Source organism: Nothoprocta perdicaria, unplaced genomic scaffold, assembly GCF_003342845.1.
Source record: "Nothoprocta perdicaria isolate Ctin4 unplaced genomic scaffold, notPer1 scaffold_179, whole genome shotgun sequence".
NCBI classification, from domain to species: Eukaryota; Metazoa; Chordata; class Aves; order Tinamiformes; family Tinamidae; genus Nothoprocta; species Nothoprocta perdicaria.
The window spans coordinates 495,283-567,371 of record NW_020454971.1 but is presented as its reverse complement, the minus strand read 5'-3'; the positions used below and the strand labels follow the sequence as shown (position 1 = coordinate 567,371).

At 38.1% G+C, this 72,089-nt stretch overlaps 1 long non-coding RNA gene across 1 annotated transcript; it reads right to left on the bottom strand.

Moving 5' to 3' along the window:
• Nucleotides 1–31,895: 31,895 nt before the first annotated feature.
• Nucleotides 31,896–49,940, bottom strand: LOC112944921. Its single transcript, XR_003248870.1, has 3 exons — nucleotides 49,813–49,940; nucleotides 35,742–35,803; nucleotides 31,896–32,314 (listed from the first exon to the last, which is right to left on the bottom strand). It is a non-coding gene; the product is annotated as an uncharacterized LOC112944921 (long non-coding RNA).
• Nucleotides 49,941–72,089: the final 22,149 nt, after the last annotated feature.

Sequence of the window (72,089 nt, the reverse complement as noted above, 5' to 3'; positions counted from 1 at the left end):
CTGGAAGAAAATCTCTAACAAACACACCAGGAAAATAAATCATAAGGATCTGAACTTCCAGCAGCCTAAAGGTAACATCCACAAGGAAAGTCACTTTAATGCAGAGGTAAAAAAGAGAGGAGGAATCCAGTGACTTGCCTTGCCTTCCATCACGCTGTTCAAAAGCAGCTACCTCATTCTGCCTGGTCAATGATTTCTCAACTAATGAGAAGAGAGTCACCAATTTGCATCTCTCTGACAGCAAATATGCCTTTACTGATTGACATAATAAATTTTACAGGCTGAGAAGGGATCAGGATCCACTTATGCATGTTTGTTATATTCCTAGGATTCCGGAAAAGCAAGAGCACCATTCAAAGACATTTAAACTTTTCCCTCTCAATTATTTCTGCAGTCATKTATTGGGGTAAGAGAGAAGAGGAAGCCATGACTAACATGTCCATGAAGATGCAGACCGCTGCAGATCTTCGGCTGAATCAACACTAATAACAACTCAAGGACCATTAATGAAAACAGCACTGACAATACAGAGGAAAAAAATACGGATTCTGTAACTGGCAAATCAAACTCATTCTGTTTCTAGAAAAACTGGAAAAAATCTGCCAATATCATGCCAATAAATATGAATTTGGAAATACAGGAACTCAGTTTTGGCACTTATATCACGGGGAACTATCTTGTCTTCTTAGGCAGAAGAGAACACTTTTTTCTCTTGGGATACAAAGAAGTCCTTGTGAGAAAGATCCTAGAAAACCCTAAGCTTGTTCGTGGCAAACCAAACACGACAATTTGCTAATAAAAACKGCAGTGAGACTGAAAAATAAGCTTATTTTCCAGGTCGCTACACTGGTCTCCCCCTAGAAAGCAGCTCCAGGACAGGTGCCACAATCACAGACAGTGGCTGGCCACACAAGCCTAGTAAGTCCCAGCATATCTCGTACTTYCATACCAGACTAGTAGTGTGCTCTTCACCTTTACTAGATGATAAGATTAGGGTTTTATTGCTGCACTAATGAACATTTTGACCTATTTCGTAAGACTTCATGTATACTCCATGAATTTGCTCTTTTATTTTGGCAACATGGCCAGAAGAGGTGAAAAACACGATGGTCCTTTCAGCAACCTGCCCCATGACATAAGACGACCAGAAGTTTACAGCACCATCAAGAAAAGGACTCAGCTCAACTGTTTSACAGTCATATGCCCTTTTCACATGCTAAAAGGGCAAGAGAATTGAGAAATGAACTTGCTTTCTCAAGGCAGGACTCATGCAGTGTCAGAACATTTCTAATAGGTCTAATAGGTTGCAATAAATTGGTATATTGTCCCTATATGTAGCTCTTTGCAGCTCTCCCCAGTAAAGTGGTCTTGCAATTTTTTATGACTAATATATCTATATCAAACTCTTCTATATCAAACTCTTCCTGCACCACTGAAAAGAGACTGAGAGAAAGAGTGAAAGTCAGTATGAAATTATGGTTTACTATCTAACCATAGTTTGTAAGAAAGCTATGGTTTATAAAGAAAAAAGTCCCACAAAAACATACACACAAAAAAAGATACAATTTTCTTCAAGTATGTTCCTGGATGCCTCGTGCTTTATGCTTGGAATGTTCAACTCCCTTATCAATATGGGAGTTATCCAGATAATTTCCATTTATAGGGGCAAAAAGCATTTCTTCTTATCTCCCACTGGCTCCAGGAACCTGAGTAATTCTACTGACATTATYAGTGTTTCAACAGAGATCAATTTTATCTATTGCACAAAATTACATAATAATACTGTCACAAAATTTTGGCACATCTCTTATTTATGATAAGTATTTGGTCAATTATATTAACCAAATTTATATTGAGAGATGCAATGCATGAATACCAAAGGCAAATGGAACTAATATTATTTTGCCTGGAAAAACTAAGTAACTAAAAAAGCACACCAGCATTTTTCTTGTTGCTTTACGTTGAAATCRCATAAATAGGTTACAAGTTGTTGGTCAGAATCAAGTCTGAGACTTTTTCAACTGACTGGGGGTTTCAGCAACCTTCCTCCCCTGAAACAGGATTTTGGATCGCACAGTTAAAACCTTTTGTCAACTCCGAGATATTCAGGCTATTCATGCTTCATGTTGAAGTCTCCCATGTTGTTAGCAAAAACAAGATGATGGAAACGTAAACATCTTGCTTATTATATGTCTGTTTCTTCAGTAAACCAGAGCTTTAGCCTTAGTAAGCCATGGCAGTATAACACATTGTAAAAACAGTAACAATAGCAAAAATTATTAAACATTTATCTCTCCCATGAGTGAACATCTGGYATGTATCAAAATGCTGCCTTGGGGATTCAGCACCAGAACCTTTAAGGTTTTATGCGACAATGCCTATAGAGGGCAATAATAGAGCATATTCCACATAGGTTTTTTAATCACTGGCCTCTTGAAAATATCAAGAGCAGAAGCTGAACCACATATCACTTTATAAATGAAATGCTAGCTTTCTCATTTGTGACACAGGGAAAAAAAAATCCCGCACATTTTTAATTAACTAAAAAGAAATGTAAAACAAACAATAGGAAAAAAAACTTGGACAGAATATAATATTGCAGATAGCAAACAGATGTGATGGATTTTCTTTCTTTTTTTTTTTTTTTTTTTTTTTTCCAGATCAAACATGAAGGAGACACTGGTAAGGCAAAAGTCTTTTCTGATGGTACCACTTCCAGCCTCTTTTCAGCTCACTGACCGTACAAGTTTATCCTCTTTCGGCCAAGTGTTAGGAGAAGCTGCAGAAAGTATCTGGTCACTGGCACTATTCTTAACTTCATGTTAACACACGTACTACTATCTAGAAGGAAAAAGAAGAGTACAACAGAAGCATACACCTTCACTTTCTAAATTCTTGTATATTTATTCTCAGAAGTGGGTCATGTACCGTGCAAGATGGTGCCTCTTCCTTGCTTCCAGATGCTTAATCTAGAGTCCAAAAATATCTTTCTTTATTATGGCATGACATTACTTTAAGGAAAGGGTCTTTGGAGCCTCTCAGGTGTCTTTSTTACCAAAAATAAGGAGGAAAGAAATGAGAATTATCCCCAGGATTAAGACCCAGCAGCAATATTAAAGCACTCGGAGTCACTAGGAGCTGCCATCTGCAGAGGTGAAAGAAGCTCAAAGAATACGCATGGGAGTGGAGAAAAAGGGAAACCAGCAGCTGGTCACACGAAGCAGAGGAAACAGCCAAGCAGAACAGAGGAGGAGAGCATCAGGTCCAGGAAAGAGACAAAGGGAGAGAGGGAGAAACAGWAAGGAGAAAAAAAACAAAACAAAAAAAGGATAAAAAATATTTAAATTTTCTCCTTAGTAAAGAAAAAACCTTAAAGATGATAAAAATATTTTCTAAATTCTGTTTTTAAGAAACTACTCACAATAGCGTAAACACTACTGCCAGGGAGAATAGAATCAGAACTTAGTTTGTAATTAAATGCTTTAAGTTTGCCTACACTACATCATCAGGGCTACCTATGCAATAAAATACAGGGCATGAATAGGGATGGCAAAAAGGCACCTTTACTCTTTTCTTTTACAACATCTTTAGATAAAGGTGAAGATCCGAATGTTTGAAAGAACTAAAAACTAAAAAAGCAGCTCAGTGGAGCGAGGGAGGGATGGCCAGGGTGCACTCTCCTCGAGTACACAAGCCGTTTTGGCACAGACGAGACAAAGATTTATATAACACCCAGAAAGAACGCGTGTAAAGTGAATGATACTGGGGAGCAACAGGGAAAAACCAGATCGCGAAGATTAGAGTGCAGGGCCTCGTATGGATCAAGTGTTAGGTCACACAAGAATAAGAGGAGAATATGAAATAGTTCTGTTTGGACTCCGGTTAGAATAAAAAAGCTTATATAGCTCCATAGTTCCCAAGCATCACTTCGCTCCCTTTAGTACCTATATAGCTTTTTTGAAGTGCAAGAAAAATATCTTAAAAGTGTAATTAACATTATTAACAAGACTTTGTCCCATGGTCAAATATATATTGTATATACCAAATATGGTATATACAAATATACTATACCAAATATGGTATAATATAACCAAGTCCATTAGATTCTTGCACAGCAAAGAAATACCAAAACTACAACAAAATCATTTCTGATTCTTCAGTTTTACTTCTTATCAGTACCTTTAGATTTATTAATATTGTTTGTTAATTCTTACTACATATATTAGCATTACACATGGAGAAAAAAAGTTCAGCTATTTACATTATCTCAGCATTTTGATCATGTATTTGGGTTCTACGTAAGCTCATAATTGATTTTTCTTTCTTCAGAAAGGAGCATAAGCATAAATGTTCAAACAAAAGGTTCTAAAATTGTGCATTTTGAAGCACTAAAAACAATRCAGAACTAACCCATGAATATTAACTAATCTAGTACTTCTAGAAAACAGTATTTCTGGGGAGCATAAAGGATTCCACTCTTGGGTTCAACCTGCAATAATCCATAATGGGAGCTTTGCTGTAGGAGAGTGAAGGATGCGCAAGAGCAAAGGATGCTTTCATAGAGCAAGAGAGCAAAGAAACCCATGAGGTGACAGAGTCTGATGATAAAAACAGCTCCCAAAGAGGAAATTACATTCAATGCACTATTTGTTCATTGTCTTTAAAAAAAACACCCTGTAGAGGCTAGAAACATCTTTTTTGATGATGAGGACCCAGCATATGTCGCTATCAAAAAAGAAGTCTGCTAAAAGGACGGGTAGCAGTCGGTAGACTATTGGAAAAAGTAGAAACCCACGCTCTGACGTGAGATCTGTCTCTATTTTTCCCAGTCCATGTGAAAGCAGTATTACCATCGGCTCTGTAAATATACTCAGCTGTGTAACCTGAGTTAAAACCCAAAGTTTAAAACCGCATTTGTAGCATGAAATGAAATTATGAAGCCAAAGTAAAATAAATGTCGACCATCTCAGTCAATCATCTGCATCATTCTTTATAGTTCTCATTTATATTTGATATTGAATTGCTCCCTTTTTAAAATTCAAATAACTCCCTCATCGATCTGATCTTGAATGATTTTACCGAACATATCTTTTTAGTATCTAACACACTGTGATTTTGTTCCACATATGTTGTGCACTAGCTGCTTCCATCCCAGCCTCACAAAACATATTAAGCTTAATAAATATATTTATGAGAATTACTTTGTGTAGTCCTTATGCAATCAGCCATGCTGTGTATGATAGCCCAAGACGACGAAAACCCATTGACTTTTTGTAGCAAATTAGTCTACCACCTAATCGGTGAACCCTGCTAAGCTTTTGAATTATGACGAGAACCAGCAGCTCAGTTAGAACACTCAAATGAATTATATCAATTCATAAACTTGTTCATGTCCAGATTTCATTAGCCACACATTAACAGCATTTTATGTTTATTACTGCTCTGACATAATCTATAAATAACTGAAATGCTAATCATAGTGTTCTGCCGGGCATCATCATTTAATCATAAAGAGATACATTATTATAAACTATAATAGATAATAACAAGTCCAGGTCAATGGCCGCATATTAAAAGATCACAATTATATCCTATAAGGGTATGTACCTCATACATTTGGTGACACAAAGGTCCATATCTAATCACTTGCAAATGTTTCCCCTCTGACATACTTACAGTACAAGGTGACACAATTAAGAAAATATGCTTGTAAAACAGGGCAATCTTTGAGCATCAAAGTAAACAGAGAACAATTAATAGCAAGGGAAAACATTATAGCATTTGCCAATGGCAGTTCGATTTAACTCTTCATTTCTGGGTCTGTTTTTCCTCCACTAAAAGAAACCATAATCAGGGCAATGGAAAGTACATGTATTGGAGAACAACAAGGTATTATTGCAGCAGCTATTACATAGGGGCTAAAATATTAATCATTGAGCTAAAAAAAAAAACAGAACAGAAGATCAAGTTGCTCTGGAATCTTGTCTGCTTGAATACACTCTCTTAACAACCTTATGCCATTAAAAAAAAAGGTAAGATATTGAAATATAGCCTGTGCCTTTTCTTTTAGGGAACATTGACTGAAGCTGCTCTCAAAGCTCATCTTACAACCCCCATTTCCATGTCATTGGACCTTCTTTTGCTTTATTTTTTTAAGACAAGAGAGAAATAATCCAGATTACACATTTAATTTAAGACACTGGAATCAATATCTTACTGACCACTGTTAGTATCAGGTTTTTCCTGAGATACACCAGTTGCTGAACAAATAATTCCTGCAAAAGCTTTGTCACCCAAACTGTTTCTAAGAGGAAAATGAATCTGACCCAAGGACCAAAAATTAATTGCAGATTATTAGAATAAAGTATTTTTTTTAAGATAGAATTAAAGTAATTTAGAGCTTTAGTTGAGTAGGAAGCAGAGATGCAGTCTGTCATTGCAAGCACTTGCACCTCATACCTCAGGGTGAACTGAGGGAGATAAAGAAAGGAATGTAAAACACTATGGAAACCAACCTCTGGAGACTTAATATTCTGATCAGCTCACCTCCGAACATCTGGCTCTTAAATGTTCAAGCACAAAAACAAGAGAGCTAATGAAAGCRGTRCATATTATCTCTCCCATCAATGTACCTCACAAACACCTGCTAAAATTAAAACAAATTGAATCTTGATTGCTGATTAAGTACCCCTTCTTTAGCTAGATATTCTGTCATTATTTGCCCTGGCGCACAATGCCTAAACTGATGAAAAGCCTGTGGTGGGCTGCAGCAGCAAAGGTTGATAAAAGACGATGGAGACATAGATGCACGTAAACTGCAGCAGATTAACTTTGTGTACTCCAGCCTTCCAAAAGTTAGTTTTACATTTTCCCCTCATTTCGAGGGCAAAAACCAGTTTAATTTAAAATAGGGAAGGCATAAACTGAGCACTGCTTTTCTCCACAGCATCCACCTCATAGGGAAGAGCTGATATATAGCCCTTATGTTATTTACTAACACCATTGCCCAGCTACTGAGCTGAAAAATAACTCTGAACACTTCCACTGTACCTAGTATGTATTTTAGACATTATCAACTATGTGTGAAGACTTTCAAGCATTTATACATCTATGCCTGGAAAAAAAAAACCACAAAACCTGTTCAAGAACATACAGCCTCTATCTTAAATAGAKGCTTAGGCAACAGTAAGGAAAAGGTTATATAGTTCACTACCAATAAACAAGGGGAATGTTCTGCACGTACCCTTCAGTCGGGATAAAAACAACCATTACAATTTTCATCACAGAAATATAAATACCCTCCTGCATGAGCACCGATGACAGATGTGTGGCTAATCTACCATGTTAACTTCATTTGAAAAGTTGTGGTTTTGTTCAAACTTTATTAGTTAAACGTGAATTGATCCCAGTGCATTTTAAGTYGGTATTTAATCAAGTTTAAGTATGTTTCCAGATATCGTAAACTCTGAAGACATCGTTGTGTTTACTATACACATATATGTTTTCATGTAAATTGCACTGTTAAAATAATCATCTTTTATTTCACTCACAGTTCCTTGATAATCAAAAAAGAAAAAACAGCAACATGACAGTGTGTAAATCCTTCTTAACAATACCATCTACAGAACCTGTTTCTTGACTGACAATAAGGTCATAACAGCACATATGTTTGGCATATGTATTTCATCAATGGTGATTATAACGTGAACCAAGAATTAGCTTCAAAATGATGGGTTACTTAAAGAATTGGAAATGGACGTTTAAACAAAAGAAAAAATGTCCTGAATCACTTGCTATAGCTTGACTTTTTTCCCCTCCCTTATTGCATTCTAAATTATTTAAATATACTATTAGACATCATATTGGAAAAAAACAGATGTTTTCTAATTATGAACTGATTTTACAGTGTGATGGTGTCACATATTTAAATTACAAATACACATTTTTAGCATTCCAGCTGTGCTTTACAAGAGTTTAATTTGCTTCTTGTGATATGTCACATTGCACCTGCCTTTTAAAACTCCTATAAATGTAAAACATTAGTCAAACACAAGTATTAAGACATGCTGATGAATTCCAAAGATTTTTGAACATCTTCTAGAAGATGAATTTTATATAAAGATTTAATAACGAACCAGCTAACTGTTTATTTAAAGTAACATTTACAAATATTTTACGGAAGTATCAAATGGAAATGATGATTTGTGTGTATGCACATAGGCAGTACATAGCATTAAAAGCATTACTCAGTTCCTTCCACATCCAAGGCGTTCTGATGTACATTGTAAACCCATGATATCAATTACTGGCAATAAGGTAACCTTGTGGGAAATCAGCTGCACTCTCAGCCACACAGAGACACGGACACTAGCTTTAATGTCTTATCTAAAAGGCATTAGGATTGTCATTTGTATTAGCAATGGCTAGTCTTAAAAAAACAAATTTCTGATTTACCTCTATTGTCCTCATAATTTACCTGCACTGCTCACACCAATGTGTGGGTACCTATGACTCCCCTGACAGACAGAGAGCCCCTTGTACACATAAGGTGCTATCAAAACCCAAATAAACCCAGGTAGCTCTTCACATCCTTACTCCTAGTGACAAGGTCATTGAAATACTTGGTATTACAGTTCTGGAAATAAAAGAGCAATAGTTTCTAGGTGGGTAGATCTTCAACTTTTAAGTAATTAGTTTGTGACTCACTGAAACATATGGCTTGGTACAGTTGGAGTACACAGCCACTTACCAGCATGAGCGCTCCCTCAAAATAATTATTGCTTTAGATTTGTATGCAGGTATAAAAAGAAACAGAGTAAATAACTCTTGCAGAAAAACCTCACACTGTTGGTATAGAATTTAGTCTTGGTCTTCTACCAAAGAAACAAGATTTTGAAGCACTGTTCTCCTTATAATTACAAAGGCATATTAAGGAAAACTGTAGACAAACATTGATGCTCATTTAAAGCTGGTCACTAGCTGTATACCTTCTAAACCTAAGACCATGCTCATTACAATTGAATTCTACATCAAGGGAACGACAGGAAACTTGGTGTCTATAGCAAAGGGAGCTAGAAGAGGCTCCGCAAACACACTGCGATAGGGGATTGCCATAATGTGTTTGGATCCTCATTACTGGATGGGACCAGTACTACATGGACCAGCCCTACCCTGCAAACSCTCTGCAGGCCCCTGTCCTTTAACACAACACCAATGACTTTTTTTCTAAAATCAGTCAGAAACTCCGAGTCTAAACTCTGTCAGCAACTGAGTTTGCTACTTGGGCCATCCCCTACAAACCTCCTCGGCCCGCTCACGGGCTGGGAATCCCAGCAAGGACCTTCCAAGAGCATCCCAGSGCAAGGGCACAAGGACAAGGGACAGGAGGCAGGGAAGGAGAGCAGGTCCAGTGGGAGATGTGTCTGCGAGACCACCGTGGCGATCAAACTGTGCTGTAGTATATTTGAAGATGTAAGATTTTAGCAGCTGCACAGAGTCATTCCCACAATCCAAAAGCTTTCATGCACTTAAGTGTATTTTAGAATAAATGTGAGGGCACTTGGACTACATAAAGTGTAATAAGTCCTCTGGACACACTTTACAGAGACATTTTCRGGGCAAGGCTATGTTACGAAACCGAATTATTCTTCCTCAGGAGACCTTTCAAAGGCTCCAGCTTGAGTTTTGACATGTGCTTTTTGTTCCAGAGCTGCATGATGCCGTGGTCTGTCACACGCTGCAGTGTCACAAATAGGCAGCCAGAGATCCTGCCTGCTCCGCTAGAAATAAAGAGTGGATGCTCTGCCGATCTCGAGATTTCCTACAGTCATTAGGGAAATTACTTTTGCTTCTCCAGCATGAAGTTCTCCGTACATGCCGCAGAAAAACCGCACTCGGTGCAGGTTAAGTTTTTTTGCAGGAAGTTACCACGGGCAGGATAACCACTCTATATTTATCTATTTTGCTTTAAATTTCACATTACAAAAACTAATAGAAGCTTTATCTGGCATTTTGCATACCTGATTCTTCTCAAACTTTGGGTTTTTCAGAATTTCATACAGTCCTAAAGCAATAGCAGTTAAACAACGGAAAACTCTTAAAACTGCCCTAATTCCTCCAGCCTCGTGATTTTTTTAATTGCCAGCAATATTTTAATTTCTGGCAAGTTTGCAAAGACAAACTTAACCTAACTGAAATGGCTTAAGTGGGCTATCAATGTACAGCAGAAACACATCATATGCTTGCAGTAAAATGATTAATGACAGAAGACAGAGCTAGGATAAATCGAACCCACCAGGAAAGTGAATTTTCAGGAAAGCTTTTTGTTTAGTTGATTTTTTTTAAGAGCTATCACTTTAGCCTGATGAAAAACTGCATTGCAATTACTTCATGGAAATAAAGAGTGGATGAGGATTCATGCATAAGGACAGATAAGATGTACAGATGCCAATTCTATGCCAGTTGTCACTACGGAAGACACTGTCTACCCTTGTTTTGAAACTTGTATATGCTTCACTTATTCCAAAGCATAAAGCAGAGAAAATACAATGACCTGCTTTGCAAACTACTGTGTGGGTGCTGATAAATATATGATTATATATCATAAATATATGCTATATAAACATATGATAATATATATAATATATAAAATATTTCAGATACATGCCAGATTTAGATACTGCTAAACCTACCCTAATTAAGTCAACAAAACTTTGTCACTGACTCCATTTGTTAGAGAATCAGGTTTATAGTCTTTTAGAGATGGAATCATCCAATTAAATTTTCTATGCATGTTTCAGTGATAATATTCTTGAAATGCAAAAATCTAAAGAACTTTTTTCCCCTCTATCACCAGAATTCAGCATGCTACAGTATCATCCTTAATTCTTTCACATCCTTTTCTACTAAAAGAATTTTAAAAAAAAATAAAGATCAGATCCTCAGTCCATGTTCCAGTCATGCTTTGTTTGGGTTTTCAAATTATCGCTTCCCGTATCATGGATGTAATATCAAATTGAAAATATTTCTGCTCAGCATATTCAGCAACTCTATATTAGGAGAATTTGTAGTTTATTGGTTTTCAATGCTTGAGCAGATTAGGGATGTATAAGCAAGAAAGATTTCATTTAGAAGGAGAAGTGAAATATCCATGATACCAACAGAGACATTAAGAGAGATTAGACCGTTTTTGTAAACTACTTTTTAGCTGCAAGATTATAAAAAAATAATGCTACTAATTAAAAGAAACATTTTTGAAATAAAGGAAATGCATTTTTAACTCAGTAATAACTCAGATATAAAACTGTATGATAACTAGTAAAACACTTCTTGCATTGAGTTACCAAAATACACATCGAACAACATAGGTGTTCAGAGCAGATGACCACTAGGCCATACACTACACATAGGAAAACTCTTGCTAGCAGAGCCTTTTTCCCAATTCACCAGATACTCAGAAWTTGGCTTACAGAATACTGGGAGTTTCCAGTGAACCACAAAGGCCTCAATAGACCCCAGAAACAGTTCTAGCAAATCTGAGAGGCTTGTATATTAACTCAGCAAATAAGRCATTTCAAGTAGTTGCTTACAATGTAAATCATGATCTTGTAGACAATTCAGTAAACACCAAAGTGTACAGAAAAAAATCAAAATTTACTCAAGATTCTTTCTCTGAAAGAATGAGATCTCATTGTTGCCATTACTGTAATTCATTATTAAAATCTGATGGAATTTCAGCTTTAAGTATGTATATTCTTTTTTTCTTCAAATCTAATTTCCTTTAAGAGAGATCCTCAAATCCTGGAGGAAAAAGCATGTTTTCACTGATATTTTAGTTATTTTGAAATTTGGCTGAATAACAACACCATGACACTTGCATCATGTTACTCCAGCGAGTGCAATTGCATCAAAACTCTGAACTCTCCAGAAAATGTTTTCTTCATGTTTTCTGAAGTCGCTTCCTCCTAATAGATCTCAGAAGCATAGCCTACCACCAGAAGTTTAGCCAAAGCATCTACAGAGATAATTTAGCTCTGCACACTTCATTTTACCCCATGAAGTAGTCATTCAACTGAAGTGGTCTCTGCAGAGGTGCTTGAGAAACGCTTTGCAGAAGAGAAGTGATCCGCAGTGTGATCTGCCTTCTGAAGACCTGGATTCAGGCTTTTCCCAACAAAAGGCAACTGCTTACAAGGAAACGAGTTTGCTGTTTACGCAGAGGGACATAAACAGGTTTGCATCTGGGAACCTATAGGCATACATCCTATTGGACGTATATATGTCTAATTCCAATTGGGGACATCAAATGTGTTGGAAATGTATTGAAAAATCATTCATGAGTTGATTAGGAAGGATAGATCGAAATAGTGTTAAAAAAGGAAAACAAAGCTTCATTTCACAGAAGAAATAAAAAAAAAAGATAGAAAGCTGAGCATTTAAAGTCACTATGAAAACAAGATTAATCACCATATTGTACGAATGTCAGAAAATGCCTGAAAAGCACAAAGTGTGAATAAATAAAAAAACAGGAACTACTGTTTTAAAGAATTTTTAAGACTGACTACAAAGGAATATCCTGGAATTCCTAAAGCATTGGTAAATATGAACCAATTACTTATTATTTCATTAAAGTGGCAATGGAAAGGACCAATTCTTAACTCTCAGTGTTTGCCTCCTGGGGTCCTAGATAGCTTTTCCTGTCAAATTAAAAAGGAAAAAAAGATAAATAAACATGAGAAATTAAGATTGTCTAGGTATATATGAAGGAGAAAGGGAAAGAAACAGGGAAATAATGTTCCACAATTATTACCGGAGCTAAGAGAAACAAAATTACTTGATCATAAATTCAGGATAATCTGGTTTTCTTTATGAGTTTCCATTTTATTAATGAAAGGAAGGTAACACCTTAGTGTACCCGGATGAATTAAAATGCCTATTTGTAGAAGCAATCCTCCATAGGGGTCTTTAATAGAATCTGCGAACAATTCCGGAGTCAGATAATTTAGCTGTAAAAAGGCAATATTAATAGCTCACCTCACTAGGTACACAGACCAGGCTGGACAAGAGTAGAACGAAGGGAATATTGGCACGAGGGACCACGCCGTTTATTTGCATTATCCTAACTCCCGCACAGCCAGGGAGCTGCACAGTCCCTCATAAAAAAAAGGGAGAAATTTGACAAGCACAGAATCAATAAATTATCTACCCGCCCTGTTTATCAAATTCAACATAACACAGGTGAAGAGCTCTGAGAGGAAGCAGGCTCAGCACAGGAGCGGTATTAAACACCTGGGAAGACGGCGGCTCTGATTTATTTGGAAAAGGGCAGCAGTTAGAGCCAACTCCTCTCAGGCAGGACCCACGCTCGGGGCTGGATCTGCAGCACAGGTGAATGGCCATGCTGGCATCGCCGTATGCCACCAAGCTACCTACACAAGCTGAGGATCCGTCCCCGAGGCTCTTCCTTCTCTTCTGCTCAAATTTACCAGCCTCTGGTCAGACTTGAGAGATCTGAGTTATCTTCAAAAATATAATTGTTCAAATGTTTCAACTTAACTCTTCAGCAGGATTAGATACACCTGAAAAAATACTCRGGTATTTTGCAACTACATCAGCTTTTGCAGTAAAGTTCCCCCAGTCTTTGTAGGGGAAAAAAAATGTATGTGCATCACAAATATAATGTATTTTAGCGATTACTACTACCCTGAAAGTGATTACATTTTTTAAACRCTGCAAAACAATGGATTTACTCCCTATTTTTAAAAGCAAAAATTCTCCACTACTTGTTTTTTGTTAAAACAAAACAAAAAAATAAAAGAAGAGAATACATGAAGTGTCCTCTCATCTATTTTTTAACTAATCCAACAAAGATAGTGCTCATGGAAATTTCAAGCACATCTTAGTAATGAGAGTTAAATGGCAGATAGTGTCTGAAATATGAAAAGCTTTGAGAGGAAACTCCTCAGTCTACCTGGCGGTACTTGCTACTGCCTGTATTATGAAAATAGAAATATTTCAGATTCTAGAAATTCAGTTCTTTGGCTACACTAGCTTTCAAGTATTACTAAAGCAACCCTGGACAGAAGATTGGACAGRGAAATTCACTATATGAATGTCTGACAGTCTTCATTTTTCAAAGCAGAAGAAAAGATAGAAATGGTGACTGGCATTAAACCATAAGAACTACCACAAAACTACATGTTTCCAGAAGAACTAGAAATAGAACACTTGGGAAGTTTCATCAGAAAACTATTTTCTCTGTAGAAAATTGGGGTTTCAACTTAGTTATTTCTGATAATGAACTGTTTTATGAGCTAGATTGGAAGAGAGGGATTATCAAAAGCATAAATATTCCAGGCTGTCCCTTTTTTTTTGTTGTTGTTACATATAACAGGATTCTACCCCCTCCCCAAATCCTCATCCTTTCTACAAACTGATTTCTCCTGTAAGAGCTAATCTTCTAAGATGTAACTGCTCATCAGAACTACTGAAAAGGGGATAAAAATGACATATRGCAGAGTCTGAGCACAGAAGCGCACACCTAAATACTCAAGATAGCCAGATAATAGATGACAAAAGAGAGCCCATGCAAGGCCATCAGTACACTACACCTCCATGCAAATTTCATAGCAATATATGAATTTAACTGAAACATTTTAATTTCCTGATGAATGATTCAGATATTCTCCTTTCAAAAAAATCATTTCAACCCGTSAAAAACCAAATATTTCTTGCAAGTCACCTTCTGTCCCCAAGTGGCAACGTTCTGCCCTACCCAAATACCCAAGCCATCATTTGGCCAGTTCACAAGTAGTACCAATGAAAACAGAAGTCTAATATTAAATCATATCACARGAAAGAAGACTTGAAATCTCACAAGGGATCTTTGATAGATATTTCTAGAATTTATTACTATTTCACAGATGTTATTCACCCTCCCCATAGAGAAAGCTACCATCCACAAAGTAGCGTGGTGGCAACGACAACCCAAATTTGGCAGATTAAGAGAAATGTAATTTCCTTCTCCAGAAGAGAAGGTAGCAAACAATACTCGACCACAAAGATGTCTTTCAGGAAAGTCTTCTGTTCTCATGGAGTTCCAATATACACATAGCAAAGCAACCGGAGGAAAAAACCTTGGGAGTCAATCTCCCTTCCGGCGTTGAACATATAGACTACAGAGAACAACCACCAAGTTGCATTGTGATCAATCCAATTTCATGAATAGAGAGGTAAGCAATAATTCTGTGTCATTTTCCCCTTTTTCTTCATTTTAATGTCTATTCAGTCTTGTTATTGGGCTATTATATTTTGCAATTGCAATTGAAACCTTCTATCAAAAATAAATCTTTGAGTTCTATCATCTCTCAGCCTTTCTTTAGGGACAAGCTTTTAGAAAAGCTGAAAGAGATGAAAATGAAAAAGACTCTTTTTGCAGAGCGCTGTTCAAGTTCTCTTGCTGCAACATTACAACTGTAATACAGTATATTTAATAAGAATTCATTACTATTCCATATTAAACAAAAATACGACACGCTAAATTAATCAACAATTTGTGTTCTGCTAACTCTTTAAAATCATTCATTTGGTAACGTGCGTTATTATACTGCCATGCTATAGCTGATTTATAACGACTTAAAAGTTTCTCAACGGTTTTCCATTTGCCAAAGGCCTCATGAAATAAAAAAAATTCAGCAGGATTTGTGTAAGTCTACTCTTAGGCAACATACAGTCACTAATCTATTGGTGAAAAACATTTGAAATGATTCAACTGGTCACTGAATTCTAGTTGTCTAAAAGTAGTATTTCAAGAAGGGAAGACAGGGAGGAAATAAATGAAATGAATTAAGATAGTTGCAAAATCTGAAAGAAACGTGAAGAATTGCAGAAACATAAGGAATCTGTTTCTCACTGAGAAAATGTCAATGATTCATTAGCCACTTGCTAAAATTCAATAATCAGTTCGTGAATTGCTGAGTTCAACCATTATGAAAACAATACCAGAATCAGTAAATAATGGCTTCTGATGAATCTGCTGTACTCTATTCCAGTTTAAAGAACAATAGAAAGATCCAAAGGGAAAAAAGAAAATGGAATAGGCACTCAAATGAACCCAATAAATCACACAGTAGCATAACTTCATACTACACATACAAAGTTTGTGTACCCAGCTCCTTTATAGGCCTTACTCTTCAAAAAAGTGAGCTCATTTTCAAAACATAAATTCCAATTCCCTTGTAATATGATAATACTCAGAAGGAAAGTTAACAGTAGATTTTGAACACAATAAAGACATTATTTCTATATTGAGCAACAAAAATGGAAGTGCTTTTCATAAACACCGTACAGTCTCAAGAAAAATATTTTGGAGCTCAAGGTCTAGGCATGTTATTTGTAACACCTACATATAAAATGAATATAAACATTACTTTTCAACCATGGTTAACTAGATCAATTTTAAAGGACTAACATCCAATAAATATATTTACACCAAAGCTGAGTTTGGTAGCTAAGGGTTTGTTAAAAGGGTGGACTAGAAGATAACGAGTTACACAGATTTCTCCAACACTTAGTAGAATGCAGGATCTTCACAGATTCTCCAAACCAATGCATGTCTTTTTCTCTAAATTGAAGCCCTTGCTGCCTCTGGTTTTAAGTTTAAACTTGGAGGTTTGCTTCTGTGAATAGGGTTCCAAAGGAAATAAAAAAAAAAAAAACCTTCAGTCCTGTCCAGCATATCTTTTGAAAAAAAATTTAGCCTCCCTAAGGTCTTAACAAAAGGCAATTCTACTTGTAGGAAGGGCTGATTAATTCGAGATGCTCCAGTGTACTGTATGTTGAATGATGAAAAGGATGCTCAACAGGTCTAAGCCTTTGGAAGGGAGGGTCTTACTCATCTTTGCTAGGTGTGGTTCACGAAGCATCTTTAGCTCTTGACATAGCAGAGGGCACCTCAGAATAATACAGGCGMTCTCTCCAGGGAACAAAATGAATTTCCAAAGCTTTTCTTTATCAGGTTAACTTTTGACAAGCTTGCTTTAACTCTCTCATTCTCCTCAAGTATCACAGATGAGGAGGACAGAAAAAGTTTGTGGCAGAGAGAAACAGAAAGGAGGAAAAAAATTTCAAAACAGCATGCCAAAAAGTACATTCTTCCTTCTTGCTGCAGACAGCAGCTAATGATGACTGGATATACTGTTGATTATTTTAGATGCTTAGCTTAAAGAAAGGGGGATTTTGCTCAGTTTTTGTATAAAATGAAATACATAAAATCTTTTAAAAACTTATTGCTTAGGTGTATGGTCTGAAACTTGAGTAATGCTTAAATCTTGGTGCTCCAGACAGTCAGCAGAAGTCTATTAGTCCAACTTCACCAATGCATTAATTTTCCAACTGTTGAATTACTATTTACGTGATACCCTAATTGTGCACAGCCTTCTAAAAGAGAATAGATTTACCGCCTGTATCCTGAAGATTTGGTGTTCCAGCTTCACCCTAATATTGATACAAATAATAGAACAGACTTTTGCTCTATAAAATGGCAGTCAAAGCAAATTCTGAGCTGGGCTCTGGCAGCCTTTTGTATTGCTTTCATTAGAGCGTCAGCCTCTTAAAAAAATAATGTGACAAAGGAAAGGTGGCTGGTGAGCTGGCAATCATACAACGTCTAAAGATCTAAGCTCTTCTGTAATGATCATATGTGATTTACAGAATCAAAGGGTCAAATTCTGCCCTCAATTACGCACCTATTGCTAGGTGGCACACCACCACGTGGCACAGTGAATTAGAGAGGTTATTATATTTCTAAAGAAACAGGAAAATGGCCTGCTGCCTTCAAAGCAACAAATCCAGTGTTGATCCTATATTAAACAACAACATATAAACCTACAAAAATATCAGTGCCATTTTCTATACAAGAAGCATACTACTTCTGTGGTCTCTTTTTCTGAAGGTATTTTTCATCYAGTATTCTGCACAGAAATATGTTCCAACAAGCCAAACTTGGGAACGAGAGAAATCTGCGTTGTTTCAATGTTTGAATACCCGAGCATTGTCCAAACCTGTCAGCATCTCCCCATCTCTTCTCTAACAAACCACTCTGCCTCTTCCATTCTACCAACACAGGAGGAGAACTTCCACAACTACTTGCCTGTTAGCCCTCTTAATAACCAAGGCCTACATTTTTGAAACTGAATTATTACAAATTTTCTACAGAAAAAGTCTTTACTGGCAAGTAATTTAATCCAGCTTAAACACACCGGTACTCTTAGGGCTCAGAAACAAAACTAATTTCAATTGCTGACCTTTGTTATATGGTTGCCATCCCAYAATCCCAGACTGAACTTGTTGCATTTCTCTACTGATGTCAGAATTTCATTCAGGTGCCTTGCCAGATGCTAGGAGGAAGAGGAGGAGGAGGGGAACTCTGACACAGGAAAGTTGCAGCCCCCATTGACAAATTTCTTATTCTTCCCAGGTAGAGACGACCAAGAAAAGAATCACTGTTAACAAAAAAAGCAGTTTTTTACCCACATTTTGTGAAATAGTCAGCATGTTCTCTTTTATTAAAATGCWTTTAAGTACTTTCTCCAGAAAAAGTATTATTACACACATGCATGTACATGTAAAACTTAAAAGGGGAAGAGTGCCACATGCAAATCCAGGGTGAAAATGTTTCCTTTGGCTGTGATCACACATTTTTGATTTTCCCCAACATTTAATTGCATTTGATTCTGCTGCTCATAAGGACCAGTTTATTGCATCAACAAGCAGAAAATACTGGCAATAGAAGAAATATTGCACCAGTAAAAGTAGACTCTAGTTGACAGGTGAACACATTTTCATCTTAATTGTGTTAAGACTTCAAAATGTGTTTCAAAACAGAGGCATAAATAACATTTGTTTTGAAGTGAATTCAGTATTAATCAGCTGAATTCTGAAACTTAAAAAGTTAATAATTGTGTAATTATTTCTAAATAATCGTAAAAAAACTTTGATTCTAAGATAGAAATAAATTCTTAATGTCCATATGCGTAGAAAATACATGTATAAAATTGGGGATAGCTGCTAAAGAAATCAACGTATTGAACAATAAAAACAATGAGAAGGAAGTTAAATAAGGAGAAATAAGAAAGCTGCACCGATTTGGGCATGTCACTGCAATGTCACTCTACCAAGGGCTCCCAGTCCCTCTCACCTGCCTGGAATAAACTACACAGGGCTTTATGTTCTGGCGCTGCGTTTCCAGGCTATTGGGATAGAGGCGAATTTTCTGCATTTTCCTTCCCTTGCTTAGTWAAGGCACATGCGCACACTCACCAAAAACATATGTTAATAACTTGAGACCACAAATTTAATTTATCACCGCTTTCCACCTGACATTTTTTGTCATGTGGCACATACCCATCCGTAAACAAAATGGGGATTCATTTCCATAGCAACAGCGAGTGGGACTTTGATCAGCTCCAATGATTATTTGGAGGCACACGCATTTACAGATATTAAAATCCCAAGTGAGGGCTGATTGCCTTTTAAAAAACACACTTAAGTTGGTTTATGTGTATAGAGAAAATATATACTAAAGACAAAAAACCCACTATGAACAGAAACTCAGCTACTGGTCATTAGCCTGGTGTCGCTTTCAGTTACCTGCACATATACATATTCTTAATATGAATAATTCAATATATGTGTCCTGTAGCCAAGAAAGTATTTTCTTTTTGTTCCCTGGCAGATGTGATATTTAAGGCTACGCTCGCAGGTGTTTTGGGAGCTGGTTTGTGTGGGATGAGAAGAGGTGGTAGCCTGTAGCTTGACAGAAAAAGGGAAAAAATGTGAACAATGTGTTGAAAAAGACTACAGTCAGAGCTGCACAGGACCAGCTGTTTTTTTCTAATTAGAATAACAAAAATAGCACATGCTAAAATGTTTTTTTTTCCTCCTCCCCTCCAAAGCAATGAATGCTTTAGGAACTATGAGTAAAGAGCTTTAAAACCTATTTAAATGAAGGAATGTTTCAGGAGCCATATGGAGAAGAAAAAGAAAAGGCACAAAGTAGAGAATTTTTATATACATATATATTTATATTTAGCTAAATCTGAAGCATTTCAATTTTTCATCCAGTGCTACAGAAATCATCTTACTTTTCAGCTTCTAAAAATATGTCAATGCTGATGCTGCCTATGGCATCACACTTTCAGCACGATATTTAAAACACTAGTTAGTGCACTGCAGTGATTTCAGGGATTATGAATTCTGTTGCATGCCTTGAACATGCACTGAGATATAACTTMCAATATATCTATACTCCAGTAATGCAGGCTAGCTGCACATCAAGAAGTCTGTGACAAACACCCAAAACACRCACTGTATCATCAGCCTTCTCCCCTCTCCTTTTCTCCCCCCTGCTCCCTACCCCAAAGCAGTGATGATTCAAAACTTTGAATACAGGAATAACATTTGTAACAGCTACAGCATCCCGGACATCTGCACTGCAAGTACTTCGGAATAAAGTCACATGGCCATAGGGAAATTTCACAGAATTCAAACCACAGCGACTTGCCAAGGTGTATAGCCAGTTTGTTTTCAGCTGTTCTTCCCATGAATAATTACCATGCAGGCATATCCTAAAGCTAGCACAAGCTGTCTTTTCAGCAGAAATGTTCAATATTTAAAACAGAATTCAGAATTTAAAATTTCATAAATGAAAATAATTACAGTACTTCTGGCTTTTGCTTCCCAGAACCAACATATTAGAGTCATATTATTTTTTTTTTCCCCACAGTGCAAAGAAACTCATAGAAAAGCAAGGGGAAAAAATCACAATTCTTTCCTCCCACCATACTAAKACTTTGGTAACATTTTAGTAACTCTTCATTCCACCAACACAGAAAGGGAGAAGGCAGCAGAGTCCCACAGCTTTGCCCTGTTTGGGTCCATTTTCCAAGGTGCTRTGGGTGTTCTTTGGCACAGCAGCACAGGCAAGGAAGAGCCTACAAATGATGAGATGGGACTTGAGCCACAAGAGTGGGACAGCAGATGCAGGAGGTCCGATGTCCTTTGTCAGGAWGCCTCCTCCTTTGATGCCTCCTGGCTCTTCCAAGGTCCTGAGTCAAACGTCCCCACCAACTCTCTCCCATGACAGGTATCCAAAAAGCAGCCCATGGCACCCAGGAGGAGCCTGGCTTCCTTCCCAAAGCACCCCAGCTTTGAGACCAATAATACTTTTTTGATACACCAGCAAATCCAGACTCACATGCCCAGTTCCTCTGCACACTGCAGCCCAGCAGGGACAGAAAAGGGCACAGATGGCCAACAGCAAGCTCACGAGCCAGGAGAAAAACCACTCCTTCCTTTTGCACAAAGCCTAATATTTGCACATTATTATAATATTATGAATATCTTTATTGGAGTTGGAATAATGCCCTGAAATAGATATTGTGCTGGTTAATAAATTACATTTTCAAATGAGAGAGATTTTATCACCAAAACATCTCATGATTAATTTCTAATGTGAAGCTTATGGCCCTAACTTAAAACATTTGATTTTGCACTGGTGTTCAAAGGTTGAGCACTTAAAAAAAACTTTACTAAGAAATTCACTGAATCTTTCTCCATATTGAAAAAAGTCACTAACCTGTTAATCCACTATAGCTTCATAACCTCAATTATAGCTCTTGAGATGAAGGTGATTAAAAATAAGTATTTTCCACCACTTTCAAAGAGCAGGTCATACTTTCCAAAGAAATTCTGTTTTAAATTTCTCAATGATACCCTAATGGCCAGAAATATTTCACAGGACAATTCCCACTTTCCAAAACAGTTCTACCATTAAGTAATGGGAGCTTTAACATCTCAATTAGGTTTAGCTGCAGTAAGCAAGGTTACCTCTGCAGGAAGCAATAGGGGATGACAAAATTGTATGTGCTATGTAAAAAAAAGTTCAAAAAAGGCACTGTATTCAAGTTAGGAAGACACACCTCCCACATCTAAAGAACCATCAGACCAAACTTCTGCTCAGCTTTATAATTCAATAGCATYAAATCTATATCAACAGTATTTCCTGAACTGAGCCCAGTGCTAAGATTTGTGTCATGCCATTTTTAATGTGCTTGATTAATTTACTCCTGTTGCTGGGTGAGCAGCCCACGATCCATCTAAATATCTCAAATGAAACAGTGAATCAACAAAAGGGTGCCAAACTATAAGTCTGTTGTAGCTCGTTTCCCCACCAGAGTATGCATGTACCAAATATTAAGATTTAACTCTCCAACTCTGTAGTCTTGAGATCAGCTCAGTACTGCAGGTATATGTATTTATACACTCATTGTTAAAATTTTCCCAAATTATTTTCAATTTTGCTTTTTAAATTACAATTCAACCATCCAGACAAATACTGTAATATGCAAAGTGTGGGGGAAGATGTCAATTTAAATTCAAACAGAAGTATGCAAGATGTGAAATATTTATTTAACCCTGCCAATTTATTTAATCCTGCCATTCAGAGTAAGTCTATTATTTCTAATCGCAAAAAAATTATTCCAGACTAATGAGAAGAGTAATTCATCACAAGTGACTAAGTTTCTTCATACTACTTTTCAAGCATAGCTTGGGTTAATCTATTTTAACATATACTGTTATAAACCTTTTGGGACAGGCAAAGTCCACATGACTTCAGCACCACTGGATATGCTCTTGGTCCAGATTCTTAGGTGCAGTTGAGAAATAGAAGTGAAAATTTGTGTGTGTTTTCAGTAGCATTACCACCTCTTGCAACGAAATCAAATTTATTGACTTTTTTAATGTTATTTAGGGTAGTTCAGTTCATTTTTATTGCAGCAAACACTGTGCTTCACTGTAACCCTAATATTTGGAACAATAYACACATACTTCCAAATCCTTGTTGTAAAGCCTGGTTTTCTAACGGTTCCCATTTTTTTCTGCAATACTTTTCCAAACTGTCATTGTGGCCAATACTCCCTACCTGGTTTCCTTCCCATAGGGAAGCTGCAGCTCCACCTTCTACCTTTCCATTTGTAACACATTTTAATATCCTCACCTTGCACAGCAAATAAGAATTTTGCTATTGCCTTTATTGGAACAAGAAGAGATCCTAGGTGAGCTAAGCTGCACAGCAGCTTTTTGTCTCATTTTAATCAGGATGTTGGTTGCACAATTCGATACTGATTGTGTAATCAGAAAGCAAAAAAGGCACACAAATGAATTACTATGGAAAAATTGTCCTCATAATGGGGTCACGAAGCATAGAGATATACATTTATAATACAATGTCAACTTACATTACAYGAGGAAATAAATTGAGCCAAAAGTATGCTTTAATTACAAGCACAATACACCTTCAAAATGGGGAAAAATTGCTCACCCCTTTCCCTATTGTTACCATCTAAGTGGAGTGTCAGTCTGCCCAAAAGCGCCAGCACAGACTAGGCAGCTCTTGCTATTAAAGGTTAGAGTTACTGAAATTTAACAAACTATAATGTTTTCCAGCTAATTCTGCAGTTTTTGTGACCATCAGTGTGCCAGAGTCCTAAACAGTGTGACAACAGCCATTTGTTATCATATACATGACAACATTTATACCACGGCCTTGCTAAGGGTTGCAGTTACATAGATTAAACCAAAGATAGAACACAGAACAAAAGAAAAAGCCTAAGTTTCTTTTTCCCTTAACTTAAGCACTTAAAATAAAGTTGTCATAGGGAAGAGAATGTTTAATAAGGGTACACACTTTACCACACAAGATTAGCACTTGAAGTTAGAATAGCTTCAAGAGCTAAACAAAAACTTTCCATAATTAATGATACATAATAAAATAGCTATTAGGCATGTTTGTCTGTTAGATCAAGAAACAAATATCAGCCTTAATTTTTTTTCACAAATAAATTTTGGCTACAAATCAAATAGTTGCCTCAAAGCACTAAACATACAGGGATAACATTTTACTTTGCTATCTCAGCCCATATATGCAGTATTAGCAAGGAAATTATAACGAAATAAAAAACGCACAAGAGGAAAAAAATCCTCAGCTCTATAGGTTAAACATTCCCCCCCACACGCACAGCAGGTTTTCTGGAATAACAGTTTGTAGTTTCAAAAATATAAAAACAACGAAATGCTTCGGAAATACTCAGCTTTTGTTTCAAAGCTCTCCTAAATATTCCACRTATAACTATATATTCTCAGTGAAGAGGAAAACAGAGGACAGGGGAAATTTAATCATGAATTTCTCTAGGTAGCTTTTAATTTTACTCATGAAATACTTGCCAAAAAGTACAATTAATTTTATTGTCAGGTTTCAGATGTGTACTCTAGTCACCCAGAGCTTTTCTGGATACACTAAAACATCCTTCTTACCACAAGGTGGCATCTTCTTATTTTTATATAAAACTATGGAATATTTACATAATTTGAATAATTTTGCACACCTGAGTGTTTCTGATATTTCTTCATGACAGCCATTTAACAGATGTGCTGATACCTAGCAATGATGTTGGATTTCACCTCAGAAATACTCATAGAAGTACCTACTTCTGCTGCTTCTCTTTCTYTCCCCAGACATCATATACATACTAAATCTGTTAATGAAATAATGGGCTGAMAGGACTTGCAGGAACATAAACATCACTTGCAAATTCTGCGACACCTGAAATGTCAATACACAACACCCATTAAAAATGCTGAACTTTCTCCCAAAACACCTATTGAGGGGATACGTTATCAGAGAAGAGAGTGATCAGCTTCTTGGAATGCAGAAATTTTAAAATACACAAATCCACTCAAGCCAAGGAACTCGCACGACTCTAGTGTAAACGCATAATTCAACCCATTCTGGAAACAAAGGAAAAACACACAACAGCATTTTCTTAACCTATACAGATCAGTGCTGATAAAACATGTAGGAAAAGTAGGAGAGGAAAGTCTCGTCCTCCACTGTCTTTCATTTCTCAGTTATCCATCCCATTCCTAAGGTGAATAGAGGCATCTAATCCAAAAAGTATAATGTCGATCAAATATACTGCAACTTAATAAAAGCAGAAATCCCAACACAACAGGCAAGAAACCTGAAAACTGAGTTCCCTTGATAGATTTTCATTTTCTCTCCATCTATATTTTCACTTCCTTAAAAGCAAAGAATAAAAATAAATTTTCCTCTTCTTTCTAAAACCCTAAATTATTCATTATATGAGCCCAGGGCTCCTTAGATCAAATAACAGAGCTGCTGTTGTCTCTAACTCTGGACTCAGACTTCTGCCCCAGAATCAAGTTTAACTAACAYGGTAAAACCACAAACTGAAGTAAGTTTTCTGACAATTCTTTTTTCTGGGAAGAAATTCAAAYTTGTCATCTCTGAAATGTTTTAGTAATTATTCTCAACTTTCCTAAACTGGTCATAAATTTTAAATTTTATTYCACATACTAATTTATTTTTAAAGCAAGCATTTAGGTTTTAAATGAAGCATCTTTTAAAAGCATGCTTTAAAAGTAAGCTCAGTTTCTAACTAAAAGGTTACCTCAAAAAAGTGTTAGCAAAATACTCATTCCTGAAATAAATGAGTCAAAGGAAAGATTTCTTACAATCAGTGATTTCATATCTATTGTTTTAGATACCATAATTCTGGATATTTTAACAGCTTTGGATATTAGAATACTGTCAAAGCTATTTCTAAAATTCTTCCACCTTGCTCTGAATAATGTATTGCAAATATATTTGATTTCCACACGATTTCTTTTCAAAAACAGCAAAACATATTGTTTATCATGATCTAAATAGATGGTTGCAGTTTCAGAAAAAGAGCAACAACAAAAATAGTGCTTTCAGGTTTTTTTCTGTGCTCCAGTTGAGAGAACAGTACTGGGAGCTAAATATTTAGAAATTCTGATCTGCTGTGCTATAAAGGATGAGCAACTCGAGAGCTGAACTACACATCAGTTTAAAAGCAGYGAGATGAGACTGTAGTTGTCTGCAAGCACAAATGAAGCAGTAAGTCTAGCTATTACATTTACTCCCAATTATTTGCAGCTGCAAAAACATACAGACAATATTTTTCACATACAGAACTCCATTTGTGGCCCCAGCCAAAAAAATCCTATCTCTGATCTGTTGTTCTAGCACAGCTTTCAGAAACCACACATTACACCAGAAATCTTTTAACTGAACTAACTTCAAGCAGACCATAAAATACAAATGCAAATAAAACGAATTTGGGAATTACCCCATGAAAACACAGGTCTTAAAATGCAGGTATGATTACTCCTTCTAAGCTTATCTGAGAATTGAAGGAAACTGAAGAAAAAAMCAACAACAAAATCCTGCACACACAAGTGCTAGGGTACTTATTTTTATATACTATGAATGACACAGCACTACCACACACACATAGAACACATCCAACAGGTAYAAAGCTTTCGGGGGATTCTACCCCTGCAACCCCCAAAGTATTCCTTCCTTAAGTTCTTCTTAAAAAAATATTGAGTCTGATTTCATGTCCAATAGTTAAGAACAAAGACAACAGGCCCCAAACCTTTATGCTGCAGGTCCTATTTTGTATGCTGGGAGTTTGTGTTCTCATTTTTTAAATGCTCAACTATTTACATCAAAGCAATACTCTGTATTTCTATGGAGAGCTTGTCTTTTTTTAAGCAGCGAGGCCCCGTAGGGACAAGGGCAGCGTTCTGTAGGATCCCACTAGAACTGTAAAACTCCATCTGCCAAACCTAACAGCAYCTCCACAACGGGGCTGCCAAGGTCTCCTCGGGCCTCTTGATGGCACAYAGAGCCCGGGTACGGGCCAGTGGCCACATAGCTGCTCCCTTCCACAAAGATACCCCTCTGAAAAATTCCCAGTTAGTCCAAAAGGAGAAAAATAAAGATAGGCAGAAGGTAACAATCATTGAGATCGTGCTCAAGAACCTCTGAGCGCTTTCAAATCTAGCTGTTAGTCACCCACATTTGCCTCTGAACAAAGGCAGACGTGATCAGTGTTCAAAGCATCCAGTCAGAATGAGAAACAGATCCTATAAAACAAAATTACTTGCTATCACATAGCTTTCCAGTATATATTTTCATGCTTATCCATATCTATATGCATTAAACAATATTTAATTTTAAATTGCTAAGCAGATTCACAGTCTGCAATAGTTTCCAGCTTTTGAAAACACATTGGGCAAAACTACTTAATTATCCTTTTTCATAAAGTGGCAAGTGACATTTATGAAGCACAGAAGGAGAGAGAATTTTTTCCCAAACTCCTATCATACCTAACATTAATGCACCAATTGTATAAAATGAGCATCAAAAGATTTAAAATATTTATGTTTTGAAGAAAGGACATATATCAAATTGACATCACCATGTAATTATGACCTCTAGAAAGTAACCTTCAGTGCAAGACCATTAAGAATTTTTGTAGACTTTTATACCCCAAACTGAGGACACCTGAGTTAATCACACCAGATAATATCCTCTACTAGTGCAAACACGCTCCCCCTGGCTAGTTCAAGGAACTGAAAATATAACTTAATAAACACCAACTCAACGCCCGAATCCACTTGTCAGAAACCATGACCTTATTGGTAACCACCTTCACCACAAAAGGTCTTTACTTGAAGGCAGCATGCATAGAATAAACACACTCACAAGGTCTTTTAAGCATGGAATGTGGCATCCTCAAAGACAACACCTAGGTCAGTAGACCCTTCAATTCCTTCTACAGTATAGCCTAGTAACACCACCACCAAAACTTGAGGTAAAAATCCWCCATATGGAGAAGGGAGATTATTGTCGACTTCATGGAAAGGCTGAATCAGGTCTACAGGATCATACCAGCTGGCCTATTAAAGAAAAACTACAATAATTCAAATAAGTTTAACCTATTCGTAGCTTCTTAACTGTTTACACACAAAAAAATAGTGTAGTGAAATAAAAATCTCCTTAAACTGTTGAAAATCTCAGACCCCAAGCATAGGCTGTAAGCATGCACAACATATTCTGGTCCTCATGCACTTACCTCCACTGCAACAACTGCAGAGCCTTAGGTCTGATGCATTTGGTTATCACCACATCTCACCTTTATCTTAATCTCCTTGCTATTTGAAGTCACTGTCCATTAATTTTCAGTCTAAACCAATACATTTTACCTACAAATCAGAGTTATTCCACATATCAGCCTATTAAAATGATCCTCTACTTTGCTATCTTATGTGTTACTTGATTATTMCAAACAGAAAGTAGAGCAGAAAACCTGTATCTCCTTAGACTTTACTACTTTATCAATGCAAAATAATTTAGCAGTCATTAATTGAATTTCTTCTGAGAAACATCATTAGATGTTATATTTCAACAATGTAGCATAAGAGCTGTAGCTTTTTAAAAAATTTAACTGAACATCTATACATTTTAGTTTGACCTAACTGAAAAAAGGAACAGGTAACATGGATTTAACAAACCAGTACCAGCTTTCTGAACTCCCTCTTCAACATACATACCAAATTGCAAACAACATTAAATAACAATAAATTCACTGTACATTTGCAAACAACATGCACTTTGATTTCATAAAATAGAAACAACATATGAAACACAGTATTTGCATTTCATAGACAGTAGAGGCTATGCACAAAACGCATGCAGTCTAGTGAGTTTTGCCCACTCCAGCTTTACCAGGTAGGTAGGAGATTAGAAGAGCTTTATATTTTTCATTATCATATTGCATATTACAGGACAGGAAACAACCACCCAACAGCAAGGTCTAAAACTCCAGGCTCCACCTCTATATTTTGAGGTTACCAGAAAATTCCATACCCTTTTTGTTTGCTAGTTGTGTTGAGTATTTCTGACCGCACAGCTTCTACAACGCAATTGAAAAAGGGCCTCCAATTGGATCCGTCTACAGCATGGTTCATCTCATCTCAAAGCAGGAGGCACAAGTCTGATTCTTTTTGCCAACAGCAAGACACAAATGTAGACCCTGGGCAAGCAGTTTTGGGACTGGACTAGCACACAAGATTTGTGCAAGCCAGACTATGTGGTCACTTTTCAAAGGACTAAGCCCTGTTGACAGAGATTCCCCATACTGAAGTGGTATTTCAGATCCTGGGTACCAAGCAGTTATGCAACAWGAATCAAATGTCACTTCTGTCCTTCAGACATTTCTGTGGCCAGCATTTTCCTTCAACCACTTCGTGACCACCCCTGCTCAGGATGTGGCTGCCAAGAACATGTGATTGCACTCTCTTCAGCAAGGCCAAATCACCACTTTGGAAGTTACCACCTCTCAGTGTTGYAATACCAGTATCTTGCTCTGAATCATCACCACTTGAGTGAAGGACCAATTGCTTGGAATTTTCCTCACTGTCATTTTGAAGTTCAAGGTGTTTACCACCTTAGACTAAGAACCTGAAAGGTCCAGGGGGACTCTTCAGATTTCTACATAGACAAGGCTCTCTTGTGGACTAAGTACTAGAGTTAAAAACAACTTAAAGATACTAACTCCCTCCCCATCCTCCCCAATTTACTAAGAAAAGCAGACAATACAAGCATGCAGTTCCTTGCAAAATAAGGACACTTATTAATGGTTAAGTATGCTAAAAAGATGCCTAAAGGCCCAACTTCAAAACTACACGTCAAGAGAAATCTTTTGCTTCTGCATCTCCATAAACTAAGAACACAGACTTACAGTTCACACCCATTTCCATTTTTTAAAAGCTAACACTTAACAGGAGTCTATTGAGACTTTTCAAAACTGCTTTTTCTCAACAGAAATCGACTGCAGCTTTTCAAAAACAAACAAAAGCAATGCAGACTGCACCATTTAAATATCAGTTTAGCTACATRCCTGTCCTAGTAAAAGTACCTTTGGAGAAAAAAAATGCTTTCCAGGCAAGCAGGCAAGTTTGTTGGCACGGAGTCAGCTAGTACATGAGCTCGGAATTCACCCACTACGCACAACTGCCCTCAGCTCAGTGAGTATAACCGAGTTGCTTGGTATGGCATAGCCTTACGTTGAGCATCACACACAGAACATACACATGGGCAACTACCACAGCGAAGCTGATATGCTATAAGATCACAAGTGTACTTAGAACACGAYTAACTGGCCCAGATGTCCATCCTGTCAGAAGGAATAGAGCTACGAGGCAAGAGAGACATGGGGCAAGGCACACTTATCCTGATAGAACTATACCTGCAGTTGGGATTATATTAGGAAAAGGTATCCTTAGAAAAAGCTAAAAATCATATTGAACCAAAGTATGTGAACTAGATGAAGATGATACTTGTAATTTTTTTTTTTTTTTTTTTTGAATTAGAAAGCTATTTGTCCAATGGATGAGACCACATAAACAGCTTTAAAAAGAAACAGGCAAGAACTGTAGATACAGGAGACATAGTAGAGCAGCAAGAGCAGCATGCTTACTGAATACACAAAAAGCTTATTTCACAGTAGCCATATTCACACTTCTTGCATAGAGGCATATCACTTTTCATACTTCATTAAAGTCCTATTTTTCCTGTAGGACATTCCAGCTACTACGACAAATTGAGGAAAGAAAAAAAAACAGAAAAAGAACAGGAGGAACAGAAAAGAAAAATATATCTTAWGATAGATTGAAGGCTGAAATACCATAACTCAGGAGCTCTCTTGTTGAATCATATAATCATAACTATTAAAGCTTATTCTGAAATACTTTTTACCGTCACAGGACTATTAATGTCACATTCAAATCACTCTAGGGCTTTTTGTGTTGTTTGTTGTTGTTGTTGTTTTCCTGTTCACGGGGATACAATGACTCTTTGGCACACTTCCAGCTCAAGATGCATTTGAATAATACATGGCATGCCCTTTAGCTAGCATCATAATGCCAGATTTAAAACAAGGTAAGAAGTTTCCTCCACACACACTCACCGTGTTCAGCTGTTCATAATCTATAGCGTTAACAATTTATCAAACCCAGAGACTTGCTGCCAACTTATCAAAGTGGCCACTGGATGCATATGATCTAGTCTGAGCATCTGGCTCTTCACTGCTCCTGACATTAGCACAGACAACAGAATCAGTGGACTATTGAATGCAATTACAGTAAGCGAGACAGACAATAAAGATTGATAGCGCCTTCTCTTTTTATCACATACAAAACTAGTGGGGGTTAAAGCTTTGCCTTGAGCTGCCTTCATTTAACAATGATTGAAAATATGCAATTGTGATGGTAAAACACTGCAGCCTGTACCACTTCATTTACTGGACACATTATCAAATTAAATGAAAAGTGAACTGCCAAAAGCAACAGTTATTATATATTAATGATGAATATTTACTTAGCATTGTTCACAAATCATACAGAGAGCAGAATCCTTCTTGTTATCTGCTTTGCAGGCTACAGATGAGTAGTTTAACATTTCCATGTTTACGTTAAGACTTCTGTCTGCAAATCTCTAAATAGACACGTACGGTTGGTTTTGTGACTATCCATGTGGTTACAAATGTGTAATTAATAAAATGCTCCAGTAGTAAATGAATCCTAATTGCTGACAGGATTCTTTACACCTTGTACCACTGTTGGCATTCTTGAAACTACTTAACTAACCAAAGAAACTTGAGAAAAAACAACATTCTGTTTCCATCAGGCTTTATATCATTGGTCATACAGCATATGATGTCTTAACAAATGAAAAAATCCAAAAGCTGCCAATACAATGGAATTATCTTCAATATCTCTATTACACAATACCCCCAACCATTTGATTACCATATAGCAGGTGAGCTAAAGCCATGAGATACATTTAAAACTACACAGACAGGAAAGATGAGTTATGCAAATATTATGCAAGTAATTGATTGTTTCATTTAAAACTAATCCATTGCTTTTACAGAACRCATGCTAATAATATCATTTCTCTGAATTACATCCAAATAGTCCTACAATATGATGATTTACTACTGAATGATGAAATTACAACATTTGTTCGTGTCTTGCTTTGTATTGATTATTTTAACAGATTTTTTWAAAAAAATACCTTAATAGGAGTATCATGGGAGCATTGTTATAGAAGAATTAAGAGTATAGACTTTCCTAAAAGCTCAAAGATAAACAAAAATAGCTTCACTGTAACCCACATTAAAATAATGATCAGTTTTAGATGAATTACATTTAAGTAATAGGCGGATAGCAAGTGCTTCTGGCTTCTGTCATGCACCAATATCCACACAGGCATCTTTGTGCCTATGTATCAAGCTCTGTCAACTTGACAACAGCTCCTGACACAGGCACTGCTCTCTGTGCAAGTGGCATCGTGAGAGATCTGAGACCAAATAAATAAATTTAGAAGGTGTAGTGAAAATAGACATTTGTTTCCCRGCTCTGTTTTCCTCTTTACAGACTTAGTCACATGCAGTCATTCACAAGGCACTTGCTAACACACGTGGAACTGCATCACCAGATTTTAAGGAAACTCATTTTATTCCAGGATTTTGATCTCACCTCTGCAAATTATCACTGTAAAAGCACTGTGCACTGAACAACATAGAAGCAAATGAAGAGAAAAAAAAGAGTTTGCCTTTCTGGCCATATGCTAGCATATAAACCATAAAAAGTGACAAACGCACAAATATGCCACAATGGAAAACTATGAGCTGGTCCCATGCAATAAATCAGAAAAGCAACACGTTGCATGGTACTGTTTAACAATAGTGTAAAAATAGCTGTAGGAAACTCTGCCTAACGTGGCCCACAAACAGCTTTGGAAGGGATGATGCAGCAACAAACTGCAAGGAGAACAAATTAATTATATTAAGTCTACTGAAAACAGGAAACTAAAGACACTTCTATTTTTGAATGACACTTATTATCACTCTCCCCCCTCCTTATGCAGAAAACAATGCTAATTTTAAGGGTATTTTTCAAGAAACACATCCTTTTTATTATGTTCACATTTGTTTGCTGGAAACACCAAGAGAAACATTAAATAGATTTCCCCTCTCGACTCTCATCTAAGCCACTTTTTCCACTTGAATTTCCAAATAAAGTTACAATAATTTGTTCCACAAAGCAGGAAACTATTGAAGCTTCATTTTCTACAGTCTTTTTTCCTCCTCCCATGTCACTTCATTCCCTTTATCACGTAAAAGGCATCAATGAATCTGCTGGGGCTTATCCAGAACTATGCACACATCGGCAGGTCAACAGAGGACAAAAAGATCCCCAGTGAGTTCTGTCCAGCTCTTCCTCAGCAAGCTACTTATCCATGTTCCTTATCCAGACACCAGTAATTATCTAACCCATAAAAAAATCACTTTTGAAACTTCTGTCTCCTTTTTGGAGTGGTTTACAAATGGTAAAGCCAGTAGAGGGAGAGGACATAGGCCACTAGGCCGAACCTTGTTGCCTTAGAAAATGAGACTAGACATGAAATGGAACCACAGGAGAAGATATCTAAATGCYGTGGGAGGAGGCTAGACCATTCCCCTTTATTTTCATGTTGGAAACCTAGGAATATTACARTTTGAGCTGTCAGTCATGGATAACCAAAAACAGTTAAAAATCTTACCCTCAATATGGCTCAAAATTGTGGCAAATACACCTCAACCCAACAGAGACTGGCATAATACCAGCCCTACACCATATATACATAGCGAGTAGAATCATTTTAAGAGAGAAGTGATCATATCACAGCTATTGGAATCGACCTGCACATGCAGATAAATATTGTGCTTGTAGATTCCAACGTTCCCAAGTTTCAGTGTGCATTTTCCTACTTTTTTAGTTGTGCATTTTCCTACTTTTTTAGTATCTTCACCAAAAAAGTGTCCAGCTGCACCATCCTTCAGAAGGATAAAAAAATAAAATCAGATCAGATCACAGTGACTTTACCACTGCGGCTGAAGTGGAGAGAGGCCTCATTGTTCAAGGATATCTCTGAAGAGCAGAGTAATCGAGTTTATTTTTATCTTTCATTTTATTTTGCCACTCATTGTGTCAAATCAACAAAAACCACAAATGAAACCAAAGCAAGAATCAAGTCTTTGTTTCTTCAAATACTGTCAAGAGAAGAACTAGCTCCCAAGCCAGTCTTCTGTATAGTATTTCCATGAACTTAGATGTTTTTCCCAGAAAAGGACAATGCATTTAAATCTATCAGCATGGGATGACCCACTGCCCCTACATGCTTTCCCATGTAGGAGCTTAGTTACATCAGCACACATGCCAACTTTTGTTCCTCTCTCAATAAGAGAAATTTGCTCACCAATTTTTAAAATACTGTGGTATGACAAATTAAATAGGTCATGCAGCCAAAACYCCAACCAGAAAATGTAGAAGGAAATATTCCAGCATAGAGTGGTCTAGGTCTTAAATCTACTGATCTAAGCATAAAAGTGTGAACTCTGAGCTCTTGAATCCCATCCTACACTCTGACATCAACCTTGCTGAGATATTGGAAAAGAAAGAAGACACCTTGTCTCTGTCCGCAAGCTTACCTAAACAATGCTCTAATTTACTTAGCCTTTAAAATACATTACAGGTAATAATCCTTTATCCACAAATATATCAGGTTTGAGGAAAAGAGCTTGTTTCAGCCAGTTTGTCAAAGGCATGAAATAGGCAATATCATGCCAGATCACAAGTCTGAAAATCATATTTAATTCCAAATGGAAAAGTGCAGTTATAACATAAAGTCCAATGTAGTGATGCTTTAATATTTTCCAAAAACTAAATCACATTAATCTGAGAAATACCTTTATCATCATGCCCTCTTGCTCAGAGAGATTCAGGTTTTTGCTATGCCACAAAAACAACCTCACTATAGAATACACAAATATAAACTTATCAAATTCTGCAACGTACTTGCTTCTTATGACCTACTTCCTTTAAAACCAGTTATTTTAGAAACAACCAGTGCTTACATACACACATTTCTATTATGTTTCAAACTCTCAAACCTGCCATCACTTCTACTGATATTAGCTGCTGCATATTCTTTTTATTTGTGAGGGAAGTGTGTAAATAGAGCTAGACATGTGTCCAAGTATTTTGCAGGGTTACAACCTAAGTCAAGCCCAAACAAAAGGGCACTGCTGAGCTGTTCATTGTCCTGCTGCTACTTCTCTGCAAAACCACCAAGGACAACTGCTTAGGGTGGTAGGAACTTCAAAACTATTGAGATGATAACCTTATGCCAACAAAATCCAAGAGAGGATATCCGTTCACTGGAATCCATAATTTCATCCGTCCTAACTGTCAGGCCCCTATTAATATATGTCAGTTTGCAAAGGGCATGAACAATCTTCAGAAGSTGAATTCCTTCATGCACAAATATATTCAGATATTATGTTAATGACATTGATATACTGAAATATATTTTTATCATATACGTTAATGAGATTCAGATATCATGTTCAGATCTTAATGATCAGATACTCTGTTTTGAGATATTCTGCACACAAGCACACGTCACCAGCCACATTTGGTTCCTATTCTGAGGCCTGAGAGCCTCCCTCCATTCCCATCTCACAGCTAAACACCACTGCACTCTACATGGGGTAAATGGGGGGTAGGARGGGGCAGGCTTCAAGTCATGGAAATACATCAAAGCGAGAAAGGTTAAAAAAAGTAAAAGATAGGACTAGTCCTTACCCAGGCCACATAAAATTCAGGTGAAAAATAATTGGTTTATTACCAAGTACACAAACAGAAGAAACCTTGATTAGGGGACAGAACAATGTGAACATTACCTTGGCAATTCTCAGCCCAGTCATTCAGCTGAAAGATCTCCTCAAGGCAGCTGCTTCAGAGCCTGCAAATTAAAATAATAGAAATATAATTAACACAAAAACATTTATTATAATACTGAAACATCTCACAATAAGAGTTAACCAAAAAGATAAACTTCCCCTTTACAGAGCCTTGTGCCTGCTCAAGGAAACACAACAGACCTGCAGCAAGGACACAGGGGCATTTGGAAGACCCCAACCACTTTAGCAAATTCATTAGTGGAAGTGCATGGTTAGTTTACCAAAATAAATAAATAAAACCCTCCCTTTTTCTTTCCCCTTCCATAAATATGATGAAAAATAAATTATTTAAAAATTAAAGGCATTTAGAATAATAGCCCTCCTAATGCAAAGTATTTATTTCTTCTTTCATCATCCATAGTTTATCACATTGATTTTTTTTTTTCCTGCAGTTTACTTAGTATTAGACTTGCACTGATCTCATCAATAAGAAATGAATGTTGGTAACTTTCAAAACCACTATATTATTTTTCCTTTTATTTGTAGTGAATTTTTCTTCTCTCAGTGGTATTACTGCAATAAGTCAGTCATTACTTCTTTATGTTTTCCCTCCTTTCTTTAGTATTTCATTTCCCTTTACAGCACATCTCATGATCACAAAGAAAACAGAGACACTTATTTCTTTTAACAGTTGAAATTGCTGCAAGTGATTTAACTGTCATTTAATCTGATTCCTCTCTTCTGTCTGTGGAGAAATATGTTTAATGTACTGGAAATTATGTTAATAAGAAAAAGCATTATCTCATTTAATGAAATAAATATACAAATATTTCAAAATAAAATAAAGAGGCAATCTTCACTGAGGACAAAATGTCTCTTATGGTTTGCATAAAATAAACAAATGAGAAAAATTAATGAATACATTGAAATATACTGACAAAAATTATGCCTACACTCAAAGGGAAAAAATAAAAGGTGACTGAATTGTCTCTCACCTAATCAAATGTTTTTTAAGAAAACACAAAAACCAGCATAAAGGATCATTCTCCTTYTCTCAAAGACATCAGTTTTCCTGTTTTTTTACTTTCTTCAATTCGTGTTGAAATAATATTTATTATTTAATGACTGCAATTACTTCATCCTTTAATTATCTTTGATCCTTTGCCACAAAACATATTTAATTTACAGCAAGGAACTTTGAACCCCTCTTTAGGTAATCGGAACACAGTCAATAACTCCATTTCTAAGCTTTTACATTATTGAAGTATGTAACTAGCATGCACTAAGGTTAAACAAATATTGTTAGTGGTGAGAGCAAAACTTGTAGTAATTATGTAATAAAAGCATGACCACTGCAACAGAAACACATAATTAGCAATTTAATTACAGACATCAAAACAAACTAAAGATGTCAATAAAAAAAATCTCGTGTGACAAACCAATTTCATTTCCCTCTTCTGCAATTCTAAATCTTAATGTACTACTTTATGTTTTCTTGTATTTCAGAAATAAACAGCGCAAAGCAAAAAGCAGATACTTGGGGTGGTCTGTTTGAGAGCAGAAGTGGAAGAAATTTGAAGAAATCTGTTTTACTTTCTCATTTTTACAAAATGATACGATAGTGGGTTGTTTGTCTGCCGTTTTTACATTTTCTTTTAAAATAATCCACAGTGATGAATATACAGGGCTGCAAATTCATTTGGGCAGTCGTGGTGCTTGCTCYACAAGCCTCTCTGAATGCCCCGGTTTCACTCTGATTTCTCCCTCCCTACAAAGAGTCACAGATCAGATCTCCCGCAAAGCTGCTTTTGAAACCAAGAACAACTAAGTCCGATGTGAGAGCTTAAGTTATTTTGCTTGAAACAAAGTTTTACTTTCCTGTGATTTTGATTTATAAAGTTGTGAATCTAAATTTGAGAAGGAAAGCAGCAATGCAACGAGCATTGCAGGTAAAAATAAAACAGTTGACCTTTATTCTTTAAGAGCACCTAAAAACCCTTATCCYGGAATTTTAAACTCACTGACACCAGCAATGTGAAACTCCTAGGAGTTTCAGTGGGCATTTCAAGTCATGTTTCTTGAGAGACTACAATTTCTATTCTACTTGAAGAGTTTTCTGACACTTATCCTCCTGAAAATATTCATGGTTAAAATATACACACACCCCACTTACTACAGAGATCTTCCATCTTAAGGTCTACAGCCTGTTCATCTTGGCTCGATGCTTAAGTCACTTCTGGCCATTACATTAAACACAATAAAACACATTTTCTCTGAAATTCAGAGTGTAACTCACAAAAATCCATTTAAAATTAAAACTATAATAATTAAAAATACAACCATTCTCTGTCTCAATGGAAGGCTTTATTTTAATGGATACGCATCATTCTACTAAATATCAATCCTACAGAAACATTTGCTATAGTTTTTGCAAACAAGGTTTACAGAGATACTCAAAAAGGATYATACTATATATTGGAGAGCTTTATTTTCTTATTTCAAGGTTTATAGGGCATTTAAAAGCAGAAAGATACAGTGGATTTTTTTAAACTAAGGTCAAGAATGTTTGGGAGTACAAATGATTTAGAAAATTACTCTCCTGCCATGCAAAAATATTACACTGTATACAGATATGTACTCAAAAAACTCMCTAATTCAATAAGATGAGAAAGTAGGAGGTTTAGTATAAAATCTTCTCCACTACTCTAATACGAATGTCAACATCACAGGATCTTTAAGGTTGGAAGGGACCTCTAGAGATCATCTAGTCCAATATAAACCACCTTATGAAGATGCCACAGACCTCACCAGCCCCAGCCCTGAGGACATCCCTGTCCCACAAGGGCAGTGTGGACCCATCTCCTCAGCTCCCTTCTCCTGGTGCTAAACCAGGGCATTCCACTGCCACAAGGGCTGCAGACCCCCTCAGGAGCTTGTCCCCAAGCCTGTTTCTGACTCCAACTCAATGGGCTTCTTGAGTGATTTGCTTGGTGAAAGACAGATTCCCCAGCCCTGGAAAAAAGCCAATTTGGAGAGCTTGCCACAAGTTGGGAAGAGCAGACCAGCAAAGGGCAGCTCAGGGCAGCTCCACTGCCAGGAGCACAGCCCAGCAGAGACCATCTCCAAGCGCCTCCGAGTCCTGCCTGCGTCGTGCCAAGAGCTGCTCCAGCCTCCAGGGCTGCTCTGGATTGAGACCCACAAGTTTGGCAATTTAAAGAGTTACAGTCATCTCATAGGTTCTGCTCTAACAATACTTCAGGGAGCTGCATCAGAAGACTGGAAGCGCTAAGGTTTTTGATTCCAATGTCTTATTGGAGTGATCAAAAGACTATTGTCACGAGCAAGCCCTCTTGTCAAGTTAAAAAAATGATATACTTCAAAATAAGATGTCTGTTTTTAAGCAGGCTGCTTTCAACTTGCACCAAAAAAAGCTCTGCCTGACAATCCTAATTTTTTCTCCATTTAAATTTTTGAAAGAACAACATCCTCTCTTCAAATAATAATTTTAAATGGGAAAGTTGAAGTGTATTCATTTTTCTTAATTAAGTTATTTAAGGCTTCTAAAATGAACAACTCTTCTGTTTTTCTTTAAAACTTTAAGTTTGTTTCTATTTAACTTTGTCTCCAATTGCCCCTTCTGCTTTCAATAGGAAAAGAAGCAGCAGAAATAAAAAAGAAACAAGAAAGGAAACACTGCAGGAAGACAGCTGAACAGCCAACCTATTTAGAGTGTTATCTGGCAATATTCAACTCCAAGGAAGTTTTTTTCCACTGAAGATACTTAGTGTACTGAACTTCAGCTGTGTTGCACATTAAGCTTTAAGGTCAGAGGAAGATGAAATTAAAAGAAAAGGCTTTGTTTCTTACATTGATTGATGAAATCTGCAGATATACCCCTTCTCTGCCCACGCTGTGAACAAAACCAGAAGGCACTCAACAGGTTCAGCTTCCACCAACTGTCAGGGTCCATAAACTCATCAAGGGAAAGCCTGGCCCAGATGACCTGCTTGCAGCCACATCTCCAGCTCTGCACATCTTCCTCTCCAACACATTTCCCATGCAGTCTCAAAGAGGGACATCCCCTGGGAAGGAGATGCCTGTACCATGTTGGTAAGCCTCTACATGGACCAACTAGAATTAAAATGTGAGAGAAAGGAATAAGTGTATATGGAACCTAAGCTATACAGACCTTTCAGCACTGAACAAATCAGACCACAAATATATATTTTTTTAACTAAGACAACATGCTTAATCAGCTCCACTAAAGCATTAAGGAGTACTGTACACTTTCTTAAATCGCACTCTTTTTCAAGAGCTGCAACTGAGTGCAAATGCCTCAAAACCTTCAGGATCCGTGACTCATTTCAGAGAGCTACCAAATAACTGAAGATCAAGCTTCTACCAAGAGCCTCCTCCCACAAAGCAATCTCAAAGAAGATGCTTCAGAATGAAAGTAAATACAAGATACAGCCATCAGCTGGTTGAAGCCATTTAGCAACTCAGCATGGGCTCTGTTAGGGAAAGATCTCTACTGCAGAATTCCACACTGGCTTAAGCTAGGTCAAATACAACCTTCAATCAAAACACCAGTTACAACATAGCCCTATTACTGGGTGGGATTTTTTGGTGTGTTCCCCTTCCCTCCTTATAAAGCAAGGCTTTTGGCTTTCCCGTTCTTCATAGGAGTCTGGAGGCACACTGACCAAGGGGGAAACGTACTGGGGACATCACACTTGATCCTTCAGGCCTTCCTCACCCCTCTGCCTATCTTACAGAAATGGCAAGGGTGGCAAGCTTGCCTTTCTCCACACTAATACAAGTTGCAGACACCTCACCAGCCAACATGACAAGTTCCTCATATCTGCAATGAGGAGCAGCTATCCAGACACGACTCCATGCTCAAAAACAGGAGCAGAAAAGAGAAATTCCCAAGCACCAATGATGACAAAGTTCCCATTCCGCTAACTGGGCTTTTGTCCTTCCTCATCCTTCTAAGGAGTCGATCAACTAATTAGCCAACTGCAAAACTGCAAAATTTTGGTGAATTATGTTAAAAACCATTTCCTCACCATTTCATAGCTAAATGAACCCAATGTGTATCCTAATGATGTCCAGGTACTCATTTTAAAGGATCATCACTTGCACAGAAACCTTTTCAAGTTACAAATGCCACCACAACAACCACCTTTTGGTTGGACATGCAATCTCCAGACTTAAGCAATCTTCCCATTTAGTTTTTTATGAAATTCAGCGTGCCCCCAACTTCACAGCTCCTCAGAAACTATGGTCAGATATGCCTGTTCATAGTAGTGCTAGCACATCTGTATCTGATCAGTCCTTCGCAGAATCCAATGGAAAAATGCTTACAAATAAAACCAAGTGCTTTCAGGCTTCAGTGAGTGCTCAGTTTCTACCCCACTGCAGTCCTGAAGCAGGGGTAAGGCAGCTTTTTGCCTTGGCACTATTTTTTTCCACCCGTCAGTTGACTGCCATATGGCTCACGACAGTACATTCTTGGCCAATAAAATTAGAACTTCAAAGATAGTTTAACCAGAATACAGTTTATCACTGTAGGATACCAATATAGAGAATTTCTATTTGTTAAAAAAACGCATCTTAAATGCCAACATAACCAAAGAAAATTTCTGATCTTCAAGACAGTATTCAAGGTCCAATCYATTTTTATTGCTCTTTCATAGCAAGAATTAACTCTTGATATATTCTTCCTACTTTACTGCTGCTTCAACACAAAGTGATTGGTTCCCAAATTCAGGCAGAACTATAACATTCTTCAAAACAAGGTGGTCAGATACAAGCACCCCCAAGGAGGTTTTACCTTCCTGGGCAGAAAGGAAGTGGAAAAATAATGAAAATTTAAGTTCATAACAGAGGAARGGCTATAAACACCTTTCACACTAATTGCACATGTGAACAAGGTGTGCCAAATACTTCACAAAATTCAAATGTAGAAAAAAGTTAAATATTACTCAACACATACAGCTCCCACATGGCATCAATGGCTTTGCTCTATTAACTGCAGAGAGTGGCCCTTGCATATACTTTAAACTTAATGACAATAACTCCCATTCAGACATAGCTACAAAAAGAGAGGAGTGAACTACTTGTATCACATTTATACTTGTCATTTGGGATTAGCTAATTCCATTTTAGCTCTGTATATAACACAATTGCAAATCAACAATATCAGTCTGAAAATGCATCTCCCTTCCTCTAGCACTTTCCCAAGTTAAGCATTTCTGTGCTGCTAATGAACCTTTTGTTRCAGTGAATATGATTCTGTAAGGAATTTTATGCATGTAAATGTATTAAGTGACATAAGAGTATTACATAACCACTTTCCTACAGGAGTTTATACAGTACCGAATATAATGAAGCTAGGCTATAAATGATGCATACACCTACAAGGGAAAAGTAGTATTTCCTTTTTAATTGAGTGAATAGCTATAAATAACAACATGGCAAGAAGTGCTTCCAAGTGACACCAAGTGTTTAGAGAAAGGGAGCAATCAATATGCCTCTCAATCATTAAATATATTAAAAAGACAGTTAAAAGATTAGACAGTGCATCCTACTTTCTAGCAAATTTAATTAATGGCAGAGTCTATAATAAAAATCAAAATAAAACACATTTCTCCTATAATAAAAAATGTTTTTTTCTGCCTTGCTACACACTCAGATTCTGGAGTCAAGCACACTTGGGAATAGAAATGTGAAAATGCAGGAGCAGATTCTGGAAGCATTCCCACGAGACCTCTCCTCACTTTCCATCAGTGGTGGGGCCGGCCCTATGGACTCACACCTAGCAAATATCAGCTTTCACAACTAAGGAATCTAATAACTCCCACAAGTTTTCCCAACGCTGGATTTATCCTCTGCACCTTCTCAAAATATAGCAAATTCAGCAGTCTTCATAGAATAATATCTGAATGACATTCTCCTATCTTGGTCCTCTTCGCTCCGCTCCCTTCAGCCTTACACAGATATTTAAAGAAGAAAAGGGTAATATATGTACCTGACATTTGGCTGCAGGATCAGCTTTGGAAGTAAAGCTATGCCCACAAAACAAGCAGCTTATTTGTTTGAATTTAGAGAGCCAATGGAAACGACCATTTATCTTCCATCATTGCTGACTTCCCTAAGATGACATCCTGTATTTCAAGTGGTACCTTTGTGTTTTTCTCCAAAAACCCCTCTTGGTATGATTATCTATATTGGTCTAAGATGGGTATTTATTTTACATACCATCTCTTCCCAGTTTTCCCCTGAAACTCTTTGGCAGGTAGAATTTTACCTCCAGCTACTCACTGTTATTCTGGTATTGCAGAACTCAATGCACAGAACTCAGCCTCTTAGTGAAATTAGATTATGCTACAAAGCTGCTACTGTACCTTTCTGAATTTCAAAAAAATMTTCTAATTTATAACAGCAAATTGCAAAATATAAGTGTCTATGTACCATAAAACTCCTGCATTAACAGCACCTAAGTTTTYGTAGTTTAGCCAGAATTAAATCTTGTGGTATTTAAGACTTACTTTGAGATAAGTAAAGAAAAAAACCTTTTTCTGTAGAGAAAGTTGAAGTCCAGAAGCAAAAGTAACATTAAGGGGTAATGTTAGACCCTCAAAGTGAGAAAGCTAAGAGTCTCAATATTACTGTGTGGAAAAGGAACTATACTTCTGCCCCTCTTCTCCCTCAAAGTACTTATATTAAAAAAGCAAATATTGTTATGGAAGCTGTTTGGAACAGAAGCAGAGAGCACAAACTAATTTGTCATGTGAACTGATAAGGTTTGCRAAGTACTTAAAGCAACAGATAGAACTTGCCAAACTCCAGGGACTCATGGATTTTTTTTTTATCATGTACATTGCACTGTTAAACAACTTCCTTGCCAGTTCAAACCTTCTAATAGATTGTTTAAAAGTGCAGTATAGATTCAGATCCACCACAGCATACGCCTGTTTCAAAGGCATTTTTATGCAGGCTCCTACCTAGAGATTTGCTCTGCTGATTGTAGGTCCCCACCTTGGGACACTTTTGCCATGAGCAGCAATGCCTGCAAGTCCATTAGGACAAAGCATCAATCTGTTCCTTCCAGGATAACTTTTTTCCCTCCTCTCCCTCAAAAGACAAGGCACAATAAGCAAGACAAGAAAGGTGGCATTTCGGCAGCCCTGAGGGTAGATAGGAACTTGGACTGCAGGCACTTCCACCTTTTAGAGATAAAAACCAGAGCAAAACCAGTTCACACTGTTCTGCAAGAGCATACAGTTCTGGATAAACTATACATTTGGTATAAACAGCTATTGTTGTTTTTATACCTTAGCTCCTTTCACTTGCATACACACTATTAAAAGCTAATATATTATTCAGCAGCTTTAAGGTCCTTTTCTGATCTTTTCAGTGGTGTCTTTCACATCCTGTCAGAGCATTAAGATGTCATATAGCTTGGCAACAATTTACTACCTAAACCAATGTGCACTGCACTAGTGCCACATAGATGACTTAGTGTTTCAGCCCACACTTTAGGCACATTATGGAAGTGTGTATTTTAATAAAGTAACATCAGCCTACTACTAACTGCCATGGGAACAAACACACAAAATATTATTTTTGCAAGTAGGGTCTCTTCCCATCATATGCCACAACCAAGCTCTCCATCCCAACCTTGAAGCAGGAGCACACAATCCCTGTCACTCTTCCATAGCTGCTGAGCATCCAGTCTCTTCCTAACTGCAGGCATGACTCTCAATGTATTACTTATTTTAAAGGTTAACATCAGTTAGCAAAAGGATATTTTGTTATGCCCTGCTATTTGCCACGTGCAAGGAGCTGCTTCTGTGGCTGCATGTGGCATACTGGGGTGCAAAATAGTCAGCACTGTTTTTTAAAGCAATAAAAAGTCAYAGTAAAATGCAGATATTAACTGAAACATGCACTGTTTACACCACAAGAGACATTTTTTGAAAAGTTTTTACAGATCATTTTGCATATCACTTTGGCTGGCTAACCTATGGAGACAAGCCAGTGGCYCAAAAGCACTTTTTGGGGTGGGCCACCCCCAGCAATCCTCACTGCTTCTCCCAAACAAGTAACAAATAACACCACGATGACAGATTCTCTTTAAGGAAATGACAAGAATCCTCTCTACCCTACAGAAAGTTTGCATCAACCACATACCTGTGGTTTTCACAGCGAGACGGACTATTACAAGATTGATGATAAGCTCAAACACAATACTTGACCTAAATACATTATGTAGCAGGGGATGCCCGTTAAGTAGGTCAGCGTGGGCTCTTAAAAGTTATGCAAAACTTATTGCTGCCACACAGCAGACATGTCACTAGTCAAGAAGTATGAGAATCACTTTTCTAGGCTGGAGGACATTTCTTCTCATCGTATGAAAATCTGTTTCGCCACACTTAAAATATCYTAAGTACTGAAATATGCTGCTTGTCATATGTCTTTAGGCCTCAAAATAAAATAAAAGTGAGCCGGGCAGCTGATGAAAACTCTAAATCCTGAAGACAATCCTGAGGGTCATGTACAGGGAAGACTTCTCTGAAAATAATCGTTCAAATAAATATTTCCCATTCCTGCAGTCAAACAAATTGTGATTTACAGGATGCATCAGACAAGCCTGTCAAGCCAAGCAAGTTTGTATTTAGCAGCGATTAATCAGAAATAGCTATATTACCACTGTCTGAATGTTGGAAGCTCCCAAGCAGCAYGGTGCAGGCAGATGCATCTGTTGTGATGCACAGACACACAGCAGTGCATCCACAGCGCAATGCAAAGAGCCTCGCACTTGCTGAAAGAAATGGTRACTCCTTACGCAGCCCTTTCCACCACTGGAGTTTTATACAAGTCTTGTTTGATTTGAATTCAGCGCTTTCATTCACTGGCTATCCTTCTTGTATCAGTTTATGGCAGCAAGACAGTGATYAATTAATAGCCCAGAGGTAATTCAGGGGCTTCCCATTGGAGTGACATCAAACAAGAGCACAGGAAGCAAGGATAAGGATTTTAGGCTCAGTATCAGTCCTGCATCACTTCCAACAGACTGCCACCCTTCCCCTACCTTCACATTTACTTTTCCTCAGCACCCAAGTAAATGTGGGCATGAAATTGTGGTCACTCTGCTGAGCCCTGTGTGTAGCCTTCTCCTATAAAGGAGGCTCCTCAGGGCAAGTGAAACACCAAAGCCAGGACTTGCATTTTAGCACTCCAATTGTGCTAAGAAGCCCAGAGATAGGTRTCATGTAAAACAAAAAAAATAAAATTCAAAAACACTATTTGCCAATAGCAACATTAAAACTGGCAAGAAAAAAAATTGACTTTTTCAGGAGGGAATGTAAATAAACTGTTGGAATCTGTATTGACAAAGCTGGTGTCACAAAGGTTTTCTACTGGCCTCTCAGTATTGTGGTTCATGTATGCAAGCAGCATATTTTATTTAGCATTCAACTCAGAAGCTTTTCCTTTGAGAAAAGTGATTATTTTCTTTTTCTGTCTGACCTAGTGAACACAGCAATGCTCAAATATACTATATTTCTGCCCTGCAGGCAGCAGTGTCCCACCAACTTTGCACCAAATGCTCGTAACACAAGGCAAAACGACGACCAAAAGTTATTTTGCATGTTGAAAACAAATACATGCCATTGTGTTTCTTCTTTTATTGTTTTGTTATTTCATTATTATTCACCACAGTTCTTTCCCTCATTTGCAGAGTTTGGGTTTTAATGTAATGGCCATTCAATAAAAATGTTGCTTTTAAGGGTTTGCATATCATCCCATTTTCTCTTCAACCCTTCAGCAACCATATGGCAAGCAATCAGGTCTGCAATCACTAGGTCCATATTATGTAGAGCATGATTTCAGCATTATGCTATTACCCATCTGTTTCTGTAGAAAAAGACATGAACCCTTGTATAAGAGGTCACTGGTTTCATTGCACACCGTATTCCAGAAATCTATCTCTGTTCACTTGAGATCACTTTTGTGATTTACTGTAGTCTTTCAGGCCAAGCTTTTTTTTCCTCCTTCTCTACCCCCCCCCCTTTTTTTTTGTTTGTTTTTAAAAAATTAGCACTATTTGTCCTTCTGTTGTATGAAATTATTTGTACCTGTCATTCTGTGCACTTACACTCTCTTAAAGATGCCCTCCTGAGATCATGCCATTTTTAACGGAGACAAAAAAGGGAAGGAGGAAAGGAGCAAAGGGAGGCAGGGAGATCAACTCCCCTATTTTCATAAAACAGATTAGTTCAGAAATAAGGTTTGCTTTTCACTATCTATTTATGAACTAGTAAACTGTCTCTTTTGCTCTGTTTTTTTGACAATACAAGCTCTGCAATAAGGTATTCTTTTTTGCAGAAAAATGCACTATAGGAGTATAGACAATATCAACATCAGCTGTTAATTTAAGCAAGTACTTGACTTGTGTGCAACAAAGACAAGTCAAGGAACCCGAGCTGCAGTCYATCAATCTGTTTAAAAAAGACTCTTCCTTTTAGTACCAAGGAACTGAAAACTGCTGCAAATCACTGTTAACCATATCATGCAACTGGGCACTTCAGTGCCAATTTTTCTGCTACCCTTTCATCCTTAACTAACTGTCACAAATATAGTACTGAAACACATCCTACATACAATTCAATATACCTTGCACATTATGTTGTGCAGGTACTAACTAGGGTAACACAACAGCTACACTTCACTAGAGAAGCACAACAAAACTCTTTAACAGCATCTTTTAAGCAAACTTGACATGATAAACAAAAAAATCCAAACAAAAAATTCTTCACACAAACTATTTAACACAAGTATGTTTTTTTTTTAAAAATCAAGAGTATGAGTTTGGTGCAGGTTTGCAAGGCTTGTAGCAAAAATAGGAATAAATAAAAAGCAAATCAAATTCAATGAGTTAAAATACACATACCAGATAAAGACAGAAGGATATGAAGGCAAAACATGAAATGACCAGAGAAAAAGATGCAGTAGCCCGATACAGGCAGAGCAGCACATCATGGCTCATCTCAACACAAGCTACCAGCACTACAGTAAAGAACAGTCACACCATGTCAGGCATGTGACTTCAGGGTGACTGAAGATGAATAGAAGGAACAAGGAGAAAAATGGACCAAATTCATACCATCTAGCAGGAATTTCAATGAAAATTCTAGAAGGATGAAAATTCTTACTAGCATCTATGGCAGAAAGAAAGAGTGGAAGCAAGAGAATGAAGCAACCAACATCTGAAAAAATACATAGGAAAAAGCAGCCAGGACTGTAGGTACTTGTGTCTCAACAGAAAGCAAAAAAGTAGTGCCAGGTGTATGTGGAAAGAGCAGCACAAAGTCAAAGGGTAACACACTGCACAGAGATCAAATACTGTGAAAACACCAAGGAAGGAATAACTATTAATGGATGTAATTTTTAAGATGTTTCTCTTAACTAAACACTTAATTATTTTTTAAGTCTTTTTTTTTTTTTTTTAAGCACAAGTGTAATTTGGTTAAGCTAGAGGGGGAAAAAAGAGGAAGAATAAAACCAGGAGTTTAAAACATCTGCTGTTGATTATGGCTGGTAGAAGAGTTCCCTTTGCATAAATAAAGATTTGAAGCTAAAATTCAAGTTGCACTGAAAGTAAAYCTTGTGTCTTCACTAACCAGAGTTTCTAGTCAATACAGACGCACAAGCAGTGACTTGATTTTACAGAGGCTTCCACTCRGTAATAAAAGTTAAGGAAAAAAATGTTACAGCTCTTATAAACACTCAATAAGGCTTATTTAACTCACAGAGCAGCTAGAACGTGGGAGAAGTATAGAAGTCTGAACTGCTAATGGGAGAATTAAGCTCTTCTAATGTATACTTAATTTTCAAATGCTAAGTGTCATTTCAATAATAAAATCATTAGAGAAATGATACATGGATATATTGGGCAGATTAGGTAGGTACAGACAGGCAGATTAAATTGGATGACCACAAAGAAGAAAGTAAACATGAAATAAAGAAAAGCAAAGGGCAGACAATTGAATCTAGAGGAATATTATAGWTTTACTATCTTGGTAAATAACTAAAGTGATTCCCTGAAGAAAAGGTTATTAAGAAATAAAAACTGGAAACTCTTCTTTCCATTTTACTCTTGGACTAAACATGATGTAAACACTACAGAAAAAAAAAGGAAAACTTAAAGAGCTCAAAGTGTAGCTATGGAAATTACAGCCTGACAACCATCAATTACAGAATAAATGCTATTCAAAAGCTGATGCAATAATAGCTGGCAAGACACATTAATACAGTTTGACCTACAGTTTTATTTACTTCTTTCAGGCAACCTGAATGTCAGGGTGCTCACATAAACAATGCTTAATGCTTCAGACTTTAGTAAAACACAGCTAGAGTTAATTAAAATGATACAATCAAGGCATATCTCTTTCAATATAATAGAACAATACAGAGATTACTAAATGTTTATTATATATTCAAATTATTCACAAAAATATTCAGCAAAAGCCTGATCATAATTCCTAACGATAACTTTTTGAGCTGAAAAATCTCCTTGTTTTGATGTTTGTTAGTTGCTGAAATTCATGCATTTAGGAGTAGAGATTTTGTCAAATAAACCATTATTACACACAGATCAAAAGCTCTTTTTCCATAATGCTACTGTTTAACACAAACTGCTAAAAGCAAAGAAATTCAAAGTTAAGACTAACTATTATCTCTAGCTTACAGAGGGGAGTTTAAAAAGCCACAGCACCTTACGTGAGAAAAGTTAAGACTGCTTCTGGCTATCAAGTTTTTGTTTCCTTTTCCATTCTTTGATTCCTTCCATGAATCTGTAGACTTGGAAGGATTTATTCTATTTATGAAATAGAAATAGCCTTTTGAATCAGCAGAAATAGCATCAACCCAGAGTGACAGAGAAGCATCATGCCATAAAACCTCATTTCACAGCAGACCCCCCATTTACCTTTCTGTTAGCACCTCCAGCCCCACTTTGACTGTAGAGTCAGAGGAAACCAAGCTCAAAGACATTAAAACTCACCTAAAGCTCTCCAGTCTCCCAGGCCTTTCCAAAAGGCAGCACATCCCCTTCTCTTTCCACAACACTGGAAAATCCAGAAGGAGCCCAAACTTCAGCTTATCAACACCTCAGACAAAGTCAGCTTACYATTAGCCCTAACATTTCATAAACTTTATAACAAATTCACATTTTAAGACCTATCTAGAGACAGAAATGTGTCTTTGCAGGCTAGCAAGGCCTCACCCTTCCATATCCACCCTGTGTAAGCCCAGGAAAGAGAAACATCCCTGGTGGCCTGAAGAAATAGGGGAAGGAGCTAACGATGCCCAGGTGCATCTCACTGGGGGTGACTGGAGCAGGTAAACTGGAACAGGGAGGCAGTTGCTCTTAATTTAGGTCATAGGCTCAAGAAACTTAGCTCTCTGCAGAAAGCCCTTTCTAATATATGAAGATGAGTAAAACGGTGTTTCTTGAAAAAAAAAAAAAAAAAAGGAGCTAGGCCTATGTCTAGCTGTTACCTTTATTGCTAAAGTTGCATTCTGCATCTGCCTTTCAACAAAAGCTAAACAAAGGGCATTATTTTCTATTAAAAAAAAAAAGAGTTTAAGCTTTACTCAAGGGGATTATGTCTTTTTTGTTATCTTTCAATGAATGAAAAAGTGCTTTCATCACTAAAGATACAGGGGATCTACACCCTTTTGTCCCCCGATTGCCCTTTTTTTCCACAAGAAAAGGAGAGGGGGAAAAAAGGAAAGATTAGAAAATAATAAAGCCAAATATTCATCCTATTTTTTTAATTTGGTATCAAAGGGACATAAAACATTTATGGAAAGTAAATTTCTAAAGACTTTGAGAAGCTATTTACAATGCAAAAATGTTTTCTGAAGACAACTTTTCAGGAGGCAGCTGCTTCTAACCTGATGTTTTCTCACAGATTCCCTTTTATGAATCCGTGCAAGGCTGCTCAGTTCCCTGTGCTAGAAGAAACCCCAGTGCCTGTAACTGCCCTTTCACAGGTGCCTGAGTGTCTGCACTGAGCAGCAGAAGTGCTTGCAGCTCTCATAGTTCTCAGCCCTTTGTTATTTGGATGGTTTTCATGCTCTTGGGTGCTCTTTCATGCTCTTTGGATGATTTTTCATGTTCTTCAAAATCTCTTCTTAAAGATAGATACATCTATATATTCATGTAAGAAATGAGTTTTAGCAGTCAGCTTCAGAGGGAAATTTGGAAATGCACTCCAAACATATTTTTTGGGCCTGTCCAACAGAAAGCAAGTARAAAGAACCCTAAATGTAGTTTTGCTTAATGCTCATGGCACTCTAGGTTCATGAGGTTCACACTCGCAGAGTAAGAGTTGTAGTTAGTACCCCCTTTCTCTTGGCAGCCTGAGTTCCTATGAAGATACTGTTCCCTCCTGGAATGACGGCTACCATAATTTTGCTGGTCTGGGTACAAACTTGGAGCAGGAACAAGCTACACTTAGACCTGACACAACAGTTGTTATCTCCTTGGTTATAGCCTAACCTCCAAGGTTGGAAAGGCCAACGACTCTCTGGCGTGCTCCTCAGTGATCAAATACATTCTGGTGGGCAAAGTCCACCTTCACTTAGTCTTTTGAGCACTTGCCAATGGAAAAAGTTTAGAGGAAGATACCTAAAATAAAACTAATCAACTCACATYCCAATTGCTTCCTATTTCTGCTGTCTGAATTTCACTGATTCCCTGGGACTTGGAATGGAACACAGGGATCCTATCCCTGAAGTCCATGAACACCATGACATCCTCCAAAAGCTCTGCCTGACACCGCAGACTCTGCAAGTCCTAAAGGCTGATGTGCCACATATGTGGAGGGAAAACAATTACATATCCTTATTTTTAACTCTCCCGGATTAGGCTAAGCTTTCCAACAGGGATATAAAAGTAGCAGAAAGGAGGCACTGCCTCTCAAGCAGGCAAGGCCGTGGCTAAAGAGCTGCTGGCTCTCCTCGGTTTCAGAAGACATCACAAGTTTCTCATTTATGCATCTTCTAAAATACTGTGGCTCCCAACTCTGTTGCATGTAGCTCAACTCCCATGTAGAGCGCTCTTTGATCCTGTATCTCCCTAGACTGCTGCTTTCTGCCCTAACACACTGCTGCCACTACTAGGATAAAAGTGACCCTATTAAGGGTCAGCATTTGCGCCAAGTGCACAATATCTTGTTGTATAGCTCAGTATTTGACCATCTTAAGTTATGCTCTGCTAAAGACTGACTATGAACTTATAACTTCACAAAGCATCACACTTGCAACCAGGACAGACACTAAACAAAAGCTGAGGTTCATGTACAGCTCACTCCAAACTAGTGCCAGTTCTGCAGATGTGTATGTATGTTGTGTGGATGTATATCCCCAACTGTGGGGAGGAGGTGGGATGCAAAGACATGGAAGGCTGCTATTCCCTACTTAGATGAGGTCCTACTGGCTAATTGGGGTCACTGTGTTCGTGCTGGAAATAGTTTTGCCAACTACTACGACATGGTAACAACTCATGGAGAATTTAGAGAGAGGATGAAATCAAAGTTCAGGATGTGAAAAATTACTGAATCGCAGAGCAATCTTTAATGTTTCAACTGAACAGTTTCCTCGGAATATGGGGGGAATGATTCATGCAGTTCCCCACCTCCACAGGCAATTTTTGCCAACCCATCTGCCACCCCAAATGTTTCGTCCAGAGAAAACCCAGTGCTGGACTTCTGCTCCCTCTGCTGGATTTGCAAAAACACGGAAAAACCCACCCAAAACCATATCTGTGCCCATAGAAGGTGAGAGCAGAGCTTCATTGGGTTGCACCAGAAGCAGGCCCTGAGGCTCACCCCAAAACAGAGCTGCTGCGGTGGCCACTGCCTTGCAAGTAAGCAGCAAGTAACTGCTGCAGAACTCTCCAAAAACAAGCAAAATGCCCCAAAAGATGGGGGGCCACCAGCAGAAAATGAGGGACAAAAGTGCTGGATTAAAAATGTTCCTTCAGCTAGCAGAGGCTAAGATAGAGGTGCATCCAAAAGCAAAGGGTGCATTTCTCCCTAGCTTTAGCAGTTGTTTCCACCAAACTCATGAGCGTGCTGCTGCGTGACACGATGGCTCCTTGGCACGTGTGATGGGGAAAAAAATTACGATGGACAATAAAGTCTTGCTTCTTCACCCCAAGTYAGAAACAAATAAATGCCAAATTCCTTTAAAACCTCTCTTCATGGGAGCTTTCCCGTCGTCTTCACTATGGAGGCTTTTAGTGCCTGACCACTTGGGAATCACAAGAGTGTAGAACTGTTTAGTGACTCTGATCCTCCCATCAGTAAACTGATCCGGTGATAAAATGTAAAGGGCTGGTGCTATTTGCATTTTTACTCAGTTTAGTCACAGATCACAAAATAAATTAGTAAATTGAGCTACAAGGCTTCCAATTTGCAGCAACCAAACCTTCCAAATAATCATCTGGGCTTAAATACACAAATCCCTTAAAATGTAATAATTTCTTTGTCGACTCAAATTGCGACAAAAATTCCACCTCTAAAATGCCCCTGGGTAACCACTGCTTTAAAGAAATCAATGAATGAAAACGCCCCGTTTGGGRCATCTAGTGCACTGAAATGCTAGAATCACCCATAGGATTCCATAGGGCTGTCACACACTGTTCCTCCAGTTTCCTGAAAAGCAAATTGAGSGGTGTTTTCCTGTTTAAGAGATCACAATTTCTGACATAGTTGAGGTGCCTGTATCACAAAAAACCTCCTGCCACAAGGTAGCATCCTTGCTAGCAGCCCCAGAAAGCAGCCGGAGGCAGTTGGACACTGCGGTCCTCCCTGTTCTGCTCCAGCCACCCAAGTGCTGTGATGCATCCATGGCCATTGCAGGACAAGCCAAGGAGCTCTCCTTATGCCTCTCCTCGCTTTTCTGGGGCTCGCTGCTTGTGCAAGTGGCTCAGAAAGATCACAGCAACTATATGGGGATGCGGCACATTAAATATCAAGTCTGCTTCACATAAATTATTTTGTTCTAAATGTCCAAGGTGACAGAAATGCAAAACACCTGTGGTTGGAATTAGGTCACGGYGACTTCTAAGCTCTTACTGACACGGCCCCAAAATGTCTCCTTCAGGGTAACACCAGAATTTGCAACTAAACTTGTTTTGATAAACACATACACAAAGCCACASGCACTTCAGGCAGGCTCTGTGGCATCGTATGTGCCCTAGGACACATGAAAAKTTTCCCTTGACCTATATTAAAACTATCTAACTGCTTAAGATACTATTCCTTTCATTCATATGCTAATGACTATAAAGAGTGCTCCAACCAGCGCATTACAGAAGCCTAAATAGGCTTCACCATGACTTAACATCTTCCTAGTAAATTAGGCATAGTAGTTACCGAGCGGATGCGCTGAGGGCGCTGCCACGTTGTCGCTCAGCGAGGCAAGAGCCAAGGTAGTGCACAGCTCTAAAACAGATCGACAACAAACCACGGGAGGTTAAAAATCATCACAGGAGCTCCGTATTCCACCGGGTACGGAAACACCTTGTCGGTGATGTGTTTTCCCCATGTATTAAGGACGGAGCAGAGCAGGGTTTCATGGAAGGGCTTTGTTTCCCATGGCAGGATTTGCCCATCGTCACTGCWAGGGGCTGCGAGCACGTGGCTGCTGTGTCCCCCTGCATCCCTTCCTGACGCTCGTCTCCTCTCTCCTCCGTGATGTTTTGCAACAACAGTGGTCATCTAAATACCGATAATCCTTTTAGCAAGCACAAATAATTATGCATTAGCACAAATAACATTAAAGCTTTTCCCCCCCCCCAAATAATTACATATATAATGGATGTGTCTTTAAAAAGTTGTTTACAGCTAATTAACCAATGAATAATTGTTTTCTCGTCCTGAAACTGGAGAGAGCTGATCTTGGAGTCACAGTTAAAAATGCTTTCTCTCTCCCTTTCTTAAAACAGTTTTACAGATGTTGTTAGCAATTAAAACTGTTAAAACACTATCAACCCCAAATTTCTTTATTAAAGGGATTCCTCAATCCAGCTGAACATTTTTTTTTTTAAAGTACTGCATCATTTCAAATAATTTCCAATTTGGATGCTCACTGAATGGTCTGAACGTAGCAAGACCCTATTCGGAGCAGTTCAGAGCCCTCGCTATCACAACACAGGCTGCTTGTTGCTATATGACTAGTTTAATTGTGGGCTGTAATAAAGGTCATAATTAATATCCCAACACAGACACTAACAAACAATTTTAAATTGCCAGCATAATCAAATGATGCAAACATCTATGAGCTACAAAAGTTCATTGCCGCAACTGACAATTTCTTAATTGTATTCAGTCATTCATGGAAATTTTATTAACATCGAACTGATGTATCCTGCCCTTACTCTGTCACAACACCAGGGATCTAATTTCATTATTTTCCACAAGATTTGCTTGACTACTGCCATGATTCTAATATTGCTTTAGTCCAGATGTTTATGCTATTTAAATTAGGAAGAAAAGGCTTTTGGGTAAACACAATTAAAGAAGTTTTTTTTTTTTTTTTTTCAAATTTAGTTTAACAAACTTCTTTTAATTAATGAATATAGCTGCAAAGTAGATGGGTTTTTCCCCCCTCATTTTTTATGCTCATTCCCCACTGTGTGCAACTCGCTTTGAGTGTACGGCTCCAGCTATTTCTAAATATAACAACCTTTTAATTTTTCACTTCCATTTGAGTGCTCATTAAAGTGAAAGATAGCAGCGCCTGACAACCGCACTTTTCGTCCTTTTACTCTTAAATCAACTCCCAATATATTCCAAATGTAGCGGATCCCGTTCCAGGCTTCCACCCTCCCTTTCCCTCCTCCCGYGGGGTTAAACCCCCAGTGTGGAGCTCCTGGCTGAAGGCAAGCCCTGTTCCTAATGTTTTAAGTGCTCCAAACGCATGTGCGGCATCAACTGCTCGTGACAGCAAAGGAATCTCCGTGGCAGAAGCACCAGAACCGCTAGGAGAATTTGACTTCTGGTTTTCAGTATTATTTGCAGGCTTTCATTTTTTTCTCCCGTAACATGGGAGTATTTCACTCCCATTAAATTCCTTTCSTAGGGAACAATGCAGTGATGTCTAAAATAGGATTCTCCTCCTCGTGTCTGTCTTAAAGAAAGCTACTTCCATATGAAAATAGGAAATGTGATATTAAAGAGCTAAGAAATGCCAGTATGTACATTTTTAGAACACACTACTCCTTTACTAAGATCAAAATGTAACTGGATAGCGAGTGCACACTCCTGCCCCAGACTAGGAGCATTTCTACACTTGAACAGTGTCCTAACTAAGTGCAAAACCTGGGTTGGTAATTCCAGCGTGCAATAAAGACCACACAGTGCTATTCCTCCCTATTACTTTAAGTTTTTAATTGGTACAAAGCATACGAAGAAACAGGTCAAACACAGCCTTTCAGAAACAAACTGTCTTGAAGGAAGTCTTTTGAAAGGATCCTCACTAGATTTCTAGATCTGCATTTTGTCAACATTTGTAAGATGCCTGAATAATTTGTGTGGTTTCAGCTGCCTGAAGATTCACACCAGACTGTGCCAGACAGTCATCAGATGTAGCGAAAACTTCCTGCTGTAATTAGTTAGCAACTGCCTTTATAATTCACAGGCACAATGATATTTATAAATAAGCCTTGTCTTTGCTGTCCTCGTGAAAATGTGTATTTATTATATGTTTGCAAGGGGTCGTTAGCACCTTTTCCCTCTGCAAATTCCTCCCCCAAAACGTAGTGCAAGGATAGCACTGGTGCAAGGCGAGCTTGATTACACCATCGTGATTCCTATGCGACTTACATTTCTCTGAAGAATGTGACTCTCATTCTGTCACCCCCAAATATTTAATGTGCAGGACGCCTCAGGAAGCCCAAAGTTACATTTCGATGTTGATGCTCTTTTGTTTTGTTAAATTGCAGGCAGACGGATCCCGGAGCTCCGCAAGCCCCTGGGAGCCGTGCGCTGATGCAGGATGCAGAACAGCCAGGCGAGCTTCTCATCCTAATGCTGTTCAAAACTAGCGTGGGGCTTCTGCTTTGCACTGTTGTTATTTCATATGTGACCAGGAATAAAATCCCGGCAGCAAGTTATACTCACACATACAAAAAACATCCAAAAAAAACCTTATTTTTTTTAAAATATCCATACTAATTGAGTATATCACTTGCACTAGAAAATCAGCAAAACATTTAATGTGCATAATTCGTATGGGTATTTTTTTGTTACAAAAACCCTTCAAAAACAGGTACTATACCTTTAAGTGTTGGTCTAATTCCATTATGTGCTAATACGGAGATCTGTGTTTGGCAATCTTTCCAAGTATACCATGTCAATTTTACAAAAACTAAAAATATTGTTGAAAAAATATTATCCCAAGAACATACGTAAAATTATAAATATTCAGCACATCAAGCTTTTGATATACTTTAGTGCACATGAACTGAGTAGCTGTCAAAATTACAACAGGCAACTCAAGTAATTATGCAGATTTATGCAAAACATTAACAAGAAGAATTAAATGCACAAATGAGGTGGCTACACTTGAATTGTTAAGATTATGAATAATTACCATGAATCTTTTTGCTCTTAATATAACTTGTTTTTGATAAACAAAGCCTTAATTATCAGAATACTTTTGAGAATTTTGGTGACCTTCATTAATCTTACAAAACAAGTCTCTTGTGTTCTGCATTGTAAAAGGCACATGCTTAGAATAAGTACACAAACCATGGGAAAAGCATATGTTAATGGCTACTACAAACCAGTGAATGATACCTAAGGTTTTAAGTACACAGCATTCCACACACGTAGGTGAAATAATATTGAGTATTTGGCAGTGCTCTGGGTTGAATAATACCCGACAAAGGCCAGGGAGGGCTGCTATATTAGAAATTATTTCATTTTCCAAAATAACGGGTTGTTTTAAGAATAGAAGGAAACACCAGCCTACTAATTTCTCATCTCTTAAGATACGGTAGGTGCAATAAATCACATGCAAAAGCAGTAGAAAACCCCAAACATCCTCACCTCTAATTAGGGGCGTTAGTTGTCGCCCATAACTCCCACTTTTCCATAGGTAAACGCACATCCCATGAGCGCATCCAGCTGCAAGGTGGGACATTGAGAACAATTTCTCCTCCACGTCCCTGGCAATTGCTGGTCTGCCCCTCTTTCTTCCAGGGGACCAGTGGGGCCTCCTTGTGTCCCCTCAGTTAATCTCAGGATTAATTYGCAGCGCTGTCACCGTCCGTGGAGCAACAGTTGTGGTTCTTCATGGCCCTGTCAGCTCCCTCCCAGCTGCCACGGTGGCAGCGGCGTCACCCCGGCCTGGCTCTGTGCCTGGGGACTGGTGGGAAGGAAGAACTTTGGAAGCATTAAGTCTTTAATGCCAGCCACGCTACCTCTTCCCTTGAGAGCAAGCTGTCAGATCGATGGTGGGTTTTGTCAGAAAATCTCTCCCAGGGACTGGAATTTGTTTTGACAAATGTCAAATGGCTTTGATGCATAAAAATTAATTTAAGGAGGTCATAATTAGACAAAGCACTAACTTGCAACTTACTGGGACTTGCACCACTTTATACCACGGCAGAAGAAGACCAGGCCAAACACTATGCGGACAACTGAAGCCACGCGTCCCCATCCAGGAGGCCGCTCCTCCCCTCCACGTGGCTTCTCCGGCCGATGGACATGGACAAGCAAGGCTCCCTGTGCTCCTACGGGCAGGGGAATGCCCACTTTTCTTCCCTCCATTCCCATACCCACTACCTGGGTGGTCACTGTTAGGTTGAAGAGGTCCCATCTTCTCTTTCCATGAGCACCCAGGCAGGAGGAGGTGAGTCTTCTCCTCAAGCCAATGCCCGGGCCCATGTGTGYGGGTCCCTGCATGATTCCCATGCTCAGATCCACTGCGGTGCAAGGCAGCCTGCTGGCTCCCTGCCCACTGCCCTGGGAAAACTTGGGTGAGAAATAACCTGAAATTGGGCTGTTTTACCACAAAAGTATTCAAGTACTCGGGTATGACACGGGTGTGACCTGACCCATTGCAGGTCAGCTTGACTAAGCCACTGCACTTCTTCAGATGCATTCAACCCCTGGCTCCTTTTGCAAGAATGGGAGTTATTAAAATATTAATTACAAAGACTTTTTTCGCGTGGGATACAACTGACACTCATCAAGTGGGTATTACTCAGAGGCCTCCAAATCATTTCATGTCATCCAGTGAGGAACCATATCAAACAGCAACCAGCAAACATATTTCATCCCCCTGCGTTCACTGTGCAGAGTCAACAGGACCTCCTGTGCATGCATTGCTCAGACCTCTCCCAAACCATCTTTCTCAGCCTCTAAGACCACAGCTAACATCTCACTACTTTTACTAAAGAAAATTTCAATTTTTTATAATCATCACCAACCTTACGCAGCAGGGTATAATCCTGACGTCCATCCTGCCAACAGTAAGCTCCAGTTGATATCAGCAGGGGCAATGGGGTTCTGCCAACCCGCCTACGCCAAGGGCTTCAACCCGCACAGCAGTACCAGGATCCAGCTCATGACAGGAAGATGAGAACGTCAGGCAGGGATCAAGCCAAGATGAGCATTATAAAATGGGTAGAGTTAGTGTACTGCAAGCATCTTCTGTTGCATTACCCCCAAAAAACAAAACAAAAAACCCAAAAAATCAAAATCCATGCCTTAACAAGATCACAGAACTCAAAGAACACCTAATTTTGCAATACTGAGTTATTTTTCAAAAGTAGTTTAAAGCAAACACACACTGCCAGCCCCAGAACCGGTATGCCAAGTTTCCTACACAGTCCCAATTTTTATGATCATGTAAAAATAAAAATAAAAAAGATTGGAAAAGGGAAGCCGTCCTCTGAAAATGCTGACAGAACCTTAATGATAGCACCACTACTGGGAGCTGCTATAATAATAATATTCTTACTGCTACTTGTGCCTATTTTCCTTAGACACTCTACTAGCAGCAGTCATTTCCTAGATAATGAGCCTGTTTTGAAGAAGGGCTAATTTAGAAAATCAGAACGGGGTTACCACCAGCAGACATTGTTTTCTTAATAAATGATCATTTTATTTTGAATAAATGTGCAGTTATACCCTGTCAAGATGTTCTTGCTTTACATGAATTTCCCAGTATTCAAAAGGTTACCGTATAACATTTCTCTTTAAACAGACAGTGTCGGCAGATTTTTTTTTTTTTATCATTTCTTATGTAAAAGCATGAGAAGTTCAGGTTTACTAAGAAGAAGACAACATTCATTTAGAAACACGAGAAATTGCTAAGTATTTACTGTACCTTTTTTTTTTTTTTTCTTCCCCCTCTGGAGTTTATGTACAGTGATCACAAAATACTGGGCAGCATTTCAAGGTAGCAAAAAATCATGTGGGTCACTGCTATGCATGAGCCATTAGTTTGCTAGTCGAAAATTGACTTGTTTTAGATTTATCTCAGAACAGAATTTTCAGCTCGATTTATAATGGATATAGGTTGGGCTATTATAAGCCTGCATTTAGTGACTATACACAATATGAAACTTGACCCATGCTATTGAGCCAGATATTGATGGAAAAGGGCTGTAAGCTGTAAGACAAACACACAGTGTCACTTGTACTTCAATATGGACCGTTTTCTTCTGTAGAAGATTCCCCTGTATAATGCAAATAAGTGAAAGGTGGGGAATGGCCACCACTAAAAGAAGAAAGGAAGAAGCTATTTGCTAGGATGGCTTGGGAAAGGCTCCTCAGGGATATCAGCATTATGCCCTGCACACTGTGCAGATTTCCAGCAAGTTTGGCATAGTTGGAGTGATCCAGAACCGTGGCAACAGCTGTGAYACTGATCAAGCTCCATAACAAGTGATGCAAATCCAGGTGCTGTAGGCACCTGGATTTATCATTAAAATAAAACACACAGGGGAAAAAAAAATATAATGACAGATCCTTGCTAAAAAAAAAAAAAGGCAATTTCACTCATTCCACTCGTTCATGATTTCTAGACAACTTCGTTATCTCCCGCTTGCTCAGCCTTTGCTTGAGTAATGGGCTTTTATCAGAGCGAGTTACTTTAGATAGAGCAGTTCTACTTTAGACCTAATGGATAAGTGAGATCAAGAGCTGCCAACTTTTTGGCTTGAGTTTGACCATTTGACCGTTACACAAATCATATCAGCAGAACTGTTGGCCAAGAGATAGATGTTAGTAACACAAATCCAAAATATTAAGCCTTATCTAGGAATTAGTCAGAATCCAATCACAGGATAGTGAAAGCTGGTCAGAACCCAGGCTCAGAAATGTGGTCATACATTGACACAACGAGATCCAACTTAACAATAACTTAAAGTCTGTGGTCTCAGGATGGAGGCTGAAAATACAGGGCCTGCAATGATAACTTCAATATGAAGCTCAGGATGCAATGAGAGAAGAAGGAGGCATTTGTGCAGATTCTCAGCAAACCAGGAGGACCTTGTAACGACACAAAGAGGACAAATATCTCGGAAACAAAGCTATTGCATTCTCCTAGGTCTATAAAATTGCATATTTTTCCTTTATTCTCAATTTCCACCCACGGTAGCAATGTCATTCCTCTAGACTAGTTTACGCCAGAGTTGGCAATAGTATTGTGTGGAAGTATATTTTTCCAGAATGATTTCACAGACCCAATTGTGCAAAGACGTAGAGGCGTGAGATGTGAAATATTTTATGCAAGTTGATGGAAGGCAAAATATAAAACATAGACAATCAATTGTTTTCTTGAGATTCTATAATCTACAGAGCCTTTGTCTAGTACAATGGTCTCTAATTCACTATTCTAAATAACCATACTTTCATTCTGCAGCTGTCAGTTGTATAGCAAAGGTTCTTCAAAATACCCAAGGAAGCATGCCAGATATTAGAAGATAGGAAAAAAAGCATCTCACACCATCAAAGCTTTACAAAAATGCAGATATATTAAGTTCAGAGAAAACCAAAATGTCAAGAGCAACTTAGCTTTCAAGATTCCTTTAAACCCTTCATCAAATCCTAAAGCCAGTAACAAGTGGACTAAATGCTCTCCATTCCTTTGATAGATGTATAATTGAGGTTTGCTCTTAAAATAAGGTAAAAATAAACAAACATTATTAGAGAGAATTCATTCCTGGAGAGCTTTTGCAGCTGAACATTTATCAGTGTASAGAAGATGGTACATAAAGTGCTTTTTAATCAAAATCCTCTTGATCATCAGCCACAATTTTCCAGCCCTCTAAGCACTTCTTTCCAGATCTCTGTGGTTACACTTTCAACTTCAGGCTTTCCGAGCATTAGTCTTCTAGTCTTGGTCACATTAGAAGAATAGTGATAGGGCCTCAACATTGCTCCATGCCAGGCTCTGCTCCAGCTACATACATAAATATGTGGTTTTGAGACAATTAAAAAGTCTGAAAATGTCCTTTGAAGAATAAATGATGCTTTTGGTCTTTGGCATATTTCTTTTTATCGAAAGCCATGTGTTTACATGAGCTGCACAATGCTGTACATATTTGGGGGAATTYTTAAGAAGAGAATCAGCATCAGCTTCCAGCTACGACACCTGTACACAGTGAGCTGCAGAACCCCCCTGCTTCCAGCCCAGAGTCTTCTTCCAAGGCACAGCACACATTTTTGAAAGCTATTTCTTCTTAAATTCATTGCAGTCGATGAAAATAATTCATTCTCTAGTCAACTGTTTTAGGAATTCTCTTTAAAACTTGTTACTTATTGCTAGCTTGAATTTATCTCATTTCAGCTTCCACTCCTTTGACTCTCATTACACCTTTGTCTTCTATATGGCATCTGTCATGCCAGTGTGAATTCATCACATTAATTAAAGTACAAAAATTCAATATAATGACTCTGTTTCAGAATGCCATCAAAGTCGCATCAAAGTGTTATCACATGCAGACAGTGCTATAGCGAGTTGAGATTCCTTGGGAAGGAATCTCAGGAAGAAGTTTCAAAACAAAAATTTCTACAAGTGGCATAAGCCTGACGAGAAGCAAAAAGATTCTCCAAGCCCTGGGACTCATYCTGGTTCTGGTGTATTTTGTATAGAAAGAATATCCAGTATGGATCTTGTATGGTACTAATGCTGAAGAAAAGAGGTTTCCTCTAAAACTCAGTCCTAAAATACTGCTTGGAACCCACTAATACTCTCAGGTCACTCTTTCCAAACTGAAGTATTTTGAGGGGTGACCTTCCTGTAGAAGGACCTAGTGAATGCCCTAGGTTGAGGAGTGCACTTCGTATTTTTCCATAAGAAGCAGTTTGAGGACGAGCAAGTCTGTGGCGACTTCTGCAGCAGTGCGCTGGGCTGCCGGCACCTCTCTGACAGGCGGAAAGGGGAGTGTGAAACGGTGCCTAATTCAGAAAATCCCACTCTACTAGCGGGCTGTTAGTCACACTGTGCAAAAGATGCATAAAGGGGCTTGTATYTATTCATCTACAAAGATCCAACAGCTTCTGCTTAAAAGAGCACTTTTTTTTCCCCTGCAATGGCTCTGTTCCACACTCACGGGTCCAAGGATCTTCACTGTTTAAAGATACAGTTCCCAGTAGCATAACTTCTGGATATGAAGAAAGTGCTGGAAGTGTATAGAACAGAACCTTGAAGGACATCATTTTACTTAAAAATCTTTCCGAAGCAACACTACATATGTATGCTAAGAAACTATGCTGACACTGAAAGAGGGGTACGTGTGCTTAGGCTTCTAATCTTGCTGTTTTCAAATGTAACAGTTAATTTTTTACATCACTCGTTTGAGCAGATGATAAGTGGGAAGGGATTTTAGTCATAAAAACTACCATTTGTAAAGGCCTCATTTAAATATGCCTTAATTAGCATTTTCATAACTGAGTTATCAGGTTTCCATTAAACTCTGAAATTCTCACTTCTGTTCCCACTGGACAGATGTCCACATTGCAAAAATAAAAATTTTACAAAATCTTACAACACTGTAGTTGGCAGTGTCTGGGRAACAGTAGTCTGAGAAGAGAGACTGAACGGAAACAGCCAAATCTTTTACAAGAAATCTTGATACAATTTTCTGTATCAAATCCAACCATTAAGACAGTGTGAGAAAGTCTGTACTGTCGGCAACTATGTTTTGTTGCTCTAACAAAGATAAAACAAAGGTCTTCTTTGTTTGCTCGTTTGTTTGTCAATGTGGTATCTTCTCTTTTTATTATGTTAAAAAAGGAAATAAGTGTCATCTGTAAAAAAATACAGAATTACACTTTTTTTTTTTTTTTCAGGAGTGTATCATAGTTAAGAAATGTAGAAGACTTTCTTGGGCAACCTTAGAATGGCACAGAGCTTATGCAACAACTCTTTCCCAAGCCAGAACGGTACTGAACCTTCTTCCTTCACTGGAAAAAAATATTCAAAAAAAAAAAGAGCAAACAAATAAACAAAAACTTTTCTATTCCAAAATTCGAGAGGAATAAGTTTCAGTCAACCAAAGAGCAAAACCTAAATATAAATAACAATACTTACAATCATATAAACAACCTTTTTCTTCTTTAGAACTACAGTACAGAGAGTAATCAGCTATAATTGTTGCTTGTGAAAATGAAAGATTTCTATCGCACAAAATACTTCAAAAAACAACTACAAGAAGCTCTCAAAATACATTTTGTCAATTCAACAGAGGAAAAAAAAATCAAACTAAGTCAGGACACTGCAGTGTTATTTGCAGCAATCACGATAAGTCAATTTTGGCTTAAGCCATGATTGTTATAAACACTCACAAAACATATTATTTACCAGATGGCAATCTTACTCAAGCAAACACATCAAACTTATGTTTCATTATTATCAAATAAGGATGAACTCGCCACTGGGATAACCTCCAGTAGTTAAACAAATACTTCTCTGTAGGAGGAACACTCCAGTTCCTGTTATTTGAGAAGCCAAGAGCGCAGTGCTCTGCACGGGCACCTTGTGCTCCAGTGCCAAAACTTTTGTCAGAGAAATTTCTTAGTTTCTTTATAAAGTTGAATACTTTGCAACTGGGGGGATGTACACTGGAAAATGGCAAATGTTGTTTTGTAAGAGAACATCAGATCAAATTTGACTCTCGGCTGTAATGTTGTTACCTGCCTGAAGTGAAGCAAGCTGGGCTGCAGAGGCGTTCATGAAAATGCAGCGTTGCCTTTAGCCATGGCATGCTGTAGAAAAGGTGCCCGGTAAGACGTTATAGACTGAAGTAATTATGTACATTGAGGCATATACGGAGATATTTATGGGCTGGCTATACCCTAGGAAGCCTGTGCCTTGCTGCGAAGAAGCTTAGGCCCTAAAGCTGATTCTGCCATTGACTTGCGCTGTGACCTGAGGCAATTCACTGAAGCCAAAATCTTCAACCTTAGGCACTTTATTCATATTTATACCCTTAAAAAGTGACCTGATTTCCAGGGTGTTAAACATTCACCATCCCCCACTGAGGTTACATGTAACTAAATTTACCTCTTTTTGAGAAATTCAGCAGGTCCCCTCTGTCTGTATCAGCAACATTCACCAATCCATCCACTTTACCAGTGGTTCAAAAGAGTGGGTGAAATAACTTATTTATGTGTATCAGAAAACACACAGAAGCTAATACCAGAATGTGAAAAAGGCAGAGGACCTTTATTTCTTATTATATGACTCTATACATAATACACATACACACACATACATATTTGTTTTTAAATTTTGCAAGTAAAATATATATGAAGATAGGTTCAAAGCCATTATTCCTCCCTTTAAAAAGAGAGATCACCATCATTAAAAATTAAGCAAAAAGGGAAATAAAATCAAATAGAAGATTAAAAGCTTTTTGTAATGTAGAATACATTAAATTCCATTAGCAAAGCATATTGCTGTAGACAGACATTCTATGCCCTGTGCTGACAACTACAGCATTTCATGCCTGTCCATGACCAGTATCAACACACTGTTCTGCAAGGAAGTAGGAAAACTTTAGGATACTAAACAGGGCACCCAGGCTTTAGTATATTGCAGTAAACTGTGTAGCTTAGAACCAGGCTTGTGCTGAAATACAAGCAGTGGATTACACACAACTCTCCAAAAAATCAATACTAAAATTCTCACTGACTTCTCCAGTTTAAATAAATAAATAAATAAATAAATAAATAAATAAATAAATAAAATGAATAATAAAAAAATCTAGAGTGTTTACCAAGCTGTGAGTGAGAGTGATTCTAAGGAGACAGAAACGTAGGAAATTGTGGGGTTTTTTTTCTGTTTTTCAAGTGCAAAATTCTTCATATGTCCAGTCTCCTGGTTTTTATACAGCAGCTACCATTTATTATACAAATAATAAGTCAGTGTTAGGCTCATATAGTTTCTGTAAAAAATTACCTATTTTGAGAAAATGCTGAGAAGCAGAAGGGAGCACTAAGCACAGCTTTCAGGCCAGAGAAAATTGCAAGGAAAATGTGATTGGGAGCACAAGGAGAATTCAGCAATGCTGTAACTTGCTTTCTTTTTCCCTTGAAATTCTTCCAAGGCTCTTACGGCATCTGATTAATAACAGGGATGAAGATGAAAACAGGAGGCAGTGACTTAACTCTCTTCCCAGCTGGAAGAAATTCTTGTAGAAAATTATTAACTCTGGGCTCTACATTGCCCCTTTTTGTACAAGGACAGAGAAACTGCGAATGTTTTCTCAGGAAGCTCTAGCTTAGGAAGCAGAGCCTAGAAAATGTATTAATGTAGAAGTGGACCTGAGCCTCCCTGCAAGCTCTAGGGATAAATCTGCTCAGGAGAATGTGCCCTGCGTGACCATGTATGCATAAAACCAGCCTTACATGAATTTTGAATTTTAAGATCAATTAATTCTTATTGTCTATCCTGTGTTTTGAAAGGGATTTTCCGATAGTCCCATATTTAATACAGAAATACCAAGTAGCGAAGGCTCCAGTGCAGGGATTCTGTTTTTACTAACATTTATCAAAAAATATCCAGACACCACAGCTTCCATTTTTAGCTGCTCTAGCACCTCTTGAGAGAACAGCCCATCACTGAGTTACAAAGGCACCCTAAGGACATTGCCTGAAATAGTTATTACATATAATTTTTAATCCAAGCATTCAYAGTTATAAGTTTAATAGCCATTAAAGAAAATAAAAGATGAAGTATTTTTACTTCTACAGAGAATTCAAATGTGAACTCCTTTTTTTTTTCCTCTTTTTTTTTTTTCCCTTTTCCCCTCTCCCCTTTACAGTCAGTCTTGAAAATGCAGTAGGAAAGTCCTAGTCTGCAACAAAATGTCCAGGGGATCTCTGGGTCTTCCAAACAACACTATGAGCACATATGGCACAAAAARTGTTGATTTTTTAAAAGGAAGAACAATGTGATAGCATTGGATAGACCTTCACTCACTCTGACAGTGAGTGAAGGTTTGTGGAACCTCAAAGTTGGGATCTACAATGTAAGACTATCACTAGGAGTTGCAAGAAAGAGACTGAAAACATACTGCAAATAAAAGCAGTGGGACAGAGATAGCAGCCATACCTCTCATTTCCAGATTGCCATTTACTTTGACTGGATCCAGCATTCACTTGATTTTTATCAGGATTGTTGCTACAATCCCTGTGTAAGTCAACAAACAATCATTAGGGTGGCAAGATGGGGGGACAGCACGGCGAGCATATCCACAGCATCAATAGCCCTGCTGCTTCCCTTGGTAAGTGGAAACGTTAAAAGGTTTCAGATTTCAAGTCTGGAATTTCCAAAAAAAAATTTCACCTTGACTAAATTTCCCCTGACATAAATAAGATTAGAGCCAGGTCAAACCCTGAGTGCTTTTGAAAAGCTCCAGCCTCAGAGCACTCCTGGATGAACTGTGCTTTGAAATCTAAATATTTATTCGAGCGCTGAAGCTATCGTCGCATCCGCTCCACTGTGAAAGGAACTCAGAGCTTCAATTTCTCTCAGTGTTACGCTCGTCTTTCATTAAGGATTGCTCGTGCTGAAGATAGGCTCAGCAAGAAAAATTAGCAAAAATCACTTGCATTATTCAGCAGTGCTAATTCTGATGTACTGCTCTAACTGGTACCACTACAATATTAAAAAYAAGACCTTTGCTGGCAGGAGAAAAAGAAAGAGTTTACGTTAGGTTGTGCCTTACACCATGAATTTGTCTTCTGCAACTACCTGGTTCATATTAACTTCTAGCACATGGAATAAGCCTGATTTCAAGASAGCTACAAGCCACGTAGTGTGTGTACATGAGTCAAACGAGGACCGTGCATCAAGTTTTGAGCCAGCTCTCTCTGTCTTCAGGGACACAGAAACAGGTCAACAACCTTGTGGTCCTTGTTTAATTCTGAAGGGCTTTATTTAGCTTTAATTTGATGAATTACCATGGAGAGTTGCATTCACATCATCCACCTCAACAGGGGTAGCTCCCCTACATAATAAATGACAAGGAGCAGGGTCCCAGTTCAGTCCTCAGAAGTCTCCCGTGGCCGCTCTGTTGACTTGCAAGAGCAGCCCAGATCAGGACTTGCAGTGTCTCAGCTAGCTGTCTAAAATGAGACCGTGCGAATGAGCCTCGCTGTGCAGGAATCTGTTGCAGTCATTTCCAAACTCTCCGAAAATGCACGTTTCTTTGTAAGATTTAGGRAAACAACCTTGTTATCACCATGTACTAATTAATGGTTGAGCAAATTCTCTCTGTAGCAGCATTTACATATTTCAAGCAGGCTGCAGCACCGGCAATAGAAATATCATACACCAATTCACAACGGCCCTTTGCTGTATTGTAGCTGGAGTTTAGTGGAAAGCAGTCGAAATATGTTAAAATGAAAGACAGAAATGACAAGTCAGAGTCCAAACAATTGTATTTGGACAAATAGAACACTGTGCTTTTTTGTGAAAAAAAAAAAAAGAAAAAAAATTTGAACTGATGTGACAGTAAAGGTCAAATGGACAATGTGGACAAATCCTCATTGAAATTCCCATGAACAAACAGCACATCACAGCAAACATTTAGAAGAGAATGAATAAAGACTATTAGGAAAAAAAGAAAACCAAAAACAACAAAAAAAGCACATTTTTATCTTCGAGAAAATTTTACACAGCAGGCCAGTAAAATTAACTGCTTAAAACTTGGTGCATGAAAACCAAAAATACGCATTTTAATGCCAGGATGACTGCAGGTGCCAGCTTCCCAACCATATGTGTATTAACAGATTTCCCTGTCAAGATTACGAACATTTAAAAGAACTCCCAACCTCTAACACCCACTGCTTCCTGCAACATTTTGTGATAAAGATTTGGCCCCCCATCACCAGGGCGCACAGCAGAACGGAGCCTGCCTTTAGGCACTCAGCCCCGAATAAATAACGCCTTAAGTGTTATGGCTAATACTTACAAAAGACTTGCTTCTCCACTGAAGAAGGGCACATTTCAGGGGGTGATTATAAATACTTTTTTTTTTCTTGACATTAATTGTCACTTTCTTTTTTGAACTTTTTTTTTCATGCTTTGCTGAAGGATTTGGCTGGTTGATTTTCTATGGCTGAAAAGATGCAAGTTGTATCAGACAGGGCTTGCATCAAAACCTGCAGTGCCACCATGGGCACAGCAAACAGTCTGCATACACTTCTTGAACATGAAATATGAATCGTGTATCTCACCAGATACATGCACCACATATTATATGTTACCACATGTCATTTTGTAACTGTGTTTCCTCATGTATGATATTTAAGCATACATTTCACATATACGACATAAAGACATCACTGCTGCCACCAAATTCAACTATTCTGATCTCAGGGGCATCAGCATATAATGTTTTATGTGACTAGAGCAGTGATAAGTCTTATACAAAGAACACGCCCTAACAAAACTTGTCTCATGGAGGAGAAAGTTATTTTTTTCCCAGGCTTTWACATAAGTATAATGGTATCCACAGGTGAATTAAAATTTAAACTACTTAGTATCTTTTAGAGCACATAAGAAGTTCTTAAAGGGCAGGAAAGATTATCAAGCAGCACTGCTTGGATTACTGCACAAATACAGTCAGGTCAAGCCCGCTCGTTGCTTCAGTCGGATTTTCTCTTTCCCCCTTTCAGTTAGATAGCAAGGAATGCCTTTACTCTCCTTTTCTGTCAGCAGAAATAAAAAAACAATTCCACTTTGAGAGCAGCACTGAACCACATGGTTTTGTTTTGTCTGAGCAAACATTTATTATTTAAAAATACAAAAAATCAACACAAAATTAAAATTCTTCAAGTTGTGTCAGTGATTACCTCTAGGCATTTCTGCAAGGTTTGCAGCTTGTTGGAAAGACAAAAGACATAAAAATTTGTTCTTACCAACATCCCTGGAAAGCTGGGCCTTTACAGTTAAGGAASAGTGTATTTTTTGCAAATTACTTCTTATTCTGTTCACAACCACCTCCACTATCATTTAACATCTATACTACACTGGCACTAACATAAAAAAACATCACTTTGCCTTCCTTTATTTTTCTTTAATAACTGTTGGTTTGGATGTATAGCAGTAGGCAAGCTCAGCAAATGAAAACTTAACAGTTCAAGAGTTTGAGGTTTCATAATTTCTAGAGAAATATGCAAGGACAATGTTTTTAATACATGAGAAAGTTAAATAAAATACATTACCATTCTCTACTGCTATCTCAACCATAATTGCATTGAAATTTGCCTTATCACTTCAATAACTAACTGTATCTTGTCATGTAAATGCTTCTACATGACAATTAAGATCTCTGTTTGCCTTCAAGTAAATTTAAAGAGTTGTCTTTAATAAAAGAGAATAAAGCTAAGAGATGTCAAGTATCATCTCTTAACTACCGAGCAGCCCCATGCTTACACAAAATTATACAGGATTAGCTTGCCTGGGAATTTTAAAGCAACAATCTGGACTTTGTCAACTTTTTGGCACTGCAATTGAAATGAAAACCAGGAAGATGACAGCTGGCAGTGTCATTTCAATGACAAGTTTGCTGAGTGGCACTGCAGACAGTCCGGCTCCACTGGCCGTAAAGCCCAGGTTTGGGAAAACCTTCTTGCTGACTCCCTGTGTGACGACCACCTCGCACGGGGCCACCCATTTCYGAGCCACCCGGGGCAGAAGGCGGGATGGGTTTGATGGGGACACGGATGTAGCAAGGGCAGAGCGCAGCACCCATGGCTGCGGGTGCATCCTGAAGTACATCCGAGAAGAGCTCTGGCAAAACCGCTCCCTCCTCGCTGCCTGCTTTGGATATCGCCTCTATTTTGGACTTGTGCTTGCAAGGGAAAATGCAGCACTGACAGCACATTGCTGGCTGATTTATAGAACAGTTGGTGTAGCTTCCCAAACAGGGTTACAGTGCCTTAGATTTAGGGCCAAATTTTGTTCTTATAAAAGTATTCCTCGTTTCCCCCAAAAACTCTCGGGAAGGAACTCCAGCCGTGTCCAAAAGTAGAMGGATGGCAGCAGCTCCGCGGCTCTCCTGGCAATCAGCGGCACCGAGAAGAAGGGGAAGGAAGCAGAACTTCAGCTGGATCTACACCTACCCACAGCTCTAAATTGAAACTCCTTGCCCATATCACGGGTTTCCAGAATAACTCCCCAATCTTTAATGAATATATGCAGGGCACTGGGGAAAAAAAGAAAAACACAATTTACATGGTGAGAGAAGAAAAGTTTCTTTAAAAAAAGCACTCAGCATAATTGTGACAGAAGGGAATAATCCTCCCAGCTTTGTGCTTGGCCTTGGAGTGAGCAGGAAGAGGACTTATTATTTGAATCTATGTCAGATGAAGAAAATTAAACAATTTTTTAAGGGCAAGTCTACACAAGCTTACAAAATGCTGTCTTAGAATGAGTTACATGAGCAATAGATCTGAAAAGCCTGAGTTTCCATCCTTCAAAAACTATATATTTTCATCCCAATCTCCAATAAGTGCAAGAGAAACAGTTATGAAAGAGGAGGGGGRAAAAAAAGCAAAGGATAATGCATAATTCAGAGTCAGAGATATTGGCCCTTGCCAACTGGACAGCTACAGAAATCTCTCTAGTGGTTTATTCACAATCTCCTCAAGTGAAAGAAGTTGGTTTGTTAAAAATGACACCTTAGGGATGCATATATAATCCCTCTCTGACTTCCATGTCATGTTTCCTCAGTTTACTTCAAGTCAAAATACATTTTTTCCCTTGCTCCTCGCCCTGTAGGGTCAGCCCAGCTAA